Below are 57,975 nucleotides of genomic sequence, written 5' to 3'. Positions count from 1 at the left end.
GAAAACAAGGTTTTACACATCCTATTAAGAACTTTGATATATTTTGGTTCAAATGCTTTAAGAATGAATAAATATTTTTAACCCAATTATCTTAAATTTTTTTTAATCTCAAACGTATTTTATTCTAACATGTCGATGTTTACACTTTAATATCAATTAAAAAATATATTTTTAAAAAAAATTTAATTGAATTAAAATAATTATTCATTCTTTTTTTTTTAATTTAGTAACAACAATGTATTAAATTTCAAAGACGAATTTTAATCTTAAATCTAAAAATCCAAAAACTAAAATATATTTAGCCCTATTTTCAATGAATTTAGGCTTTCTTTTTCCATAAAAAATTTACTATTTTGCATGTTTAAAATTAGCCGTGAGATTGTGAACGATATCAAAATTTACTTTTATTCACACCCTTTTATATTTATGTATTTTATCATATTAGTTTTTACATATAAGCAATACAATTATTTAAAAAATCTGCAAGGACAAACAAAGGGTTCACGACAAGTCAACATGGGTTTTATTTTTAATCGATATGCACAAACTTGATTGTTTTAATTGTGCATAAAAAATAAAAATAATTAATAATATTTTTATTCTCTAAATTATAATACTAATTTTATTTTCGTCCATATTCGAACTTTTGTTATTATTAGGTTTTCAAACTTAAAAGTCATGAATCTAATCTTATTGTCTAACTGCGTTAAATTTCTAATCGAGTAAATCTTTCTAACATAATTTTTTTATATCGATCATTTAACCTTTAAACATAAAATAAGATATTTTGCGGATAGTTTAATGATAACTCCAGTATATTATTATGGACGATTATATTTTAACTATTAAATTTTGATAATTTTTTTTATTTATATAATAAAAATTTTAAAAATTTCATAAAATTCACACCTACTTTATATTATTTAATTATATTTCTATTTTATATAGTACCAGTTATTCATGGTAAACAAAATCCAATTAAAAAACTTAGTATAAGTCTGGTTTTCTGTATCCATAAACACAAAACCAACCATTTAAATTCCTTTGTCTCTTAGAAATCTGAAAGATCAACATTCCTCTCTGCAACATTTTAGTATCTCAACACATTCTGAGAAAACTAATATCTACTTGTGTTCAAGTGATTCTTGGAGACACCATTGGCCTCAATGGATTCTTCATCACAATAGTGAAGGCTTGCTTCTCAGTCATGTCAACCTCACACCCATCTTCAAGACTCCATTTGAAATCCCTCACCAAATTGGCTACAAAGTACTCAAGATGAAGAGTTGCCATGCTTATTGCAGGACAAACTCTTCTCCCTGCTCCAAAAGGCATCATTTTAATCTCCATCGTCCCTTTCAAATCAAACTTACCATCATCATCCCTCAAAAACCTTTCTGGTTTAAACTCCATAGGATCCTCCCACACATTCGAATCCCACCCAAACTCAGCCACAAGAAAATTCACCATTGCATTTTTCGGTATCTCATACCCGTCCATAACAGTGTCCTCTGTCACTGCCCTCGGCAATATAAAATGCCCCGGAGGGTGCCTCCTTAGAGTCTCCAACACCACAGCCTTCAAATAAGGCATCCTTTTCAAATGCTCCTCCTCAATCTCTTCACCACCTTCAACAACATCCTTAATTTCATCAAACAGTTTCTCTTGCACCTCCTGGTACTTCACCAGATTCGCCATGCACCATACCCATGTTGTCACTGTTGTATCAGTTCCACCTATCATAAACTCAGCACACATACTCACCAACTCTTCATCCCTCAACTTGCTCCCATTGCTCGGGAGCTTCATATCATAAAGGGTATCCACATAAGCCTTAAACTCTTCCACACCAACCTCGCCCTTTATCTTCTCTTGGCGTGCTTTTATGATAGGGAGGAACACATTCACCTGATCTTCACGGATCTTCAAGATCTCTCTCCACAGCCCTCTGAACACGATCTTAGACAAGAAAGGTGCAAAATTCAGCACGTTGAATTTAATGAAGTTGTGAAGAAAACCATGCTGCACCCTTTGGATATTCCTCACGGTTCTCTCATCAAATTTCTCTCCGAAACATATGTACGAAAATAAAGCATACAACGCATAGTTGAAATGCTCCTCCATTGGTACTGCCTTGTTGCCAGACTCAATTTCCTCTGTGATGTGTCTCTTTAATATGTTCAATGCCCACTTGCGACAACGAGAATATGACTTCAACTGAGAAGGTTGAATCACTTGCATCAAATTCTGGCGCATCATTCTCCAGTTGTGGCCAAACGGAGAAGTGGTGACAGTGTACTGGTTTGGGAAGAAAACCTGTGTGGTTTGAAGAGCCAATGGTCGACCAGCAAAAACTGTGCCATTCTTAACAAGTGCTCTGTGAGCAGCTTCTTGACATGTTATGAAAATGGAAGGGTTGGAGCCTATGTGAATGGTGACTATGTTACCATATTTGGAACGTAAAGAACGAAGAACAGGTTCAAGATCAGCGAAATTTTTGGAGGATTTAAGGAGCCAAAATATGTTACCTAAGATGGGTATGGTTGGAGGGCTTGGTGGTAACCTCTTCTTGTGTTTGATTTTCAGAAATCCTTGAACACATATAACAACAACACATGCAACAAGATAGAACCATATTCCCATTTTTTTTTCCTCTCTTTTTTCTTTTTAGGTAATGATGTATTTATATATTGTAAGTTCTTTTATGTTAAAAGTTCACTTTATAATATTTCTCACGGTTATATATACATCACAATTAATGTTTAAGAGTTTCTAAATTATAATAAACCGGTTATTAATTACTCACTAAAAACGATTTAGTTGTTTTTTTCGTAAATTTCTCCGAATAATGTTTCGGTTTTATCAATGCAAAGATTTAATACAGTGAATTTAGATAAAAAAAATTAGTTTATTTATATTTTATTTTTTGAATAAATGTCTGTGTACCTATTGACCATGTTGGCTAATATGTAATTGAAAATGATAGGCATAAGAATAAGAGTATCTATTTTGCATATAAATTGTTGAGTGGACTAATAATCTCTGTTAACGTTTGCGAGAAGCTTTATCAGATAATAAAAGGCTTTCACATAAAGATAAAATTTAACAATTTTCAACACGTGTATTTCTATATTGGATGAGATATTTTTTGTGAATTTAGTTATTATTTAGAGTAAAATGAGATCTTTAAAAAGTTTTAGAAAATATTTCAAACAATTAAAATAATAGAATTTATATTTAATTTTTTCAAATTTAGATTTTTTTTAATTTTTTTTTCTAAAATTTAAATTTAAATGTTATATTTTAAAATAAATTTTTATCTTAAAAAGTTGAATTATTATTTTAAATAAAAAAAAATTACAATGCGAAATATTTTGATTTCACATGCCAACAATGCAAAAATATTGTATTTTAAAGATTATGATAAATGATTCAAATATTAAATAGGTTTAAATAAATTCATGTTACGCATTTTGATTTGACATCTTAATTATACTTACTTCAAAGTTTAAATATATAACCACATTAATACATAATAAAAAATTACACTTTATATTATGAGAAAATTTAAATATATAAAAATAGATTGAAATTTAAATTTAAGGTTAAGTTTGAACTTTTAACTATTAGAAAACTTGGATGAAAGCACTTAAATAAATTTTCATAATCCTCTAATCAAGAAACATGTAATTAACTTTGATATTTTAAATAGTTGTAATTAATACTTTAAATTACATTTTGTTAGTAGATACTTTCTTTTATATGTTATAGAAGTAATAATTAAAGCCTGACCCGTCAGACCAGCCCGCAGGTCCGTGTAAAAAACGTGGAATGGACTAAAACAGTGAACTCGCATATCCGCAGTGATTTAGTCTGCAGCGCCCACAAACCAGCCCACATCTATAACTATATATAAAGAGGATTCCCTCTTTTGTGTCCACATTTCATAATTCCAACTTTACCCTTTATAATTTAATTATTTATTAAATTTTTAAAAATTAGCGGTTACTTTTACAAGTTTTTATAAAATTATTTACTTATCTCCTATTAGCGGTTACTTTTACAAGTTTTTATAAAATTATTTACTTATCTCCTTTTTCTTTTTTTCTCTTACTATTCATCAACAGTTATTTTTCTCTTATTTTCTCCGTACATTTTATTTTATTTTTTATAAATATACTTTTATTTTGTTTATTAAATTAATAACATTACAATATCATCAATTATTAATATAATTCAAAAAATGCGTACACACAGGCGCGATAGCGCCTGTGTTTACACTAGTAAAATATAAGAAAAATTGTCACCACTAGTCTGTTACGTTGTTGTTTATATATTTTTTTTAATATTCTTTCATTACGATATTACCTATAATGTTAAGAATAATATAATGGCACTTGTAAGAAGGAATAAAGATATTATATTATTTATATTTGTTATAATGGTACTTTTCAATAAATGGATTTATGTTTAAGTTAATCTTAGAAAATTTGTGGTTTATAATATAAGGTTATATTTTAATCTTAACTAATATGAGATTTCTATAAAAAATTAACAATAAAATAATATCTAGACGGGATTATTTATAGTAGAAATAAAAATTATATATATATATACTATTACTACAAATTTTCATATTACATGAAAATTTTCTTGCAAATTTGTTAAAATAATTTGCAAGAAAAGGCTTTTTCCTGCTATTTTTTCTAAGAATTTTAATTGGCAGATAATTCCTTCGTGGGTAATTATTTCCTACAAAATTATAAAATTCGCAAATATTTCTTATAAAATTTGTTGCGAAAAGTGTTTTATACAAAATATTTTGTAAAAAAATTGGCAGCAATTTTCTACAAATTTCTTTTTCATAACAAAATTTATAAGTATTTCCTAAAAAAAATTCCAAACATAATTTTGACAAGAAATATAAGTTTTTTTTTTTTTTTAGTATATAACATTAGTGAAAAAGTTAATTAATGTCTTCATTCATTTTCATTACTGGCATCACATATTACTATTATTATTTATTCTTTTTAGAATTTGTTTTAAACTGAACTCTAATATGAGATATTCTTTATAAATAATTATTTTCATTCAAAACTCTCTTACTCCTCTTTTTTAAATGAAAAAGAAAACTAAAAAAAAATCAATTTATAGTTTTTGTTTTTTTGAAAACTGAATTATTTATTGATTTTTCAGTCAGTTTCCTCTTAATTATAATTTAGAATTCAGCACTTTAAGAATAGATTCTGGACACTAAAGTATGTTTTTTATATAATTAAAAAAATAGTATGTTATATGAGGAAAATGTTTTTTTACAGTTTTGAAAACAATTTTTATATTTAAATTTTTTTACTTATTGAATATAACTGAATTGAACTACAGGTTAAATCAAATTAATATAAATTTATTAGGTGGATCAGATTCACATCTCTTCAACCAGTTTCACACCTTTAATTTTAAATAATATTATAAATCACAAATTATCAATTTAGATGCAAATTATCCAGATTTTTAATTCTCTGAATTCCTTTTAGATGCAAATTATCAATTTAAGTAAGAAATGATTGCTGGTTACAATGGTTTGATTATTGTTTTTTCATAATATTTTTTTTTTCATAATTTTATATACATCAACTGAGAGAATCACATAAATTATTATAAATTTAATTTATGAATCCAACGTTTCACATTAAATAAAAATAAAAGAAATGAGTCACGTTAAATAAAAATAAAAAAGATCAAATTATTTATACGTATTTCGTAAACATTAAATTTTAAAATATTATAAACAACTCATATTTTAGTGATGATAAATCTTGTGAGTTTATCTCAAAAAGAAAATTCAAGATATATTTAATTAAATGTTATTTTATTATATATTATTTTTAGTGCATGTATTGGAAACATAAATAAACAACACAATAATATAACTGAATACATATTTATAAATTTATATGATTTATCTACTAACACGCACTTACTTTTTTTAAAAAAGAAAGTACATTAGTAAATTGTATGTTATATTATAGTTATAACATTTAAAAACACATCCAATTCGTAACTTACTCTTTGATTCTTTCTAAAAGAAATGTAGATTAACAAATCACATATATGTCTATATTTATATTTATATATAATCATCGAATATGTTGGTAAAACAGGTTACACACACATTATCCATTTTGATAGGAAAATAAACAAATAAAAAATATAAATTGATGGGATATAATGAATAATAAAATATTAAATCATCATTTACTGTTTTTAGTGTGGTTTAAGAATTTAAAAGAAATTAAGGAATGTAAAAAGTTTTTGTAAGTTCAATAATTTGTTTTCGTTTTTTACGTCATAAAAGTGATATAATATATATATATATATATATATATAAATTAACTAAATATCAGATAAAAGTAATAATAAAATTATTCATATTTTCTTTTAACTTAAAAATAACCACAGAAATATTTGTTTAAAATAAGGTTGCACTTAAAAAAAGAAATAAGAGAATTGTTACGTGGCAAAAGACATATATAATAATGGAAGAGAGGGACCCACGTACGTCTATGCTATTCGTCTTCATCTTTCTGCGTTCGTCGTCAATTTTCTTTTTAATTTTCGCATTCTACACTGAAAAAGAAAAGAGAGGGAGAGGAAGACGAAGATGACGCGGGGAAAGCAGAAGATCGAAGCGCAGAAGCGGAACGCAGAGAAGAATCAGAAGGCAAAGGGCTCGCAGCTCGAGGCCAGAGCCGTTGGGCTCAAAGTCATCTGCCCCATCTGCAAGGTTTCCAATTTCACCTTTTTTTCTTCGAAAAAATTTCCTTTTTCTTCCTCCCATTCATTTTTCTTCTTGTTATTTTCTCAGAGTTACAAAAAAAATTGAATTTTGATTTTTGGGTGCCTTTGAATTACCCTCCGATCACCGGTGTTGTTTTTGTGGTGGCTGAGGTAATTGGCTTTGAGTTCTCTCATCGAATCAGCCGATCTGGGTTGTGCTTGTTACCTTTTATTTATTTTTTATTATTTGTGTTTTCTAATTCGAAAGTAGTCATTGCTTGACTGATATGATTTAATCAGCTTTGAAAAGGAGGTCTTTTTGATGCAAGGGTTGCTTGGATAATTAATCTGGCTTCCACTGATTCAATTATTGGTTTCGTTAATTATTATGAGCTAGTTGTGTCAATTATATAGCAGATGATGTTTTGTTACACTTTGTGCCTAGTTGGATTTTTGTCGGGTTACAAACTAGTGGTTTGTTTTTTAGCAAAAAAATTCGGTGTGATGGAAAGCATGTTACAGCTGCTGCTGCTGTTGAGTGCATGCATTGGTGGGGATGTCAGAGCAAGTTATGCAGTTATGCATTATCTTATTTAGAGGCTCGTCTTAGTCTTCATTTGTTGTGATTTATGATACTCTGGCGTGTCTTTGTTTGATGTGTGGTTGAAATAATGCATATGCTAACTTTATAATATGATTGCTTTTGCAATGGATATTGACATATTGTTGGGTTTCCTATCCAGTGGCGTGGTCCCAACACAAAGTTAGGTGCATGTTACATTTGCATTTTGCTTGGATTAAATGTGGATGAGTAAATGTAGTCTTTTACAAATTAAGGCATTGAAGTTGTTGTTGCTACTATCTACTGTACCTTTTAACTTTGGGTGACAACCAGATATCCAGAGCATAGCATCAGTGTTTTGAGTTGGAACATAGAAAATGTTCTTGGAAATGGTGCTACTTTTTCAGTGATATGCTAATAAAAGAGTTTGAGATGGGTCTTAGGTTCTTTGGCTTCCTATTTGAAGTTAAGAGATAGCTTTATCTATAGCTTTGGCTGGTTATACTTGTGCACTTTTTTTGTGTATTGTTGGACTTATTAGTCTCCTTTTTTTGCACTGATTGCTTTATTCTTTCCAACTTCAGTATCCGTAGTGAAGTGAATTTCATACGTTGATTCTGGTGTTGGTGCAAGTCACATGGTTCATATAAACTGTTGTATTGCAGTTTGTGAGTCTGAACTGTCCTCATTCTTGGGTAGTAATGTGATATTGAGATTGACCTGGTTTTGAGGGATGGTTTATTCACCTCACAGATTACTTTTCTTCCTGTTAGTGCTTCTTCGATCTATGAGTTTGCAAACAAAACTTATCACTAGGAAATAGAAGTAATGCATGAACAGTAGCCTACAAAAAGTAAAAAGAGAAAATTTTTGAGAAAAGAAATTTGTGGGGATGATCATAGTTTCTCCATACATTTTTCAAAACTGAACTGCTGAAGCATCTCCCATGAAGAAGAAAATCATAGGATCTCTTTGTGTAAGTGGTTGGAGGTATACGTATTTAATAATGTGCCTTGTGGAATCCTTATGTTTCTGAACTCTGAAGATCTTTTGCATTCTCAGATATCTTGTATAAAAATGTTTCTTCACACCGTTGAACATTATTTTTCAGGTTCAACTTGCAAATCAAAACCAGCTTGTTGATCACTTTGCCTCCAAACATCCGAAGGAGAAACCCCCTGCAGAGTCAAGCTAGAGATATTTTGAGCACATGGTACGAAAGGTCCAAAAGAAAACATACTCTTTTGTTGTACCTTCGTGCTTTTAATGTAATCCCCTGCTTACGATGCAGGTTGCAACATGTTTTAATTGAATCATGTTAATGTGCATTGTTGTGAGATCCGAAAGGATGATGAAAACTGCTTCTATCATTATAACAATATTATCATGATGTTGCACCAGTGTTCACTAACTTGGGGTGTTCATAGTGTTTGATGCCAACATGGAAGAGATGGAGCTATTAAAAAATTGTACTTTTTTAAATTTTATATTCCATTTTGTTACAGGTGTTTGTAAACTGAACAATCCAAAATAAGCCACTGATGTTACCAAAACAAGACTGAAGTACTTAGTAATGTTCATGTCGATTGGATAACAAGTTAGGATGAGCTGTAAGACTTGGAAATCTACTCAAATTAAAATATAAAAAAGGGTATAAATCTTATTTTACAAGCTCTTAAAGATATTTTGGCATAGCCTGCTTTAATAATGATAGACATTGATACAAGCTCCAGTCCAAATTTTAAGAGTGTATAATTATCATCCTATCAATTATTGTTGGATTATTTGACTGTTAATGATATCAGTAAATTATAAATAAAAGATAAACTTCATCTTACAGATCTGTTTTACAAGGTTAAACTGATATAGAAGCAAATCCTAAGCCCGTACAAGACTATTACCAGAATCATCTCTTAGCTGGGAGGATTAATAGAAAAATTGGCAGAGACAACACATTTTTATGTTTAAATAAAGGATTATATACTGTTCATAGAAATAAATAAAATACTGTGAGATTTACGTTGATCTGTTATTTTTAAAATTATCAATCGGAGGACATTTGTTAAAAATGGAACTGTTGCTCTTTTCTTTCCCTTCAACTTGAAACTTCTAAGCATAACCCCTTTTTTTCTCGTAGACGTGCAAATGTTGATAAAGGTTTGATGGTGTTCTGTGTTTTGAATGAGTTGGTGTTGCAGAATGTTTGGCCAGTTACTGATAATGACTTCATCTATAACAATCAAACTCAGTTTTTTTTGTTAAGTAGTGTCAAATACAAGTTAATAAAATTCAACATAACGATTGAGTTCATTATCTTTCCCTCTCCAAAATATAAAAACACCTATAAATCACACACGCTTTATATTAATTAAAATTTCATCTAAGTTGTTCTAAGTAAAACTAACATCATTATTTTCTTTAAATTGACGGCACTAATAAAGAATCCATCTCGAAGAGTATTTCTTTATCACGGTAAACATACTGATGATCATCTTCCATCACCTTTAATTTACAAATACCCTTAAATAAATTAACAAATATCAACAAAGTCAGCACTCAACTGATACCCTTGCCAGAAATAGCACCTTCTATTCCTTTCACAGCACACTGCAGTGTAAAAAGCAATGATGAACAATACAGATCTAGACAGAACTTAGGATGTATTACTGTTAAACATTGACAGCTAAGAAGATACACATTTTCATGATCATGTTAAAATTTCATAGCAATCACATCGGGATTATTCCAAAGGAAAAAAATATAAAATTTATCAACTATTATACAAACTTGTAAACAATACCTGTTTTTAGTTACATGTCCCAAACGTAATGCCAAACAGAAGTATCCCTAAATAATAGTTCATATAAAAGCTTTCTATATCAATTTTCAAGAGAAAATGTTGATATACTCCTATAAATACTCCTTTCTTCATCCAGATTCTCCTTTCTAAAATTCTTTGTAATCAAAAAGCTACTGTAAAATTTAGTCCATTCTGTGCTATACTTAGAATCATATATAAATGGAAACAACAAAGTAATCAGTTACAAGGAACCCAAACCATTTTGCTTCAGTTAGTTAGATTCATTAATGAGTTTGTTCAAAAGGGTCGTCAATAAAGCATCCCTTTTTTCCGCCCTACTCTCTTCTCTCATTCTCCTCTGTTCTTCTCTCTCCCTCCATGCCTGTTCAATAATTAACCTCTCCCGCTCAAGCTTCTCCATCGACTGCCTCCACTCCTGTTCAAACAACTGTCTTTCATGAGCACGTCTTTCCATCATCTCCCTCCACTGCATCTCCATCCTTAACTGGTGCTGGAAAAATTCCTTTAGCATTTCCTGAATACTACTAGTACTACTGACAGCATGCGATGGATTGTTTGCTCTTGAAGAAGACTTATCCGTTCCAACTTTGTCAACTTTCCTTTTGCGGGTATTGCTTCTAGAAGGTTTTTCCTCTTCGCTATCATATTCAACCTCGTCGTCATCTTCTGAGAGTTCCTCTGAAGATCGATCTCCACTTGGTCTTTTCACTCCTTTCTTGGTTTGAGCTGAGCGAGTTTCAGATTCAAGAAGTAATCGTTGCATATTATGTGCCCTTTGGGTAAATACTGCATGCAATTCTTCAAAAAATGGACATTGCCTGCTATGCTCTGGGTCAGATGTCTCTTTTCCCTGCAAAAATATTGCCACATAATTTACTGAGTAAAGTGAACACCTCCATCTTTGAGATATTTCTTTTTTACATTTTTAAAGAAATTTCTTTTGCACCATTGCAAATCAAAATAAAGTCGCTCAACCATACATACAAACTCCCTATAGGAAATTTTTCCACATGAACATAGTTAGAGGGGGTTTTCTTAAATTTTGGCCTATAGCATATTTGGGTTCGCTTGTATTTCACTGGCTCACATTGCAAACAACTGTTTACCAGGAAGCAATAAATATAAATTGTAGCTTTGAGATGAACACGGACCAGACCAATTCAACCACAAAAACAAACATGCTGCCAGACTCTAGCAAACACATTGCACACCCAATAACCAGATACGTCATAAATTATATGATCAAGTGCGGTTATGACCATACCAAAAGCTTGAACAGTTAGCAAAGACTCAACTCTCGACATATAATGCCCTGCATCAAACACGGTCCATTGTATATGAGCTATTCAGTTGAATATCTAAACCACAAACCCAACATATTCCCTCCCAACCCTTTGAGCATATGAACAAAGCTTCATATAGATGAAGGTTAAACAATTCAATGGATCATACCTAGCTGTCACAAACATCATAGATTTATTGTAATAAACATATATTTACTTTTTCTTCCATTTTCCTTCTTCATGTCAATCTCATGTTTTTCCTATCACAAACTATCGGACACTTTGTGTCTCTCCCACTCCTATCTCTCCCTTCTACCGACGTCCTATCACATTTTATCATGTCTGAAATAATTCAAATGAATGTCACGTACAAAGGTGTATATCACTCATTACTCCAGTTGGTAGAAAAACAGTCAAACTGAACATCAACAAAAAGATTCAACGAGATAACAACAATGCCAAACTCTGCTCCAAAATCATGAACAATGAAAACGCCACAAACAAACAAACGAAATCGGCAACAGACGCTAAATAAAAAATAAATAGAAAGAAAGAAAAACCTTATAGCGATTAACGAGGTTCTTCCACTTGCATTTGCACTGTTCAGGGCTCCTCCTGAACCCTCTCTCCCTCATCTTCGAACTCACCACTTCCCAAAGCGTTTTGTTCCGCTTCGACGCAGTGAAGTCCAGCTCCAGCTCCGCGCGTATCGCTATGAACTCCCGCGTCTCCTGCTGGCTCCACTGCGGCTGCGCCGGTCCCCTCTCCTCCCTCACCGCCGCCGATACCTCCCCGGACATCACCAACGACGTCGCCGGGTTCATCAGCGGCGGCGGCGTCACCATGCCAAGCCGCGCAGCCAACGCGTCCTCCCCTCCGCCACCGAACATTGACCTCTTCACCACCCCGATGTGGTTTCAATGTGAATTCGTGATTAGGGTTTTGGAAATGCGAAAACTCAAAAAACGGAAGTGGTGCACTGGAGCTGGTGGAAGCCTCGGAAAAAAAAAATATCCTTTTAGTTTTTCGCTATTTTTTTCAATTACTTTTCTGTTTTCCGAGTTTGCTTTGTAGACAAGACAGGAATCGTTGACTATAGCTACCTACGTGTGAAAATCTGCCTCCTGAAAACGGTAACGTGTTTACGGTTTTACTTTTTTGCCCCTTCATTTAATTCACGCCGTTTCCCCGTTCTCCGTTGTCGGTGTAAAAGTTACGCCGTCCCTGGGTGGATGCGCCGGAGATTGGAACAAAACCAAATTAAAAATAGTTCTTAAAAAATACCTTATTTTTTTATTTGTTGCTATAAATTAAATCTATTACCCATCTTACTCTAATTTAATATATTATAATTTTTTAGACTATTTTTTTATTAAAGATAAAAATATACTCCCTCCTTTTGCGTGTATTTATTTGCGTATTTAAAGAAGTTTAAATTTTGGAAGTGATGATTTAATGTTCGAAAATAATTTTCCTATTTGGCAGAAATTTGCTATGACCGGCAACTCTTGATTTTCTTTGTTACTAGAATGTTCTCAATCTTCATAGGGGGAGATTAGGTTAGGGTATTAAAATTCCAATCCTGAAGACTATTTACAACGCATTTTATGAAATATTTAAAGCAGCTTATTAATGAATAATCATTAATGGGAATTTCTATCATAAATTTAATTATACAGCTCGTCACAATAAATTAAGAATCTGTTATTTTTTACTTTTATTATAGAATTAATTCGATTTGGGCTTGAGGCCCAAATCATGTGGTGGGCTTCCTTGTTTAAGAATATTCTTGATCCACGATACAAAATATAATTTTAGATTCCCACATATTAGTCAACTTAAAAAGTTTGTATCAGATTAGGTTGGTGTTATTTTTAAATGATTGTACTTTTTTTAATCTTATCCACCTCTGTGTTGTGTTAATGAGACATCCAAGAAATAAAAATATTTAATAATTTATATATTTAAATGACAAACATGCTCACACAGCTAGAGGTAACATGAAAAACATCTTTGAAGTAAATAATTATACGTAAATTTGATTGAAATCTTATTGTGTCTAAGATTAACTTTTAATTTTTTTTTTATGTATTATTTAATAAATTAAGAAAACAGGTGATATCTACTGCATGTGATATCTACTGCATTAGTGCTGTTACCCATTTATTTGAATAATGGAGCTATTTTGGATAAGAGATTAAAGGTGAAGCTGATTATGCTTGTCTTTTTAGTTGATTATTCATATCATTTAAGACTACAAAAACTTGCTGGTATTGCTCTTGAAGTTGGATTGGAACTATCAAGTTGTGTGCTATTGGCACTAAATTTGTGTTGTTTTGATGTAATACAATTTTCACATTTTTATTAGTTGAGTTTCCTTTTATAAAAATCATCTTTACAACTTTTATTTTAAATATTTCTCTATCTTCTGTCCAAGATTCTAACTTTATCATTCATTTCTTTGAAATTATGAGTCTACCTTTAAGGAGATGTCTGAGTGACATTGGATAGTTCAACATAAATTTTTATTTTTTTTGGTCATGAGTTGTGTTCAGAATTAATTTGAGTTTTCTTTGTATAGTTAGAGCTATATGTGAAAGTAAGTTTTGTTGTATAGAGAGGACTAGTGTGTGGAGTATGTCTTTAAGGTAAAGGAAGGTAGTAAAATTTAATGATTTATTAGTAATTCAAATTTGTGATGGTAAGGAGGAAAGTATAATAAATGAGTTATGTATACTTTATTGAATTGTTGTTGGATTTTTTTGGACTAGGTGATTTTGCTACAAGGGGTGAGATATTTATTTGGGTTAAATATGTTTTTGGTCTCTTAACTTTAAGTGAATTTTGGAATTAGTCCATTTCGAAACTTTGGACCAATTTAGTCCTTCATCTTTTAAAATACGTGAATTTAGTTCTTTTAATAAAATTTTGTTAAGTTTATTTGATATTTCAAGTATGTTTCACAATAGTATTTGACTTAAGATTAAAGCAAAAATGTGTCAAACAGTATAAACAATTCAAATACAAATATGAAATGCGAACGAAATATCAAATAAACCTAACAAAATTTGATTAAAAAGACTAAAAATCCACGTATTTCGAAAAATAAATGACTAAATTGGTCCAAAATTTTGAAATTGACTAATTTCAAAATTCACTGAAATTTAAGGGATTAAAAACATATTTAACCCTTGATATTTTCACTTAAGAGAATAATTTATCTTAAGCGAAAATAAAAAAAAAAGACTTGGATCTTATATTTTTCGCTCAAACAAAAATAAAGCTGTAAGTAACATTATTTTTTACCTTGTTTTCACTTAAACGAAGGTTTTTTTTCAGTCAAGTTATGAATAACACTATAACTTAACCAAGTTTCCACCAAATTTTTGTTCAAGCAAACATATTTTCACCTGAGCTAAAATATTTTTGCTTGATCTAAGAAAAAAATTGTTGTTTATGGTTGCTTAATTTAATGTAATTGTTTTTGTAAATACAAATTGAGATAAAATAGTTTCATTTTATTTATATTTAATTTTTCCAAATGAAATGTGTGTTTTGTGTGGATAATGAGGATATAGTGGGTTTAGGGTGTATTGATGGTAATTTGATGAGATTATTTTGACTCTACTAATATCCAACTACTAAGTTAAAGGTTGTGAGAGTTGAGGAAGATTCCTACATGGTGTTTTGGTATGAAACAAGATCGAATGACACAAATATAAGGAATTTACCCAATTATATTTGAGGGGAACATTAGTCATAATTTATTGTTTTTATGGAGAAAAAAATAATATGAGAGGTCCAAAATCTTGAGTCTTCTTAATAGACATGTTTTTTGAAAGTTGAGTCAAATATTTAAAGTTGCGAGAACTGTGTGATCTAAGCTAGTCTAGCTGTGATTTGATTTGGTGCTAAGAAGTGCATGCGTTACATTAAACATTTGTCTATTGTTTGTTTGAGATCGATTGACTAAGATGATGAAATTGCATTTGTAATGAGATATTTTACATTTTAGATAGTTTATTATAACTACACTGACTTACCTTTTGTTGGTTGTTTTTTATTTGTTTATCAACTATAATCATATAAGTAAATAGATAATAATCCATGTGAGTAATGGTGGAACTTAGTATAATCTCAAAGTTCCCTATTTTTTTTTCACACACACATATATATAAATTAATATACAAATAAAAAAATATATTTTATTATGCTTTACATATTTGGATCCTTCAATTTTTTTATAAATCTAGTTTGCCGTACACAGTACTTTTTAAAAATCTGCCATTGTAGATGGGAGTGATGAAAAAAAAGAAAAGTCTGCTTAGGAGTTACATAAAAAGTGTATGTTATATATATATATATATATATATATATATATATATATATATATATTGTATGTTCTTTCCAATTTTTGAAAGAGTTTTAATTTTAAAAGATTTTTGTATTTTGTTTGACAGAGTACAATTACAATGTATATATTTATATTCTGTTTATTATTAATATGTAATGTAATCACACTAATAAGGAGTGTTACGTTTTTAATCAAAATTCACCAAATAAAAGAATATATATGAATTATTTATGTATAGTTGTCATTATATTTATAATTTTAACTTTCTTTCATATTTATATAAAAGTTATACTTTTCAAGTTAAAAATTAGAATACAAAATTGATATCTTGTTTTAATATACATAAATATATTAGAAATAAAATCAAATTAAATCTTAAAATATTTTTTAAGAGATATACTCGTGCAAACTTGTTACTCATTAATCAACTCCAAACACATAATATTATATTTTAGTATAATAAGTTATTTTATTCCATTGATTCTTGATTTTCAATTTCAACCGAATCAAACTGTTCGGTTCAGGAAAAAAAAATCCAACTAATTTAAAGAAAAATCAGTTTTAATTTGATTTTTCGATATCGGAATAGATAAAAATTTAGAAAGATAGCGCAGAATACCGGAATATCATGTAAATCAAAATTTTCATATCTTTTTATATAGTTATAAATGACAGTGAATTAACTGATCTGTTATTTAAAAATAAATATTTAACAGTGTCATTTTATTTATTTATTCTGTAATTTTACTATTCTAATGTTTAATTATATAAAATTTTATCTTTAAATACGAAAGCAAGAACAAAGTTTATCCTATTCCGCTAGCGAGAGATTGATTCAACGGTCCCTTTCTTCTGCTAGGGTTTCACCGTCTTCTTCATTAGGTTCACAGCATCTTCTTCAACTTCACCTTCATCATTCCAATGAAACCAGGTTTTATTTGATTCCTATTCTTCCACGCTTTTTCTTCTCCTTCCTCTCCCAATCGTCAACCAGTTATGATAATTATCATGAACTCCATCTTCGCCGCGCATAACCTTCGCGTCTTCGGTCCCGGCTTGAATCCCTTTGCCCCATATTGCATCGCCAATCATTCCCTCCGCTCTCGCTAAACAATTCCCTTCTTTTTCCCGCGCCTTCCCTTGATTCTTCTTTTTCCCAGTTCGAACATGTAAATTTGGAGCGCACTGTCCCAGATTCGCTCTCTCTATTTTGGGGGTTTGGTTAAGCGTCGTCGTTTTCAATTTCTTTGTCGTTTTTTTTTTTGCGTTGTTGGTTGGTTGGTGAGAAAAGAAAAGGTATGCTCGAGGAACAGCCTGTTTTGTTCAGGAGAAGCCCTTCCCGGAGGCGCTTGAGGCCTCGGTTTGATACTGATGATAGGGGTTGGACCTCGCTTCATGTTCTCGCTAGGAAAGGCGATCTCAAATTGGTAATGTGATTTTCATATCCGCTTTATGTTTTTTATTACTGAATTTTGTGGCTAGAATTTTGTGATAGAATGTGAATTTTGTCAGGGAAAGTGTAATTTGAGGCTTTCAATTGGGAAAATGTTATGGTTGCACTCGGGTTATTGGTTTATTGAATTTGATCTAGATTCTTTATGCTTGTATGTGTGTGAAGGGGTTGCATTGGGTGTGAGTAGCTTTGCCGTCAAGATTGCAGCTTTTGTTGTCAAACTTCAAGCGTTTCTTGGTTTGTTTGGAGGTTTCAATTTTTTTATCCTTGTTATGGTCCTGTCATCTGTTTGCTATACCATGCCCAAATCAGCGAAAAAATTACTGTGATAAAACATGCACAATCTTCTTCATCGATGACCTGTTTTAACAGAAGGGTGCTTTTATTTCGAAATTGCCAAAAATAGTGTGGAATTTGAATAATTTCCCATTTGAATTTAGTGTGGAGGGGTAACGACTAACTCTATTTTGGATTATATTCATATTCTACTCCGTTTGGTAATCTTGAAATATTCATATACATTCTTTGCTGAATTTAAGTTTTTTCAAATCTTATGATGCTACCGATTCTTCTTTGTAGTACTTTAATATTTTGCCTCGTTGCAGACCTGTTGGGTTTTTCATGATGTATTGTTCCTAAGAGTTAAATTTGTATCATATTTGTCACAAAAGGGTTGTCAATTGTGTTAATTTAGTCTCACGGGGGCATCTTTTGGCGTGGCTGATCAGGTTAAAAAACTTCTCGATGAAGGAATGAATGTCAATGTGTCTGCATGGGGCCCTAAATCGAAAGGGGTGACCCCTCTCCACCTTGCTGCGGAAGGTGGTCATATTGGAGTGATGGATGTGCTACTTGAGCGTGGTGCTGACATTGATGCCAGAACCAAGGGTGCTTGTGGCTGTAAGTGATTTATTCTTGCCGTTTGTACTTAAGGCCTGCCTTTTTTTATGTTTAAGAACTACTTTGAAGTAAAAAAAAAGGTTTTCAGATTTTATGACATAATTTTCATAATTTTACAATTTTTTAATATTGAAGTATTGTTGTCTTATCAAAATTTCCTGTATAGTGTGTAATGGAAAAGTCTATTATTTATATTTTTACAATGTGTTTGATGGAGAAGAGGAAGTCATGATAATTTGGGTAAAAATTACTGTATAGTACAATGTCTATGCAGATTCAATTTATGAATCTCTTACATTGATCTCTTCTCTCGAACCAGGGACACCGCTCCACATTGCAGCCAAAGAAAGGAGGAGGGATGCTGTGAAATTCTTGATTGAGAATGGAGCCTTTTTGCCACCTGATATGAATGATAGCAGATTTAACCCTCCACTTCATTACTGTCCAGGACTAGAATGGGCCTATGAGGAGATGAAGCGGCATCGACTGCTAGACTTATCTTCTGGAGAGACATCTTACAGCTCTGAAAGCTAATGAACTTTTCAGGGATTTGATTGGTGTTTGATATTGTTTTAGAATGCCCGTCAGTGGAGATCAATGCAATGCGTGTCAGATTTGAAGCTAAGTCCCTTTTATAAATTTGGCATGAAAGTTTGTTAATGTGTGCTTTTAGGAAACGTATCCACACATGCACCGGATCTGTATTGTGGGAATAAATGTAGAATGAAATAAAACAACGCACTGCATGAGTTGCTTAATGTATGGAGATGACCTACTTGCTGTTTTATGTGGTTGGAACAATTGTGTATTATTGTTGATTTGATAATGTTGGGTTTTTGATGCTGTCTTACGTGTTGTAGTTTGAAATCCTTTGTTTCACTGTAATCTCAGTTTAGAAAGTATTACTACTATTGTTTGGTTTTGATGTGTTATTTCGTGAAAAATGAGCTTTCTTTAATAAAAATCGTTCACGACATGTTTGAAAAATTTAGTTATGTTAGGGAATTGAAAGAACTTATTGTGTTTGGGTTTCAAATGGTTGAATAAAAATTGGGAAAACTGCAGTGTTTTTTAATTTTAGAAATAAAAAATAAAGTGAAACAGTATTTATCGTGAATAAAAATGTTATGACCACGCTCGTTTCTTGCATGAAGAAAAAAAGTAGCAAAAATACATGAACACTTCGTTTTAATTCTTTATTAACATATTTGGATTTTATTTTAAAATAAAAGGGGTGGGGATAATATTACTTCTATTTTTGGGTTTTCATTTTTGTTTAAACAATCTTTTAACTTTTTGGATAAAAAAATGAAGAATAATTAAAAAAGATTTGAAAAATCTCCTATTTACAATAAACAAAAGAACTCGTGTTAAATAGAACTTAACTGTTTATTCTATTTTTTTTACTTAATATATAGTATTGAAATTAAAAACTAGTCCCAATTTTCCCCCTAAATCAGACATTTATGGTTTTCTTTTTTTTTTTATGGCTTTATTTGGTCTTTGTCTTAATCTGTAAATTTAATAATAAACATATTGAGTGATTATGATTTATTAAACACAATTAAAATGATATATATATAAAAAAAATTATTTTATTTTTACCTAAAAGGTGTGGAATGTCAAATGTACCAGTCAATTTATTGACGTCAATGCACAAAAGTTAAGTTCTTGAGACGAAAACTTGTTATGGAATATCTATTATTGGATAGCCTTAAAAAAATGGTAATTGGATGACATAAAAAAAGAAGAATATGGTGTTCCTTCTGACCATCATTAAAAAGAAGTCAATTCAAAAGAAACAAATTGCCAAATGTATTTGTCAAGAAAATAAATCCAAGAAATAATGAATCGATGTTGAACATTAAAAAGAGTGGAAGGTTCTATAGCAGGCCTAGTTATATAATAAATAAATACAAGAAAAAGAAAAACTCTACCTCAAGATCATAAAGTATTCAACTAACAATGGTAGTGTAAACTCTTGTTCATAATAAGCACAGGTCAAATTCACAAACACAAATATAAGACAATCCCTTGCCCTCAAATTACACAGCAACACAAAAGAAAATTACTGTGAAGCCAAGCATAAAAAATTAATCAGGTATGAGTCATTTTACATTGCAAGAAAAGGTTTTTCTGATTTCACTTAGCTCCCTAGTAACATCAACCATATTCATTCTTTCTTTCGGTGATTCCATTGAACAAACTAGTCCAATTTCAAAGAGTGAAACTACACACTTTTCAACAGTTGGAGTAAGATTCTGACTCTTATGTTCTTGTTCTTGGTTTACTACAATGGATGGGTCCAGAACCTGTAGAAGATTATCAGGAAACGAGCTTTCCACAAAGGTATGCAAATTTTGACCATCTTCAAAGATTTCATCTGTGGGTCTTCTTCCTGTAAGCATCTCCAAAATAAGAATCCCAAAACTGTACATGTCACCAGCTGTAGACACCGCAGAACCCATCCCATACTCTAAGAAAATATAGCAAACACTTTCATACTTTGCTATCAGTGAATATCAAGTTTTTGTTTAAAGATAGAGGAATTCAAATTTCAAAGAAGAACTTGTTCAAGAGTTTAGAACAAACCTGGGGGAGTATAGCCGATAGTCCCCTTTATGCCAATTGTACTTGTTTGCTGCCAACTCGTACCATTAATTGTTGAGAAAACCCTTGCTATGCCAAAATCACTGACATGAGCAATCATGTCATCATCAAGAAGGACATTGTTTGGCTTCAAATCACAATGAATGATCAACTGCTCACATTCATAATGAAGATAATATAAAGCAGAAGCAACATCAATCATGATATTTAATCTTTGGTCAAGGTTTAATGTATATGTTCTTGAATTTTCTGCATTTAATTCACTTGGATGCAACCACTGCTCTAAGCTTCCATTTTTCATGTACTCGAAAATTAGAGCTTTAAATTCCTCACCTTTGTAGTCTATTCCAGAACAACATGTCAAAATTGGAACTACATTTCGATGTTTAATATGTTTTAGTGCATTGCATTCAGCGATGAAACTCTTTTGAGATCCTCTTTTTTGAAGGTTCAAGACTTTTATGGCCACAACTTTCTCTTCTGACCTGAGAATTCCTTTGTAGACAAAGCTAAAACTTCCACAGCCTATCAAATTTGTGATTGAGAACCCATTGGTTGCGTTGTGTAGGCTTTGATACGAAGCTTTTGGCATTTGATATACTGCTGGTGAATCCAAAGATGGTTTCTTGCTCCTCATCCGATAAATAGTTAGAATAATTGACATGATGAGAAGAAAAGTGATTGTGCTAACTGTCGTTGCTACCAACATGAATGGATGAAGTTTTGCTAGTATCTTACCATGGATAGGGCATGGTGGTAGATGCAGTTCTGAAATACCTCCACAAAGATTACTGTTTCCGGTGACCACTAACGCACTAGCATTTTGAAAGACACCTCCCTTTGGTACCTCACCAACCAACTTGTTAAGAGACACATTGAAGTATTGTAAGACAGAAATATTCTGCAGATCATTAGGAATTGTTCCACCCAAGCTGTTTTGTGAAAGGTCTAAACTTTGAAGTCCTTTGAGTGATGCCAAAGAGGGTGGTATCATTCCCTGTAAGGAATTTCCTTTCAAATTGAGGTACTCCAACGTTATGCATTCTCCTATGGATAGAGGAATGTGATCAGACAGATTATTCTCAGACAAATCTAAGGAATCAAGATTTTTTAGGTTTCCCACTTGTACAGGTATGCTACCATTCAACAAGTTTTGTGATAAATCCAAGGATGTTGTCAAAGATGAAATAGTGAAAAGCTCAAAGGGAATGGTTCCTGTAAAGTTGTTTCGTGAAAGTACTAAGTGTTGCAGCCTTTGGCAGTTTCCTATACTTGGAGGAACCTTTCCTTCTAACATATTTTCTCCCACATCCAAGTGAAACAATTGACTTAGGTTGCCAATGAAGGCTCCTATCCCCCCTGATAACTTGTTTCTACCTAAACGCAACTTTTGCATATTCTGAAGCTTACCAAAAGTTGCAGGAATAATTCCATCTATGAGGTTATCAGTCATGGACAAGAGAACTAACCCAATTAGGTTTCCTATTGAAGAAGGGATTTCTCCTGATATATGATTGCCTCCAACATATAGTCGATTGACTTGCATAGATAAATTCCCCAAAGAATTTGGCAAATGACCTCCAAAATTATTGAAGCCTATATTTATCACCTGCATCTGACTACAGTTTGTCAATGATGTTAAAAACACTAAATCATCAGTTGAATTGTCACCTAGGTTGTTCTCAGATAAAGATAGAAACTGAAGACCCTGTAACCTGCTCAGACTAGGAACTAGTCCTGTTAAATAGTTATGATCAGCATCAAGATATGAAAGGAAAGATGCATTTGTGATGGAAGGTGGGATTGAACCTGTGATTTGGTTGCCAGAAATTAAAAGTTTGTGAAGGTTGGGGAGAGTGTGGAACATGTTGGTGGGAAGAGAGCCCTCAAGTTGATTGTTTGTAGCAGAGACTATAGTAAGAGATGACATGTTATAAAGACAAGTAGGAAATGTGCCTGTTAGTTTGTTGACATGAAATGCTATCCCTGTCAAGTTTTTGAGATGACATATTTCTTGTGGAATAGATCCCTCTAAGTTGTTTTTACCAACAGAAAGGAGTGTTAGAGATGAAAGATTTCCCATGAATGATGGGATTTCTCCAGTGAACTGGTTATTTAAAAGGAACAATTGTTCAAGCTTTCTAAGTGAGCCAATTTCTATAGGTATTTTGTCACTAAAATTGTTCCCACCTAAATGTAAAAGCTTGAGATTAGTGCAACCTGTCAAGTTTGTAGGAATTTCTCCACCCAATGAATTATTTGCTACAGAAAGGTTATGCAGTTGTGACAATCTCCCAAATTCTTGTGGGATTTTGCCATAGAAATTGTTGTCTCCAAGGTTGATGTTTCTCATATAAGATAGATTGCCAATGTAAGGTGATATGAATCCCTTCAACTTGTATCCCTGCAAGTTCAACTCTGAAACTCTTTGCTGCATTGGATTACATGTGATTCCATGCCAGTTACAAAAGTGAGTAGAAGTATTCCAAGAGAGAAAGATTCCATGTGGATCAGAGAATATGGATTTTCTAAATTCAAGCAGTGCCATGTGATCAGTCTCATTTTCTGATGCAGAGGCAACAGGTTTTGGAATAAACCATGGTGAGTTTAATGTAAAGAGAATAAGGAGGTGAACATATTTAGACCAAAATGCAAGTAACATAAGAGAAAAATACTTCATTTTGATGATATTGGAGGCTTATTGATGGTGATATTGCTACTCTTAGATAGCTATATATAAATTTGGTAATTGGTGACATAATAGAAGAAGCTGATGGGAAAAATCCAAGTGGGTCAAAAGTCTCACATTGGATATAATAGACAAAGTTAAACACTATATAAAAATAAAGGTTCATAATAGCATTGTCATAAGGTTTTGGGTTAAAAGTGATGTCAAATGTTTTATATGTGTAAGACTAATGTCACACACACGTGTGTGTATATATATATGCCGACCACAATTTCTCTGATGCCTATAACCCATATGAAAAAGAATATAAACCCATCAAAAGCACGTATTTTGCATATCATTAAAATCAGAAAAGCTCAAGAAAATAACCAATTGCCAAATGCAGATCATTGGTGTACATGCCAGAAAAATAAATCCAAGAAATAATGAGTGGAAGGTTCCGTGGCAGGCCTAGTTATAATAAATAAATGCAAGAACATTTAAGTTCTAGCAGATATTAAAGTATTAAATCAACAATAGTACTTTAAACTCTTAATACAATCGCAGGTTATTCAGAGTTACTGTGTACATTCCATTTTCTAATCCATCTAACTGCAATGTGTTGGAAAACATTGTCAGAAAATGTTTTCAGTTCTGAGCAGTAGGCTTTTTTATGCCTATCAGGAGTTTCTGTAAGTTAGTGATTAATTAGATTTTTGAAGTATTGTCATTTTTTTTTCTGCAATCTATATTTCAAGTGATTGGTAGAAATTGCATATATTTCAAAGAAAAAAGATGTTTTGTAAGAAAGCATTTTAAATGCTTGTCTCGAATAAATCAGAGAAGAAATGCATTAGCTTTTGCTTTTTCTTTGGTATTTAAAGGATCAACATTTTCTGGCTCAGACATGAAACCAAGGTAATTCTTGTGGTCAAAAGTCATACATCAAATTTCTGTCTTATTTGAGGTTTCAACAATTTCATGATCTGTGCTTCAAACAACAGTCACAGGATTGTTACAGATTAAGAGTCTTCAGTTCTCTGCAAAAGTATTATTGGAGGAACACAATCATTTTTTAAGATGATGTTAAAGTTATCTTAGAAAAAGTTGTTGGATTTATCAAGTAATTTATTGTCGAATATTTTCTTTTTGACAAACTGATGAAGTGCAATACCAAATTATGAAGCACATTCCTATCGGTCTATTAAAATATCTCAAGGCCTGCACACAAAATTAAAAACAAGTTTGTCCTTAGCATGAAATATTAAAGATATATTTGTTCAACTTTCTATTTAAAATCCAATTTCTATTAGAAACTATTATTTTTATCAAAATTAAATTATTTATTTTTAAATTTTTTTTAGAATATTTGAACATTGAATTATTTCTTTTTAATAGTTTAAAGTCACAACTAAATACTAGCTCACTTTGTTCATTAGTCTTTATCTTTATTAAATATTATAAAAAAATTAATGTTTAAAATTTTTATTTAAATATCAAACTTTTTTAGTTTAAATCTTTCAAGTTTCCAATGGAATACATGACTGAAAACAACTTTTATAATAATTCATCTCCCACTAGTGCTTTGGATGCGATGGCTAAGACTGATTATAATAAATCAAATTTAATGTAAATTGTAATAATTTTTTTGACTAAATTAACATTTCATTAACATACTTTTTCAGCCCTATATTTAATTTACTATCATTCATGCAATAAATACTAAAAGTCAATTTTCATCTGCCAGCCATAAAATTATTCTAGTTTAATTATTAGTTTTGAATTGAGTTTTAAGTGTACAATAGCATTAAATATTGAAATAACTTATATAACAATTTTACCAAAATCAAATATGATTACTTCTCATATATGACATGATACATGATTTGATAAAAAAGAAAGATTTTTTGTTGTAATATTCATTGTTGTAATAATTTTTATGTAAAACAAATAAAACATATATTCATTGTTGTAATATTTTTTTTCTTTTCAAACTCGCTGATTTTTTTTTTCCTCACATGAAGCCATACTTAATTAAGATGGATATGTTGTAAGTGGAAAATGTTACAGAAGAAAGTCAATTATTGTAATAATAAAAGCACATAACAAGTTGAGCTTAAATTTAAGAACCCAAGAAAAATTCCCATAACTTATAGTTAAAATCAATGAATGAAGGACATTTGCAGTTTATAAAGGTAATAATAATAATAGCCTTAAATGGAGACCTATCAAATTATTGTTTCATGCCTAAGAACCTCATTCATTGCTACACCTCTATTCAAATATCACCATAACTTTCTTTCTAAATGAAAGTAACATATTATCGATATTTAATGTTGATTTTTTTAAATGAAATTGTACCAATAATATTTATAAGAATAGACATGGTCAGAGTAAATTAAAATTTTGATTTTTAGAAAATCAAATTCGTAATATGAAGTTGTGTCATTAGTCTCAAAAGATTGGTTGGAGATTTATTTTTTATGAGCCGAGTTCTTTTGAATTTTATTTTCTACACTCTTTATCCTTTTTCCCATTAAATTGTAATAAAAAAAAAACACTTCACAAAAATTATATAGATAATTTTTAGTTAAAGGTGTTTGTGGATTGGATTGGATAAGATTTAGGTAAATCTATTATCTAACTCGCTAAAAAAATATTGGATTGGATTTCTGCATTTTGTATGTTTTTTAAAAGGTTTTCAGCATGTTTTCGGGAAAAATAATTTGAAGAAAATTAAAAATATTATTTTAAAGTAATTATAAAATGTTATGTGACATGCTGCCCAATTACTCTTTCTCAAAATTATCTTTGAAATGTTGTGCGGTTAGAATAATATTAATCAATGTTATAAAGATATTGTTTAAGATATAATTAATGAATATTAAATTTTATAAAAATCATAATTAATTACAATATTAAATGAATTATGCCTTAATAATTATTAGTATAGTTTTATTTTATATAGAGAACAAAAATATACATAAATATAATAATTCATTTTGATGCATAAAAAAACTAAAACATTATTAAACAATAAAATACTTATACTTTAGTATTACTAAAAATTAAAATATAATTAAACGTAAAAAATTTAATTAACAGAAAATAAAATACTGCTTATTTTCTTAATACAAAAAAATGTTATGTTATTTATTTTTTATTTTCTTTATTTAAAAGCAAACAATATTTTATTTTCTTTTAATTTAATTATTTTAATGTTTAATTATATTTTTATTTTTAATAAAAATAAAATAAAATAATTTTATTATTTAACTTTTTCATAAAAAATAAATTATCAATGAGAATTATATAATATTTGTATACAATTTTTTTCTCTAAATAAAATATAATTGTATTCCTATCATAATTAGTTATAATTTTTTATAAAATTAAATATTTATTGATTACATTTCTAATTAATAGTATCCTTGGAACCTGTCATCAGGACACATACACTTATAATTTTACGGTTAATGATTTCATTTTTCGAAGGTTTTCGACATGTTCTGGGGACAAACAACTTGAAAAAAATTAATTATATAAATGTTTTTTCATAATTTTATTTTGAAAACAATTAGAAAATGTTGTGTGAGATGCAAGGAACCTGTGATACATGGATGACCTGCTTCATCTGCGATGTCGGAAACACCCTCTCAACTTGGAAATAGGAAAGTCAAAATAGAGAAAACTTCGTTGAGTACAATAATTAATGTGAATGATGTAACACTCTGATATTAAAAATTATTTATTATTTAATTAAAAAATACTTTTCTATTTTAATTAAATACATGTCTACCGTATAATAAGTCTAAAATTATAATTTCATAAAGTATTAAAAATAACATATAAGATGTTTTTTTATGAATTCTTGTTTAATAATACAAATCATATATCATACACCGACTATTTTCAAATCCAACATCTCTTTATTTTTCTAATGTTTCATAAAGACATTATGTTATGGAGCACATTTATTTTTAGTCATAACACAAACACATATAAAAGAATACATTAAAGGATATTTTTTCTTGGTTAAATACTGTCGTAATCAACTTGGGCACGAAGTTAAAATTTATTATTATCTAAAACTTTGAAATATTTTACTTCTAAATTTTGAGAATTGATGAATATAATATTTTAATCATATTAAATATTAAATGATGTAAAATAAGATAAATAATTTAAATATAAATATAAAACACTTTTTAAACACGTGAAATTTAACAAATTAGGTAAGAGGATTGTATTTATCTATTTTTAGTCGAAGTAAATTATATCAACATTTAAATTATAGAAAAGTTTTAATTTTAAGTCAAATTTTAAAATTAAAAACATATTTAATCTTAAACAATAATTTTAATAAACTTCACATCCAACATGGGACATGAGGTCCGAATAAAAATTTAAGACTAAAATTAAACATAATTTACTCAAGGTAGTTAAACATTTTGTATCAAAATAATACCGGTGTAGTCATATTTATTTTTCTTTAATCTTTTAGTTCATAAAATAAATATATTCACTATCCAAATTTGATGATGTTGAGAAGATATTAAATAATCTTATGTTTGGCTTAAGTAATCCAAATTTTATCTTCATTATCTAAGACTCAGTCTTTTATCTTTTATCAGAAAATTGTGATTTCCTAATCACATAATCCATGCATTAATATGATCATAATTATTCAGAAAATTTAAAAATTTTCCTAAATTCAATTAACATTCTATAATAACACATGAATACGATTTCAAAGGTTACTAAACTTTATGGGTACAAAACTACATCGTACATTTTTTTAATAACTTTAATTCAATTTGTACACCCAAATCAATACATCATTAATATAAATTAAATAGAATAACTATGAATAAGCTAAAAGAGAAAAAAAAAGTATATTAGTTAACATAAATTAAATGATAAAAAAAAGTCAATATACTAATGAAATCAAATTAAATAATAAAAATTAAAATTACTAATATTTTACTGAAAATAAAATAAATGATGAAAACATAAAAAAAAATCAGCATATTATAATTAATAAATCAAATAACCTAAAAGAAATTAATATATTATTAAAATCAAATTGAATAATAAAAACATAAATGAAAGGGATTTTACCACACTGTAGTATCTAGGATAAAACAGTAAAATCATAACATGTAGAAATTTATAACATATTAGTAGTGTAAATATATTTTTCTTGTAGAAATAAATGAAATAGTTAATTTAGATAATAAAAAAAAAAAGAAGAAGTAAGATGTTACAGGTGAAAAAGAATAAAGAAGGAAGAAGAAGAAGAAAGGTAGGGTTGGAAAAAATTAAGAAAAAATGCGATACGCACTAACGAATTTCACATCAATCAAGGTATCATATTCTCATTATGTCATATGAAAACATTATAAAGTTTTGGTAAATGGTTTTGCAAATGCCCAAAATGTTGAACATTAAAAGTCCTAAGTCTACTTCAACATCATTTACATGTAAAATCAACACTATTATGGCTTCTCAAACTTAATCAAGGAAAAAAAATACTATTCCCTTATGAGGTAGTGTTGCTAATCTAGGTACATATTATTTTAAATTAATTTTTGGTTAAAGTCTTATATTCGTACTTCAATTCTTATAAGAAAATTAATTAAAACCTTAATTTTTATATGGTTCAATTTAATCTTTTAATTTTAAACAAATATTCCAGTAGGTCATTTTTGTTAGATTTACATTATATTTTTATTAGAATTTATATATCAAATAATTAAAAAAAATAAAATTATTTTTTATATTTAGATTTTATAGGTAGAATAATTTGATGTATACATTCAAATGGAAGTCTAACACGAATCTAACATAAATAACTTAATTGGATATTTTTTTAAAATTAAGTGACTAAATTAAATCAAATAAAAAATAAAAATTTAGTTGAATTTTTTATAAAAATTAGATTATCAAAATAAGATTTCAAATTTAATTTTTTAAAGATTTTTTCTAAATTTGTATATTTTTAATTGATCTTTATTAAATTTTTTTGTTAATTGGCATTCAAATTTTTTATATTTTGCAATTGAATCCTTGTTACTTAATTTATATCAACTCTGTAACCTTTTTTATTAAACATAAATCTTAAATCTTACGTATATTAACACATGAAGACATGATAAAGATAAAAAATTACGTCATTTAATTAAGGAAAAAATAGAATAAATGAAAAACCTTAATTGAAATTATAATTTTGAGTATTTAATAAACAAAAAAATTAATAAAAATATAATTAAAAATATGTTTAATTACTCCGATAGTATTCACTTTGGTAGATGTGTGTCAATTTGGTATCCACTTTTAAAAAAGTGTCAATTGCATCACAACTTTTAAAAAAGTGTTTCAATTAAGTCCTTTTTAGGTGTTGACTAACATGGTTAACGATGTGTCACGTGTCAATATGTGATATTTTTATTTTTTTTTAATTTATTGTAAAAAAATTAAAAAATGTCATGTATCAGGTCCCTGTTTGTGACACGTGGTATTATCAGCGTCACGTGGCATTGAAATGCCACGTGTCAGTGTCATGATCATATGTCATTATTGATTTCGATTTAGTCTTCATATATATCTTTTTTATTTAATTTATGTGTATCTGATTCAATTTTGTCCTAATTTTTTTTAATAATTAAAATATTTTTGTAATCATTTTTTTTATAAGATTAAAACTAATTAAGTATAAATATTTTTACGAAATTAAATACTAATATTTATATGGTTTCTCTCGATTTCAAACCAAATTTATTATTTGTATAAATATTATACTAATATTTTTTATTAAAAACAACTTTCTAACTTATTATTTTATTAATTACTTTTCTATTAAGTACTCATGTTTTGTTAATTTTTTTTTTCAAAATAGAACAATATTGTCTCTAACTAATTTTAAACCAAAATTCTTATTTGTATGAATGTTATACTAATCTTTTTTATTAAAAATGACTTTTATCACTAAATTTTAATATAAATATCAAATACTTAATTTTTGTAAAAATTTTATACTTAACTACTTTTAATTTTATAAAAAATAGATTTTAATTATTAAAAAAATTGGGTCAAAATTGAATCAAAGACACCTAAGTAGGGACTAAATTGAATCATTGAAACATATATGAAGAATAAATCGAAATCAACACAATAACATCTAATAATAATACATGACACTGCAATATCACATAACACTGACAATACCACATGTCACACAACAACCTAACACGTTTCCATTCAAAGTCAAACGAATACAACATAAAATTATTCTCAAGATCGGTCCTATAAACTGGAAACCAGAAATAAATGTTGAAAATCAAATATCCATTAATATTGATTAGACATGAAACTAAACTCACAGTGATTGACTTAAATTCAAGTTTATTTATGAATCTCCTCAATTTATATCTCCTTGGTATTCTTATATGAAAAAATATATTAAAAATCTCAAACCAAGAGATAAGATTATAAGATTAATTTATAAAATGTGTAAGAAGACATAACAACTTCATCAAAACAAAATTGGAATCCGTTCCATGATGACAAAAACAGGTATTGTCACAAAATGTGGTAAATTTAGGATGAGTATTGTGAAATTTTGTGAATTGCATGATATTATTATAGCAATTGGGCACATATCATATCTTTCCACTTATTTCTATTTATTTCAGTGTCAAAAGAATTATAATATTTGTGAAATATTATATTGAAAAGTCGTTTTTTGGATTTTGGCGTACTTGAATAGTTAATTGGTCTGAAATATTTAAAAAGTCAATTCTTGATTGAAACAACTGTAAAATAAGTCCATTCTTCCATCAAAAATTGATTTGCAATATAATAATAATAATGTCCAATCTCTTACACGGTTTTGATCCTAACTGGCTCTTTCATTTCATCCATTACTAGATACCACACAACAAATAAATATCCTTTATTTTCAAACACATCTACCTCTGACTATAATTCAAAAAACCCTATTCAAAAATAATACATTTCAGAGGACCAAAATGTAATTCAACTTCTAATCAATAAAATATCCAAAAGGCAACTTTTGTCCTTTTCCATCTCTTCAATAATTCACTCCTTTTTAATATATTTTTTCTTTTCAGATTTAATAATGCACTTATATTACTTATACACGTGTTATATATTTTTATTTTAAACTACTAATTTTTCATTTTTTAATCTTTTTAAATTTTTTATTGACTACGTGAAACTCTCAATAACGTTAAAAAAAAGTAAACGAAAATTTATTTTTAGAAATTGATGATTTACTTGAAATAAATAATTAAAGAGGTAGAATAAAAAAAATGCGTAAGTAAATGTGTTGTTCAAAGAAATAAAAGTGATAAAAATAATCATTAGTTTTTAATACTAATTACAACTAAACTGAAGTAAAAGTGAAATATGTTTATCGCATTATATTTCATGTTTCAAACTCATTAAAAAATATTATATTTTGACTTCTATTTTATTTTACTCCAATTGTGAATTATTGATTTTTTTCCGAAACAAAAATAAATAATATATTAATCAACAATCCGCGTTAAATTACATTAGAAAATAAAAAAATGTGAGAATATGATTGTCCATTCATTTATCTAATATAAGAAAACAAACATTCTTTACTCCTTTGGATCATGAGTTAAAAGGTTGCTTTTTCGCATTTTAGAATTTTTATTATATATATATATATAATAAAATTTCTTTTGTATCCTATATCATTTATATTTTTTCTTTTATTTATATATATATATATATATATATTTGTGTATAATGAAAGACAAATCGTATACCCCATTATCTATCCAAAAACTTTAAAAGATTGCTTTAAAATAAAATCTTAAAATCAAGCAACGAAAAAGATTTTGATCAGAAGATGTTGTTGTATATGGATTTTTCTTTTTATTTATCTGAAAGTTAGAGGACATAGCAGAAGAAGATGTTGAATGGATTTAACTTATACGACTGAAACTACTTGCGGAATAGAATCCTTCAAACAATGAGTTTATAAAACACAAGTACTTAAGATGTTTGATGAAAGGTCCACTTGTGAATGTTCACAGTAAATGAACCAACACTTGAAAAACTTCAAAACTATCTATCTCTTCATCTCATCTCACAACCTTTCTGGCTCACTATTATTCCTTTCAATAAATCTCATTCACTATTTTTCACAACAAAATCTAACACTTCCTTCTCAAATCAACCATTTTCAACTCCATCTACAAACACAATCTAAAGAAGAAGAAAAAAACATTTTTATTTCATGCATTCCTCTCATTCAATTTCATAGTTTACCTTCTTACAAAAAGAATAACAAAAGGAAACAAAAATTAAAATCATCAACATCGTAAACATGTGAAGTCATTTTGAATCTAAGGAGAAAGATATTGTTTTCCAATCACAAGCGTTAAAAAAAGTACTCTCTCAATCAGTGACCGACCGGCATCCGTGGAAGGACGTGGACCGCCACCGGCTCAAACCCTTCCGGCAGCAGAACCGGTATGATCCGCGGCGGCGATGCGGCGACGTCCACGACGGAGATCCCGGAAGTTGAAACGACACAAAGTTTTCCCTTTTCCGCGACGAGTTGTTCGGCGCCTTTGAGTCTTTCATTCTCGAGAATCTCTTCCCAAGCGTCTTCTTCCGCTAGGTATCTTCTAAGCACCCCCTTGGCTTCGTCCACGACGTACATCACTTCTTCTTCCATGGCGGCCACGGGTCCTTTCCACCCGTACAGCATCCCCTCCGGCATCTCCTTCCAGGCCTCCTCCGCCACGTCGTACACGGCGCCTTCCTTCGCGGCGTCGCCTTTCACGTTGACCATGCAGAGCTTCCGCCGCCATCCCACGGCGTCGATGGCCTCTCTGCTGAAGCGCCCGTCCTTGAGATCCGTCTTCTTCTCCCAGACATCGCCGTCAGGGCTTCGGACGTCCCATTTCTCGAGGGAGCGAGCCACGTGGATGGAGAAGTGCGCGCCGATGCCGCTGGCGACGTAGACGTCGGGCCCGAGCACGCCGAGCGCGCACCAGCGCCGCGGCGTGGCGAGCACGGGCCCGAATGACCAGGTGCCGGAGAGGGGGTGGAATATGAGGGGCCGCGGCAGGCCGGGAGAGAGATTGTGCGTGGTGGCGGCGAGGAGGATGAGACGGCCGGCGGCGCTGACGGACTGGACGGAGAGACTGCGGGAGAGGAAGGAGGGGTGGCGGAGGAGGAGGTGGCGGAGATGCGGGTGGTGAGGAAGGATGCGCCAGGAGTGGGATATGGGGTCAAAGGTGTGGAATTCGATGAAAGAGTGGGACTTGGGAGGTGAGAGAATCGCGTAGAGAGAGAAGAAGGGTGGAAAAGAAGGTGAATATATCAAACGACGCCATGAGTGAGAAATGGAGAAGAGAAGAGAAGGGTTTACAGAGGAAAGACACAATTGGGCTATGTGGTCGGGGAGACCTGCGATCAGAACATGTTCTTGTTCTTGTTGTTGTTCATGTTGTTGTTGGTTTTTTCGGCGTTTGGAATTGTTGGAAGAAGATTGAGACTGAAGATGGTGTTGTGGCATGCCCATGGAAGAGAAAGGTTTTGGTGAAGAGAAGAGAAGAGAGAGAAAGAGAGAGAGTGAGGTTGGTGTTTGTTTTGGTGAGGAAGACACATAAAGTAATGTTGGATTTGAAATAAAAAGGTAAAGTGTGCCGGTGTCAGCTTTTTTTGCTTCATTAAAACATGTCCCATCTTTCCAACTGTTCTGCTGTCCAATTACTACCCTCACCACAAACACTCTTCATTATTTTATTTTATTTTATTTTATTTTATTTATTAATTCATCTTTTAGACAAATCAATTATTATATTAAAACACCTTTTATTACTTTATAATTTCTTCAATCATTTCACCTAAATCTTGTTTTTTCAGAAATTAATCTCATCAAGTTTATGCCTTTTGAAATTAAAAAGGATTTTCTATTTTTCTTTTTAAAAATATTAGGCGAAAAATTTCTTTTCAATACGTTTTATTCTCTTTCCCGTGTTTGGTTGTTGTGTCCGTGTAAGAAAACTAAAATGATGAAATCATTTTCCTTTAAAATAACATTTGAAAGGAAATAAATTTCGAAATGCTTAACAATATTATTAAAATGTAGTTTCATTGTGTTGAAGTATTACAAAATAATATGTTGTATGTATTGTGTACGTATATGAATAAAAGTTATATCGACTATGTTTTAACTTATTTTATTTTTAAATATTTTGTTTAAATTAAATCATTTAAACTTTAAATCTTAATCTCATTACTTGAAAAAGTATTTTCTTTGATATTAAATAATAATGTTAACAATAATGATATTTATGAATCAATTGCAGTCTGTATTACTTTTTTTAGAATTTATTAAGATCTTTTTAACTAATACTGATGATTTTTTTTCATTAATGTTCATTAATTTTTTTAATACTGGTTTAAAAATTTTATAATTGATATTAATTTAAAATATTTTTTATATATCAATAAAATAATAATCACGGCAATTATTAATTAAAAATCCTTTTTACATTTGGAACTAAATAATCTTTCCGACATTGAAAAGCAAAATAATTAGCGTAATAATAATATTTTGGTAGTGGTTAGTTAGGTTGACTAAGCGTAAAATAAATTTGGGTTGAAAATAAATAAAGAAAAAAACACGTGAATTTTATATAAAAGACTTTATACTCTTATTTTGTAGATAAAATTTAAAAGTATTAATTTCAACTAATTTAATTATTCTGATAAAATTTTATAGTTTTAACCTTTTTCTTAATTTCTTATCAAAACAATGTATTTTATCATGAAATATTTTAATTTTTCTATAAATATATAAATAACCCTCTTCAAAATCTCTATTCAAATCCGTTGCATATAAAATATAACTGAAGTATAGGTTTAAGAAACAGGTTTCTTTAAGATGGATAATCATTCATGTCACGCAAAAAAATTGAAATAAATAAATAGACTACGTAAGTTTAAATCTAAAAGGCTTAAAACTAAATAAGGAAATTGAATTGTTTAAGAAACATGTGGTCACTACTACTTTAAACGGGCACCAAAAATGAAGTCATTCCATTGACTTTATTGCTACTATTTCCTATCTAATGAATTAAGATGTTACGTTCATCAAATCACTAAAATAGAGTTCAAAAGTTAGATACTTAATATCTTATTATCATGGTGTTAATAAATTCAATCTTCAAAGAGATTAATCTCTCTGTATATATATATGGCCAATTTTCTTTTCATGTGAATTTAAATACATAATTTTTCATGTAAAATAAGATTTACAGACATTTTTTCTTTTATATATTTGAGATATTCCTTTTAACTTAATTACGTTAAATTTTTTTAACATATTAAATATGTCTCATATTAACATTTGAATTATTTATATCGTTTGAAACAATTTTATTAAAGTGTCTAGTGAGAGATACGTTGAACACGATAAACAAATGTTTATGTAATTGAGTCAACAAAAAATATATTCATCATTTTTAACTTCGAGACAAATACAACTTTTAAATTTATTTAAGCTTTTATGTAATATGTTTTTGTAACAATGTATGTAAAGTTGGTTAAGAAGTTGTATTTTGTTTTATATAAAGGAGAGGTGTGATGTTTTGGTGGTATTAGGTATTTTGAAAATTTTTGTGAGGTAATGAGAGTAGGTAGGTTTTGTTGGAATGAAGTTGAGGAATGCCTTTTTGCTTCCTTTTCCAAATATTTTGCAATGTCTTCTCGCAAGAGTCATAGACAACTTCCATGGAAAGTGCACGTGGAAAAAGCTGTCAAAATTTACCAAATCATTTTAAAATTTATATAGGTAAAAAGTATTAATATATTTCACTTTTAACAAAGTCAAGTTTTACACTAAAATTTCAATTTTATTTAATAATCGTTGTTTGGATTTTATTAATGATTAGAATAACTGGGTGTTATTTGATTTTTAGTAAAGATTAAATACTAATTATATATTATAATTATTATTTTTCTTTAATAAAGATACATAATCATCAATAAATATATATAATTTAATTATATGAATCATTAATTAATGTTAAATTAAAAAATCAATGAAATTACCTTTTGAAGTAGGATTTTTTTTACTGTATATATGTAAATACTTATTATATTAAGTTATATATATATATATATATATATATATATGATATAAGCCAATGAATTAGCTTATATCATATCATTTTAGTTTAAAATCGTGAGTTGAATGTTCAAATGTGTAAACGTGTTAAAGATTTAAAAAAAAAAAACATTACCAGTGTTAGTTATTATACTTGATCTCACCACTATTAATTTAATTATTTTCTACAATAACATTGGGTCAAATCCATTTAACATGTTAATTTTTATTTTATTTACAAGTTATATTTTCTATGAAAAGAGAAAGTTTGTTTTAGAAAACAGTTTGTTGTATGTAAAATATATAAATAAAAAAAATCATTCTTATTACTAAAATTTATGTGGTACAACAATTATTCGATTCTTTAGTGTAAGGAAGAATATTTAGTGTCTTGAAAATTTGTGAACCACACAAACAAAAGTCTTGAATCTTCTTTTCAATTACGACACTGACCGATCTCCAACACTATTTCTATATATTTATTTTATTACTTTTTATTTATTTATTTTTCATCATTTTATATCAATAACAGATTTTATATTATGTTTCAACATGAAATTTTATTTTACCGTGTGACATGTTCATATGAAATTGAATATTAAATCGGTTTATCTAAAATTAAGGAATGCATTTGATATTATACAATACATAATTTGGAATATACTAAAAATTACAAAGTCATTTTCTTTTTGTGTTATATAGTGATGATAATGATGTATCCAGGAAATCAATCTATATGATCTTTGTATGAAATTAATATTTCAATATCATTAGTATTTATTTACTGTATTATAATATTATTTTGTATTATCTATTAATCACTGTGATGTCCTCGTACAAACATATAACGAGAGTAGGTTACAAAATTATAGGAAATGATAAATAAATTTTAACTATATTTTTTTATTATGAACAAGATATTTGTAAATATTTTTCTGATTTGGTAATTTTTTATTTATTTAAAAGTTGAAAATTGTGTATTATCGAAAATTTTCATAATGGACATATAAAAGGATTTGTATTCGATAAGACGTGAGATTGAATGAATGTTTGGACCATCACAAAGTTTTGACCCTCTCATGAGATTTAAAGTATCTTTTATATGATCTCGATATTTAGAAATATTTTGAACTATAATTGATAAAAAAAATCGTAATTTTTTCTCTGCATGTAACTTTATCAGGAAATAATAAAATATTGGTATTTTTTTGTTGTTGTGTGTATTTTATTTTTATGTCTAGCATGAAGAATTTATAAAATAAGATTGAGTGTGAACGAAGGAAGGGAGGTTTTGTCTTAAGCGTTTGAAAGTTACATTGATATTGGTGCGGAAGTTGAGCTAAACATCAAATAATATAAGCTACAGCGACTTATAATACTAATAATAAATAAATGACTTGAATATAATTTTAGTCTTTATTTTCGTTTTTTTTATGTTGAATTGAGATTTTATTAAACATCTAAAACATAAAATTGAAAAAAATAAACTAAAATAAGGATCAAGAATTAAAGTTTAAATAAATAATATTAAGAATGAATGAATGTTCCAAAAAGTACCCTCAATGCCACGCATGCTGCTTCAGCCACTCCTTTTTCTTCTCTCATATCCCATGCTATGCTATCAAAATTCCAAACATATATATTTTTTTAATTAACATGATGGTATTCATTTTTGTCCTGATACGTTAATTTGGTATTCGATTTTAAAAGGATATTAATTGAATTTCAATTTCTGAAAATTTGTTTCAATTAATTTTTTTTTAAAAAAATTTATTAACGTCATTTACAGTATTAATAGTTAAAATAACTTACAAAAATAAGTATTGATATTTATATTAAGATTTAATGGTAAAAGTCATGAATAAAGTTAATAACGTTAATATTTTTTGTTGAAAAGGATCTAATTGAGACAGTTTTTTAAAAGTTGAGATTCAATTGACATATTTTAAAAAATATGTACCAAACTAACACATATGAAGAAAAGTGGATAGCATCCAACTAATTAAATTTTTTTTTCTTCATTTCTTCCAAAATTTTTGCGAGATTACTGTTCACACGAATTGAAAAATGTGAAAAGTTTGTGTTTGTTTCATACATTTTTTAGGGGATTTTTCTTGCTTTTTTTCCTCCATTGAATTCTTTCACTTTTGCATTGTGCTCATGCATCCGATTAATAATAGTAATGATAATATAGAAATTATTGTTTAATTTTATTTAAATTAATCATCACAATTTATATAAACTTATTTACCTTTTATTTTAAATTACTTTTACCAAAAACAATAAATTATAATTACTTATCCAAATTTTATAATAAATCAATTAAACAATCTCACTTTCACCTATCATTTTTTAAGTGTGTGTTTAATTCTACGTTAAAAAAATATAAAATCAGTTAAAAGTAATTTTTTAATACAAAATCAGTATGTATTTAATTTTCAAAATCAATTAAAAAATAAAAAAAATTCACGTTGAATGTTACTGTTTCTCTGTTGGAGAATCAAATTCTCCGAAAAAAAAACAGAAGTTTAGTATCTGTAAATGTGATACGTGAGAACTATACTGGTAATGAATATACAGAAAAAAAGAAGAAGAAAAATTGACTGATGGGAAAAGGGTTAATTAAGAAAGCTACAACAGATAATACAATTTTCATGGCGTCAAAATCTTAACGTATAACTATTTAAGAAAGTTTATTTGTTCATTCAATTAATTTTTTATATTTGATAATATTATATAGTTTTGACTTTAAACATGTTTTTTATCTTCGATAAAGTGTTAAAAATTTTATTCTGACAGTGTTTTAAATAGTAAAATAAAGTATTATAAAGAATGTTTTGAAAACAAATATAGTAAAAATTTATTAAGTACTAAACAGTTTTAAAAACTATTAAGAACACATAATATATTATTTTTTATATTTTATGCATATGAAAAAAATTATTTTCAGTGAATTATGGGTTTTGTTTCTTGTACCCATCAGACTAAATTTGATAACTAACAATACAGGCATTGACGATTAAGACACTCAGACTAAAAAACTATTTAGACAGATAACGCTGTATTTAATTATGAATTGTCCAAATCCAATCAGGATTTTACAGCTATTAAAAATTACTGTAGAAAAGGGAGTTGGTTGAAGAATTAATAACACTTTTTTTTTACTAGCAAATCACATTATAAAACCATTGAAAATCACACAAAAAATAAAATAAAGAAATTTTATGTTAAATTGATATCTAAACAACTGGTCTGTCCCTTTAGCAATAAACTTAAATTTAAAATTTCTTACAACTTAATGAACTAGGTTATTTATTTAAACTGGTTTAATAAAATTGAATTAATCATAAATATAGGTTTATTTATATCACTGGCTATTCAAAGAGTGAAAATCATTTTCAAAATAAAAGTAGGACTCCTATCCAAGGACAGGGAGAAATCCTGATCTCACCAATTATAGGAGAGCATCTAATTCATGAAAATGATTGATCAATATTTTTATTTTAGATATTTAGTGAAAAATATTGTTACAAAACAGTGTAGCAAGAAATATGAAAAATAAGGTGAGAAGAATTAAAAAATTCTAGGACTTGTTCTCTAGTATTGATACATATGCAAAGAATAAAAGGTTTTTCTGATTTTGCTTAGCTCTCTGGTGACATCAACCATATTCATTCTTTCTTTTGCTGATTCCATTGACCAATCTCAAACAATGAAACTAAACCCTTTTCACTAAAAGATATGGAAATTCAAACTTCAAACAAATATTTGTCAAAGAATTTAGAACAAACCCGGAGGAGCATAATTCAGGGTCCCCTTTCTTCCACTTCTACTGTTTTCTTGAGAAGTGGTTGGAACAATCTTTGCTGTGTCACCATCAAGAAGGACATTGCTTTCTTTTAAATCACAATCATTGATGGATTGCTTACATTCATGGTAAAGATAATGTAATGCACAAGCAACATCAAACATAATATTTAATCTTTCGTCAAGGTTCAGTGTTCTTCAATTCTCATCGCTTCTGAAATGACAAATTCTTAGACAGAAATTTTAATAGCAGTTACTGCATAATGTTGCAGTCCATTTGTTATCATAGCTGTTAGGTCTACATAGGAGTTTTATCGGGGAGATATAACACTAATGAAACCTGAGTCCAATCACATAAGGTATTGACACCACTTTCAACCCAAAATCTTAAGACAATGGGTTTATGAGTATTTATCCTTATATAGTGTGACTTAGACTCACACTTGGATTCCTATCTCCCCTCAAGGGTGAGTCCCTTCAACCACATTGGTATATTCTCTCACCAGCAGAAGCATTCTCAACCACAAGTACTCCTTTCCTGCCTTTTCTGTACTGCTCTCATTTCTAACCAATGTGGAATTTAGACTCACACTTGAATTCCTAATAATAGCCGATTTGACATCTTATAAACCAGATTTAGAATGAATTTTCCATTTAGTTTGATGCTATGTATATACTTGAAGGGTGGATCAATGCATTCAAAACTGATGTACAATTGTTAAACCTCTGGATTAACGCAAATATCAATTTTATAGTATCATTATGTTTGAAAAGAAAAATTCATGAAGGATATGCAAGAAAGAGAAATACGAAACAAAGGAAAAAGAGTATAATATACACATGAACACCCTTAAAAGGTTGGATTTTTTCAGGAAGGAGAACCAAACATTTAAATATTACACACTATGAAACTTAGCCACTCCATATAAACAGATCTGATACTTAAAAGGGTTTTCTGATTTTGGTTAGTTTTCTAGTGAGGTTTGCCATATTCATTCTTCTGTTTGTTGATTCCAGTTAACAAACAAGACCAATCTTAAAGAGTGAGAGACTAAGCACTCTTCAACTTTTTCATTAGAAGACAATATAACAAATCTCCGCAGAATACACTCTGATCATGACTGTTGATACCAGGGTAAGAAATGTGTATTTTAAATTTAACTCAATCTTATAAAATCGACTTATAATTTGAAATTTATATCTAGTTATATATTATTAAATCGTCTTATTTCTAATCGACGTGGATCTCCGTAAACCGTCTCTTTTTACCTCTTATTATACTTGTTTGCTTAGATGTGGTACAGACGAGGAATTGATCTTGTTAAGTAGTATTAGTGAAAAGAATTTCATTTTGATGTGGAATTGGAGGTTCAGATGGTTGGATTTCTATGTTTAGATAGCTTTATATAAAAATTTGTTACTGAATGACATTTGAAAAGAAAAACATGATTTTGTTATTCTGCTACCTAAACTTTAATATTCCAATACCATCATTCCAGGTTAAGTGAATATCCAATTGTTGATTCAAGAAACAATAACTACTATATAGCCTATTCAGTATTCATAGTAATAGCTATCCCAAAATTAAACACTTTTTTTAAGTGCATAAGTTGACCCTAAAGCATGATACAGAGTTATCTCTCAGTGTCACAGTTATTTTTGTCATTGAAAATCAAATTACCAATTTGATCTTTCCCAACTAATCCATTAGTTAAGAGATGTACACTTTATGATTCAAACTGACTCTAGATTACCTAGAACCTTAGTTACTTGTTGTATATGTAGTTACAAATCAAAAACCTTTAAAACACACCTACAAATTAATAGTATTTAAATCTTTATATAACACAATCTTATTATGAACTTTTGAAAAAGCAAGAAAAATTAGCCAAAAGTGTTAAGCTATACAATATTTTGGTGACTGTAATCTTGCAAAATTGGAGGGGGTTTCTAACTCAGATAATTTTTTGTTAAAAGTCTACCTAAACATGTTGAAGATTAATTTTTTGGTGAGTGTCCTTTTTGTTTATACATTCAATATAAAAGTATAATGGTAATTATGATCTAACACCTCACCTATGGCTGGAAGGGTGTTGTTTTGGTTTCACCCCAACGTCTCTTCCTCTTGATCTCATTGTCGGCTAGTTTTTTTTTTTACTCAACTTGTTCTTTTTTTTTTTTGTGTCTAACAATTGATCTGAAACTTTTGTGCAATGATAGAGACAAGATTTTTGCAAATGATATATATATTATGTTTAGGGTAATAACATATGGATTCAACTCATTTATACATAAGCTATTATTAACATTATTTTTAACTTAAAATAATAAGTTTATAAGTTTTTTTCTATTATTAACTTTTTGTTTTTATCTAATGTGGACGTAAGAGTCTTGAATTCAAAAGGGTGTAATAAATACTTATAGGTAAAAAAAATAGGAAATAAAGAAAAAAAGAGTGAAGAATATTATTTTGTATAGTGACTTTATTAAAGGTGGAGGGAGAGATTTAATATAATATGCATGCATGCATGTTCCTTCAGCCACTTGTTTAGCTATGGCCCTTCTTAACATGAAAGGACAAAGTAATTGAAATTTATGAACTTAAATTTATGCGAAAATAAATTATTTTAACAAGGGCAGTTAAAAAGACCTTACCAGGATTCATTCACTGATTTAAAAAATTTCTTTAGTGGGCAAAATAGATAATTATAATATTTATATACAAATAAAATTTGTTATAAGTTTTGACAAAAATATAAATGAAATGACAAAGAGTTCCGTTTCTGGATATATAATTTAAAAACTAATCGACCATTAATTTATTAAACATCCCATTCTTTAAAAAATAGAAAAATATTTATCAGTTAATCAAAAGTAAATATATACACAATATACTGTTTCATAGGGTGGACTTTAGTGGCAAAAATGCTTAGGTGGAAGAGTTATCGTACAATGGAAGCGATAATTTCTACCAAGTTTTTAACTATTTGTGACATTATTGGTTTTTCAATACCAATTATGGTGTTGTGTAAATGATAAAGAAGACATTGTACGCACTAAAGAAACAGGACAATCTTTCTTTTCAAAAACAATACTAAAAAATTCAGTTCAGTTTAGAAAATCGACAAGAACAATTCAGTTCTAAATATTCAATTGATTTAATAGGAGTTTAGTTTGTCTACATTATTTTATAATTCAATCCACTTAAAGAGAGCTGTATTTTTTTATTTTTCATGGTTCAGTCCTATTCAGATAAATTTACCCATCCTTAATTTAATTTGTAGTGATTAAATAATATATATATATATATATATATATATATTAAACATTTAAAAATAATAAATTACACCAATTATTCTTGATATTTCATAAAAAGTATAATTATTGATTTGATCTCCTAATTTTTTGATTTAGTTCAATTTGGTCCTCATATTTTTTGTTGGTTGAATTTAGTACCCCAAGGGTTCAATTTGGTCATCTCCGTTAGGTTGAAGTTAACACCGTGTCCATACAACGTGTCAAGTCGTGAGCTCGTTTCTCAGTCGACACTATTATTATAATTAATGATAAATGCATTACAGGAACTGAGAACTCATTCCTCAACCGACACTCTTATTATAATTGATGATAAGTGCATTGCACGAACTAAGAACTGAGAGCTCATCTTTTTGCTGACCTGCTCAGTACGATTGTGTTAAACAATCTGATACTAAAAGCTCATCTTTTTGCCTACCTCTTCAACACGACTGATTTCAAACAGAATCAGATACTGAGATCTCCTCTTTCAGCCGAACTACTCAAATTACTGGATTGTAGTTTTTTTATGTTGAGAGCTCGTCAACTCAGCTTAATTAATTTTAGAAGTTGTGTAATACTAAGAGCTCACCAAACAATAGATTACCAAACAGACGACATATTTTAGCTAAAGTTTGTGTAATGTTGAGAGCTCACTAAATCGATGACCTATTCAGGATTAGGTAAAAAGTGATGATGAAGTATGGGAAGCTGCAAACGATGGTTACTGAATAGCAACTTTCTCGCTCCTATTGTATAGTGATAGAAGCTCAAAATTTGGAGAGCTATGTGCCCTCCCGGATGGAGAAGATCTCTAATAAACCAAGATATTAAATAGGCCAAGGAATCAGATGAAAATTCAAGTTAGAAAACACGTCTCCATAGAGCTGAGGTCATTGCAAGAATCTAGAAACATGTTTTCACAGAGTAAGGTCATTGCAAGAATCCAGAAGGATGTCTCTACAGAGCTGAGGTCATTGCAAGAATTCAGAAGGATGTCTCCATAGAACCGATGTCATTGCAAGAATTCAGAAGGATGTCTCCATAGAGTAGAGGTCATTGCAAGAATCCAGAAGGATGTCTCACTAGGACTGACGCCACTAAGGGTAGCTGGTTGATGATTCAAGATTTACGAGGATGTCACCCTAGGACCGACCTCACTATAGGAAGCTAAGATTGAAAGGAGAATATTCAAGAATATAAAAAAGAATCTTGGAGAAAAATTCCATTTACATTTGATGAATATAAACCAAATTAAGAGATTATTCTTGTTATTTACTAATTATCTTTTGATTAAATTATTTGAGAATATTTGATTATGTATATCTACAAAAATTATACCCAACTTGCTTATAAATAAGAGTGTTACTTGAAATTATTTTGACCTAACTGAATCATTAGCTAAGGTTAAAATACTTCTCTCTTTTTTGTCTTTTACACTTTTTTTTAACCAGAACAAAACTAAACCAAAAATTAGAAAACTAAATCAGTAATTATACCTTCATAAAACTATACATGTTTCATTTTATATTTTATATTTTAATTTATTGAAACTATGAACCCTAAGTTTATTAGATTAAATTTTTAGTCTTCTCACTGGTTGTAGAGACTTATACCGTAAGTTTGGTTTAATGGTATCTTTTTTATCAGATGTCTAATCATAGCTGAATGAACAACATATTTGTTCATAAATAGTAATGTACGAGTAAACTATATCCCTCGTGAAAATACTAGCATAATATCATAATATTTGTGCTAATATTTACGTTTTAGAAACACATCATAATTCATCACAAACGTAAACACCCATTTGAAAATAAATTTTAAATGCAACATTTACAGAATAAATCAACATATTTAAAACTTGTTTAATTTGTATAAATTAAATCACGAGGTAGACTCCGGTTCTTTTTCTAATTAACCATCTCGGAATAACAAAATACTCAGTACAGACGTTATTTAAAATGACATTTGAAAACAAAGAGAAATAAAATCAGGGTAATAATTAATTAAATTACAGAGTACCAACTTTTCTGTTTAAATATCTACAGGGTACGGTCTCTACTGTAATTTCGATACTATCAACTGTTTTTAATGATAGGAACAATCAAAACCCTGTGGCACTGGTCATAAAGATTCCATTTCATCATTTGGATGCGCCAGAAGCTCAGTTTGTAATTGAATAACTTCTTTTTCCTCAACTGTGCCATAACTTAATAACTAAAACAAAAATTGCCGAGGGAACACAAATATTTACCAGTTATCATTCTTCATCTTCACTACTATCAATGAGCACAAGATTTTTCTTGGTCTTTGACCTCTTTGCTGCTCTACCATCAGTTTCTTGTTTATCAGTGGGCTTGGAATCCGAATACTTTTGAATTTGCACAAGTATTCTATTTCCGTACATTTCTGTCTTCAATTTTCCAATTACCTTCTCCAACTGCACACACAAACAGATATCATAACTCTGATCTGGATAACATCTATTTCATATGGTGTGGATGAGCACTGATAGAATAACGGAATGAAGTGAAATTGAAGTGAATGAAATTGAGTTACATTATTTGGATTGTAAAAAATATAATGAAATGGAGAGGAACTTAATGTCATGCATACACTTTCCTGTTTCTTCTCTATGCTTCAGATGGGGTATAGGATGGAAGTATGGAACCATCAATTTTTTCCTTTCAATTACAAAAATATTCAAATAATGAAATAGTATATTTGTTTCATAGTTTTCCATTTTACACCTTTTTGCTATTCGCCGTTTCATTTTAATCCACTCAACACTACATATCCAAACATACTTAAAACTTGCCTGTTCCAGTGAATTTGGTTTTTGGGAACTTAATAAGCTGATTTGTTCCATGGATAAGACTGAGTGTGGGAGTATTCCTCCAGCGTAGGACAGTTCTTTTCTCAGCTCATCAAGCTTTAGCTCCAAACCAGAGGACCCAAGGCTGCGGCGCTTCACTGATCTTACACCACCCGCATTAGTTCTCTGTTCAGTGTAAATCTCAAGCGTCACAGTTTTCTTTCCTGCACATAAACAATGACAATCGGGCGGAGGTAAGTACATCTGGACACCGTGCAACAAATAGTGCCAACAAAAGAAACATGGAAAATCTTATATTTTCCACTCTATGGTGTAATAGCACCATGGGCAGCTTAAATAATAACCAAATAGATAACAATTAGGTAATCAACATGTGACGATGACACTTGGAAAATCGAATGCAGACACACACACCAGCACTTTGGATGAAGAATCAGATGTGTTTAGTTCGCGACGCAAATTGGTGCAAGCTTGGCCTTAAATTAGAAAAATCAACCGAGTTCGTTGAAAGAAACAGTCTATCATTAACGAATTTCACAGTTGAATAAAAGAAATAACAAAGCACAGATGTAATAAAAGACTTTAATAGGCTTTTCTATGATATATTGGCTTTAATAAATATAGATTAGCATCTTTGATAGGAAATCACGAGTACCTTGTAGTATTTGCTTGGCCAACGGCCCCACGGCAATGTAGGCATTTGTGGCATAAGCTGTATGCTGAAATTCTTCTTTCTACATGAAGAAAAGGTTTATTCTAAATCACCCGCTATTCTGATAGATCAATGTGAAAGCTTGGAACTTCAAAATTAGAGCTGACAGTTAATGCAATCCAAAGTAAGATTATAATGGAATATATCCCCCTTACTTTTTCTACACAGTTTTTTTTTCTTTTTAAGTAAATTAAGGGTTAGCATAATCATGATACTGTGATTGTGAAACTGGTTACATGTCTGTAGATGTTAACGAAAAACAGAAACTCTTTGTTCACTAACTCCCTAACTCTATGAGGCGATTCTCAAGAATTTTTAATTGTCTTTGACTTGAATGGACTCATCCGGGTCACAGTTGAGTGTTTTAGGGCTTAGATAAATCCATGCTTCAAAGAATCGCACTTTATGTAAGGCACTAATTGAAATGAAGATTACTCCAGCTGTTCAGCGCAAATCATGGAAAAATATGTGCAGTTTCACAGCAGTACAGTACAGAAAGTTAAGACTGGTGCTTTTCAAATTTTGCAAAGAAAGTGGGTTATTTTTGTGTCGTATAGACAATAAGTTTATCACCCACAACGATTTCACAGATCTGTTCTATTAGAACTGTAACAGAACAACAAACTAACAAATGGACATTGATAACGATACAAAATTTTAGCCAAACAAAAGGACATCGATATCAATCATATAGTTTAGCCTCAAAAGTAGATGAAAGAATAAATCATAAAACTCAATCAGATTCATCATATATGCTAATACTCTACAGTGTTTGCTCTTCCATTTTTACTCTAAATGTAATGAGGTTGTCTTGCCTTGTCTACAATATGCACAGCTAATTTTAAGAACAAGAAATTTGTATAACTTTCAGTGATGAAGGAACAACGTATTACCAAAAACCGCCCCAATAAAAGGTGTAAGATGAGCTGCTCAATTTCCTCTCGCTTCAATTCAGAACCTGGACAATTAATATAGGAGGATATGAGATTCAGTTTTTGTGATAAATTACATTGGAGAAACAAATTAAGATTGATACATGATAAATATTGCAATTTTCATGAATTATGAAGGAAAGGAGGAGAGTTTTCTTTATTTTCAATGAAGTTTACGAGAGCAGTTAACACACATCCAGCAGCTTGGATGTTGTGTTCTTATTTATTTATTTTGTCTCTACACACAACGATTTGGTTAACTTTTGAGCCATGGGTTACTCCTCCAACCTTACTGTTAAACCATGTTAAGTGGCAACACAAGAACAGAGGGAAGGACTGATTAGGCCCAAAGGTCTTAGTATTTCATAGCAAATACTCTAGCCAGACAAGTATAAATTATAAAAAGAATAGAGAACAAACCAACCTAGTTCCTTCTGTTTTATTTTCATTTTATCAACTAATTGCAACATTGTTGACCTCTGATCATTTGCATGCATATTTTGCAACAACGAAACCATCAGTTTTGCATAATCTGTAAAGTATCCATATGTTAAGGTTGTCTAAATAAAATGGGAGGATGAAAGTAGGAAAAAGTTGAGATATCAAAAGGAAGAAAAAAAAAAGGAAATCAATCAGTTTGATACAAAATATATGGTACATGAAGTGTAGAAGGTAAAAATTGAACTAAAAGTCAGAGCAACGAACCAGAGAGATCCACTTCTTTCACCTCTCTTGACCATGCACAGATGTCACACATCTCTGTAACATCGAGTATATATATAAAGCCTGCAACATCAGGAAAGAGAACAAAAGAAAAGTAAATGACAAGAATAAAAGATACCATTGCACTCTTGAAGTGGCTCAGCAAAATGTCGGAAAAAGGCACTTCGTCGGCATTGTCTTTTGGACTGCATTAAAGGGAATGAAAATTACAATTAGTGTTGTAAGTAAAGAGTTTTGGTAGATAAGGATGAAAAGAGAGGAAAACATAACCTTAAACAACATTCTTATGTATTGTGACATTATACAAAATACAAACCAAATAAGTCTATTTATAGTACATATACTACTCCTAATCCTGATTAATTAAAGGAGCTCATAACTTCCCGAAGATAAAATCCCTAAGACAAGGGTCCTAAAGAAAACCCTAAAAATGGATAACACAATTACACACCACTTCTTTATTTGTAGATATTCTTTCAATTTAAATTTTAATAATTCAATGACTTAATGGGCATAATCATTTTCCATAATCAGACAAATGAAAAGGAGAAAGAAAGGCACTCAATCCAGCATACAGAAAGGACTAAAGCAGCACGTATATATTCACACTTTAACAACCTTGTTTCCTATATTCACACTTCAACAGATTGGCTAGGGAACCAATAAGCCTAAACAATTAAGAAACCCCACCTAAACAAGAAGAGGAAGGAGAAAGAAATCACTGTTCTAACTTTAAAACTTCAAACAACTGAGAAGAGATCAACTACTTAATAAAACTTGATATTGTAGAAGAAATTACCTGACAATATCGTACTATGTCATAGAGATTCTGTAGCCCCGAATTTTCATAGAAGACCATTGAACTCTGAGAAAAATTGGTATGACATTTGTTCACATAACCCAGCAATTTATATGCAACATATAGATCAGTTCAAAACTTTAAATAGATTGATTACATTTTTATGTCACATAACTGTTTATCTCATACTTATGTTCTTAAATGAAATTGGTGCCAAAAATAGACCTCAGATATCCAATGCAAATTGTTTGAGCTCAAGATGTAAAGGTCGTATCTCCGGCAAGCTCTAGTTTTTTGCAGAAAAAGATAAATGGACAGAAATATGCACAAATTTATAGTCAAGAGTGTAGCAAAGTTTCACCTGCCGTGGAACATCACCAGGTCTAAAGTAAAGTAGGCATTCGGAAGGAAGTCCATCTCGACCAGCTCGTCCACTTTCCTGTAAAAAAGAGTTACATAAGAACCATTTCTGGGCTTTCTTTCACCTGTCTGCTTAAGAATTTAGGATCAATAGTCCTTTGTATTAAAGCCTCGTTGCAACCCCCATTCATCTTCAGCAAATTGATTTTTAGCAAAAGGCTTTGGAAGCACAGTCTTTATCGATGCTTCAAGCCCAAAGACTTTTGCATGCGATATTATTTGGATAAAAACCATTCCTCGCCCAACAAATTAAGCTTCTAGAGAAAATAGAAAGGTTATCTAACAGAAGAAAATCTTATTAGGATCAGGGCAAAACCTGGTAGTATGTTTCCATTGATTTACTCAAACTATGATGGATGACAAACCTGACTACATAAAAATGTCTAGTGTTAAATGTTATCAGCTTCAGTCAAGGTAAAGCAAATAGAATGTGCACCCACTGGGGATGTCACTAGCAAAAATACTCATAAGCAAGCTTCTCTGCGCTACAAAATGAACTCCACTATCCACCAATGCAAGCATCAGTTTGAAACAATTAAATCATGTAAAGAATCCAGATATAGATATCTCTAAGACTCCAGTAGAATTCTGATCAAAGGAGGCCTCATTTACAAATCATCACATCAATAACACCCCTCCAAGGAAGAAAAAAAAAACATTAATTTTCACTGTCATAGAAAGAACCCTGGTCAAACAATACGTTCACAATGCAAATAAGTGAAATGCAAATGCACATTAACAATGAAAAAAAAAACAATTAAACCAGTGATAGTGTCCAAATCTGCATTAAAACCTTCGAAAATATTACAATAGTATGACACTGAATCTGAGTCTATCCTGTTTTAATGGTGAACGTGTGAAATAAACAGCTGCATTGCATTTATCTTTTCATATAGAAAACAATTGCATAAAATGTTATTGATGGATGGCATAAACACATCAATTATATAGCTGAGGAATGTTTTGCATACTAACCATCTGGTTTGTTGATTCCCATACCAAAAGCTACCTGAAATAAATAAAAAAATCCATTGTTGTAAAGGCTAGAGGCAACAAAAGCATGTGTAAACCTCTCATAGAAATAGTCGTAATGATACATACTGTGCCAACTATGACCTGCAGCTTATTATTGCTCCACCTGTGTGATAAAAGTCTCCATTAACTAACTCATTTGCTAGTTCCAGCATCATATCATTTACAAACTATTATATATTCACAAATATGAATGATGTGCAAAAACCAGGCAGGGTCTCAAATTTTATGAGATATAATAAATAGAAAAGCCATATGCTGTCTCTGAAACTCTTTCGTACTATTTAACAGGGCCCAAGACGCGATTGAAACCTACACTCAAATTCAGCCAAGGTCGTCTAAAAAAAGTATTCATAGATTAATGCACAAGACGGTGCTAACAAGTCACAGACGATACTGAATCGAGGCAACTGTATTCATTTAGTTCCTAAAACCCTGGCAACTGAGGTTTTAGCATTCAGTGCGTATTCAACACTAACACTTAAAAGAAAATGAGTTATCTTTGAAGAAAATTAGAATTAATACGTAAAAATGACAACATTCTGCAGATTACTTTACCGCATGTGAACTTTTTCCCGAGCATTTACATCCATATCTGCATGATAATAATCAGCTGAAATTCTTCTCTCCCTCAACTCCTTCGCAACCTAAAATAGTCTTGACAAGAAAAGGGGTGAGTAAATATTCTTCCTCACAAGGTGCATACAAGGACAACAAATATATTGACATTTGAAGAAAATAGAGCAGACGCTGTATCCGAATTCTAGATCATGCTGCAGGTATTTTTGCATTGGAAGCAGAAGATAGGATGCAATGAAACAATTTTTTGGATACAAATTCTCCCAATTTAATAAAAGGCACACAGTTAGCAAAGGTAAGTTCCCAACAGAGCTCTTGGTATTTCCATCTTGGGCTATATTTCCTTACATTTTTCATTCAGTGGGGGTTGGGGGAGACTACTATACACCCCCAAGATAATTACAATTATCATAACAATTTCTGTAACTGATCCATAAAGATGCAAACTTCATCACAACTAAAGACACCGTAAGGCTGCAAATTTCATACTGCAAAATTCTGCAGCCACTCTAGTTGCAAGTGAATAAAATGAGCACATTAAATCCTCGGCAGTTTGTGAGCAAATTCTTTGAACACTGGAATGTCCAAACAATTTGTTCAATATCTATAAGGAAAGCAGGAGAATTTTGGAATGACCATTAATAATTACACTAAATTGAAAAGCCATTTTTAATAACAAAATTATATATTGATAATAAACATAGTCTGCCAATACAAATAATATTTTATAGTTTTATTATTATGTATATATTCAATAATTGCAAGACATATAACACAAATTAGAATTGCAAATATGAAAAAAAAAATCATAAGAAATAAAATAATAATAATACGATACAGAAAAAAAAAAAAAAAGAGGAAATAATACTAAAATAAACTATAAAATTAAGCCATGATAACTAAATATATTTACAAAACTTCAGGAAAAAAAAAACAATTTTACAGTATTAAAAATGAATAATGGTTAAAAATATAATTTAGTCTCTATGTGTCCCGAATTCTCACTTAGGTCCCTATCATAAAAGCTTATTAATGAAGTCTCTAAGTATAACATTACAGATTTGTGAGAATACTTGTATTCTATTATAAAAGCTCGTTTTGATGTGGTCAAGTGAATGGTTCGTTGTATATCCTTATGGAAGGAAACTTCTGTAATTCTCAAACAATATAGTACATTTGTTGTTTGATTTTATCACCACAATTCTAAGATTAATTATGTTGATGTTACAAAACTGCCGGGTAGAACCCCTGAAAGAAGCTGAAAAGTGAAAACACGATGCCAACCCAAAGCAAATTTAAGTGTTAAGAGATACTATAGACTTGTGTCATTGTGCTTCCTTGAGGGCAATATTTGACATTCAAAATATGTATGCCTAATTGTTAGAAGAAAGTCGTAATCAAGCATACCTGTTCACATTCCTTCCTAGAGAAGCAATAAACAATCCCTGATTCATTATTTGGATAAGATTCTTGAATGAATTGTGCAATTTCATCAATGACTACCCTCCCAACTGATGACTTTTCCTTTACCTGCAGTTTAAAATATGAAATTCCATTAAACTTCACATTAAAGTGAAGAGTTTATTAACTTGCTTGGGGAACGGCTGGAAAGGGCACTCGTATAAAAAGTTTAAAAAATCTGTAAACGGATATTAGCTACAAATATACCATATAAAACAAATTTGGTCTATTGACTGTGCTAACAAATTTGACACATCTAGGAATATGCAACATCTCTGTAAGATCATTTTGCACCCTCTGAGTAGCAGTTGCCTGACAAATAAATGTCATTGATATAAATCAAAATTAAGTAAGAAAGCATATCCAAGTCTAATAATTTTACTTGTAATGCATAATATAAACTTGAGATAAAAGCTTACAGTCAAAGCAACCATAGGAACATTAGGGAACTGTGTCTTGAGAATACCGAGGCTCTTGTAGTCAGGTCGAAAGTCATGGCCCCACTGACTACAGCAATGTGCTTCCTGAAATGCAAACCAACCAGAATTTTATTGGGATACAACGAATGCAACATTGTTATATTTCAGCATGAAAAGTCCTATCAGGGTCTTCTAAACCTCAAAACAAATACAAAAGATGAGTGACTAACAATCCAAAATTCCAGATAACTTTGTCCTTGTCGTTGATAATCACAATTTCACAATCTACAATGAATTGATGCCCAGTTGTATTTAGTCAAAACAGGCTAATAAACCAGAAAATGAAGCAAAATAAAAAAATATTCCCAGAACACTTCTGCACCCATTCTTAAAATCAACAAGTCAAAAACGATTGACATTCATAAACAAGATGAATTTGACAAACATAATTCAAAACAAGCCTATACAGCATCTACTATGAACTCACATCAATTGAAATTAGAGAAAGACGACCGGCATGATGGCATTTTTCAAGTTTTGACATAAACCTCTTGCTTTTTGATATCTTTTCTGGGGTGACGTACAATACTTTGAGGTCCCCCTCTCCCTTCTCCAAAGCCTTGTATATGAACTTCTCATCTCCCTTATTTGTTGAAGTCAACATATAAGCAGGAATGCCCAGTGCAGTCAAACCCATTACCTGAAGCAATCGCCCCACCCAGAGGAATAAAAGAGGAACAAAACAACCTTTTAAATTTTTTTTAAAAAAGAAAATATCATTTGCCAAAAATTCGTTCAGGATTTTAACATAATGAAATGCACCTGATCTTGAATTAAGGAAAGCAAAGGACTGACAACTAGAGCAATTCCTTCACGAAGAACAGCAGGAAGCTGGTAGCAGAGACTCTTGCCACCACCTGCAGCCATAATAACCAGAACGTCTCTTCCACTCATAAGGGCATTAATTATCTGTCATCGACACTACTAGGTTAACAAAATTTTACACAAAAAGCCAAAATCCCTATGTATATATACAAAAAAAAAAAAAAAAAAAAATCCACAAACTAAGATTTTGATTGTTTGATCGTCGATATCCTCATAATAGCACGGGAAAACAAAAGGAATACACTGCCCAACTTATAGAAAGCAAATAGTGTCTAAAAATTGAGAGCAACATTAACAAAGCACTTTAAAATAAGAGTTAAACACACATTAACCTTCTTAATCGTTTAAAAGAGCATTAGACCGTACATTGTGTATAGGGACACTGCTTAAAAGAAAATAAGGAGTTGTGCGCAATCTCAATAAACCACGGGAGTGTGATACAATAAAGGAAATGAAAAATGTACAATCTCGATACTCAACTTCAGTTCAGTTCAGAACAAAAAAGTGAACAGGTTTCTTCAAAGGAGCCAAAGTAAGACATTTGTTTTTTTACCCCTTTCAATTATTTATTTTTTAAATGTTTTATTCTCAGTTACCTCTCTTTGATTTGCACGGTAAGACGAAATGCCAAAAACATTCAACCTAACATCATTTGCTTCAGAATCCCATTCAAATGTACCACTCCAATCTTCCACGGCGCTTGAAGCCACATTACCGGCCTCGTTACCAGATTCCTTACACGCTTCTAGAATAGCACTCAGCTCCGATTTTCTCTCATACAAATTTTCTTGTCTCTCAATCAACGCCCTTATTTGTTCTGCAAAGAGAAATCATAGTATTTTTAAATTAAAAACGATACCAAATTCGCCTGCACAATCTGGTGAACATGATCGTCGGGATGAAGCGCAACCGTTCTGTTTGCATTGTCGTGACAAGTATAGCGACAAATTTAGGCGAGTAGTTCGTGGCATTAACATTGTGATATTAAAAGGATTGGGGAAGAAGCACCTTGAACATCTTGAATCTCGACCTCGATGTTGAGAAGCTCCTCCAGAATCTCGTTGCTCTCCATCACGGAACAGTTTCAGTGTGAGAGAGAGCAACGCAAGACAACCCTAAAAGCGACGATCTACACCAACTGCCTCGTTTGAACTCTGATGGTTACGATACTTTGCGGGGCAGAATTCGCCTGTGCAAGAAGTATGTGCTGCAACTCTCTAAATTAGTTTTTTCTTTTCTTTTACTTTTAGTCTTGAAGAAATTATGTTTTCAGTTATTTAAATCTAAAATAAAATAATTTACTTAGTTTCGCTCTTTATTGCTTTTATCTAGGTGTCACTTCAAAATAAATATAAATATGATAGTTTATTTGATCACATATGTGGCTTTTTTATTACATTATAAGCAGATAAATTATGTTTTAACTTCATTATAAATTTTGGAAATTTTAAAATAAATCTATAATAAATATAGTATATTAATTATTCATTAATTTAATTTTTTAAATAAATTCTCATTAATTTTTTTTATTAATTAATGATGCAGTTGTTAAGTGGTAATGTGGTAATTAACTTTTCATATCATCACGATCAATCATCATCACATCACATCAAATGTAATTTTATAATTTTATTATTTTAAACTTTTAAAAATTATGATCTCATAATTTTATAACTTAATAAATATAAAATACAATAATATAATAATATAACGATAAAATAATATAACAATACGATAAAATTGCGATAGAACGAAATGACAAAAGTATGATATAACGAAATGATGATATAACAATATGATGATATGACAAAATAACAATATGACAAGATACAATATAATGATATGATTAGGGATGTCAAAAAAATCGTACTCGCGGGTATCTACGGATAAAATCTACCACAGATACAAAATGAATACTGTAAATGATATCGGCGGGTTACGGGTAAAAGTATTTTTTATATCCACATGTTAACAGGCAGGTACGGCTATCATAGTATCTGTACCCATGGATGGAAATTTGTATTCGATATACTCTAATTTAAAACAAAAAAGTTATTCAAATAAAACAAAAATGAATACTAATAAGTAAAGATTTTTTTCATATTACCTAGTAAATGAAATATTTATGTTATTAAACACTCAAATTGAGAGTATTAAACATTCTCATGTGAAAGAAAAATATATACAATAAATAAAAAATAATAGAAATATTCAATTGTGAGACATAAAAAAGTTATAATTGACATACATCATTTTAACATAATTACATAAAAGTTATGATAAAATGAAAAATATAATAGAAATGCGAATGAGTTTCATGACAAACCAAATAATTAGAAAAAATAAAAACAAAAAGTATATATATATATATGGTTACTTAATTAATTGTGAATATTTTAATAATTTAAACGGAACATAGATATGACGGAGACGAGTATTATGACAGGATATGTACATCCCATACCCAATTGAAGAAGTCGGAAATTCTCCATACCTATACCTATACACAGTCAATACGGGGATTCTCGGTCAAAAAGAGGACGAGTTCGGGTAATACCCATGGAGATGGGTTTATTTGTCATCTTTAAGAACAATTCTCACATGATATGTAATTGATAGAATGTTTTCTATTAAATGTGGTTGAAAATACATTTATTACGTAAAATACATTTGTATATTGTAATTAAATTTGCATATAATTAAATTTGTTATGTGCAACTTCCCGCTTATTTACTTATTGTGTCCCATTTATTAGCCTATTTTTTTTATTTTAAGTCAGCCACATAGTGCATCCAATAAGTTGATTTCTCTAACTTATAATAAAATTAGTGGTACATAATTGGATGAAAAAAATTAATCATTACTAAATTTTAAAAAACTGTACACAAAGTAACACACAACTCTTCACATATTTTTTCATTAGGGACAACTTATTCGCCTATCATATTTGACATATTTTTTTTCTTCAAGCCAGCCATTGGATAATAAAAAAAATATTGATTAGTAAATTTTTTAAACTTGTACAATAAGTAATAGACAGCTCCTTACTTTTTTACTTATTGAGGCCATTTATTGGTCAATATTTTTCTTCAAGCCAGTCACCTATAACAAGAAATAAGGGTTGATTTTTGTGACATATATTAAAATCATGGTACATAAAAGTACATCCCATTGGATGAAAAAAAAGATATTAGAAAATTTAAAAAATTGCACGAGAAGTAACATGTAGTTCCCCACTTATTTACTTATTGTGCCCTATTTATTGGTTTTTTTTTTTTCTTCAAGTCAGCCACCTATTGCAAACAACAAGGTTAATTTCTCTAACTTATAATAAAATTTGTGGTACATAATGAAACAAAAAGATTGATTACTAAATTTTAAAAAATTGTACGCAAAGTAACACACAACTCTCCACATAGTTTTTCATTGGGGTCAACTTATTTTCCTATCTTATTTGGCCTATTT

The 57,975-nt window shown here is 29.9% G+C and overlaps 6 protein-coding genes and 1 pseudogene across 7 annotated transcripts; 2 read left to right on the top strand and 5 right to left on the bottom strand.

Moving 5' to 3' along the window:
- Positions 1-1,134: 1,134 nt before the first annotated feature.
- Positions 1,135-2,643, bottom strand: LOC114173218 (cytochrome P450 89A2 pseudogene; annotated as a pseudogene).
- A 3,923-nt stretch (positions 2,644-6,566) lies between these two features.
- On the top strand, positions 6,567-8,826 carry LOC146888503 (uncharacterized). The gene is made up of 2 exons (XM_085669982.1): positions 6,567-6,784; positions 8,451-8,826. Exons 1-2 carry the CDS (start codon positions 6,662-6,664, stop codon positions 8,532-8,534), a joined length of 207 nt encoding a protein of 68 aa, XP_085526108.1. The 5' UTR covers positions 6,567-6,661; the 3' UTR covers positions 8,535-8,826.
- A 1,253-nt stretch (positions 8,827-10,079) lies between these two features.
- LOC114169240 (trihelix transcription factor GT-3b-like) lies at positions 10,080-12,511 on the bottom strand. Its single transcript, XM_028054292.2, has 2 exons — positions 12,004-12,511; positions 10,080-11,010 (listed from the first exon to the last, which is right to left on the bottom strand). Exons 1-2 carry the CDS (start codon positions 12,331-12,333, stop codon positions 10,411-10,413), a joined length of 930 nt encoding a protein of 309 aa, XP_027910093.1. The 5' UTR covers positions 12,334-12,511; the 3' UTR covers positions 10,080-10,410.
- Positions 12,512-16,601: 4,090 nt separating this feature from the next.
- On the top strand, positions 16,602-19,000 carry LOC114174220 (phytochrome-interacting ankyrin-repeat protein 2-like). Its single transcript, XM_028059013.2, has 3 exons — positions 16,602-17,224; positions 17,979-18,150; positions 18,470-19,000. The coding sequence occupies exons 1-3, from the start codon at positions 17,096-17,098 to the stop codon at positions 18,682-18,684; spliced, it is 516 nt and encodes a 171-aa protein (XP_027914814.1). The 5' UTR covers positions 16,602-17,095; the 3' UTR covers positions 18,685-19,000.
- A 1,164-nt stretch (positions 19,001-20,164) lies between these two features.
- On the bottom strand, positions 20,165-23,530 carry LOC114173265 (LRR receptor-like serine/threonine-protein kinase EFR). Its single transcript, XM_028057540.2, has 2 exons — positions 20,743-23,530; positions 20,165-20,626 (listed from the first exon to the last, which is right to left on the bottom strand). The coding sequence occupies exons 1-2, from the start codon at positions 23,438-23,440 to the stop codon at positions 20,259-20,261; spliced, it is 3,066 nt and encodes a 1,021-aa protein (XP_027913341.2). The 5' UTR covers positions 23,441-23,530; the 3' UTR covers positions 20,165-20,258.
- A 9,160-nt stretch (positions 23,531-32,690) lies between these two features.
- Positions 32,691-34,119, bottom strand: KUF1 (KAR-UP F-box 1). Its single transcript, XM_028056417.2, has one exon. It carries the CDS (start codon positions 34,014-34,016, stop codon positions 32,886-32,888), a length of 1,131 nt encoding a protein of 376 aa, XP_027912218.2. The 5' UTR covers positions 34,017-34,119; the 3' UTR covers positions 32,691-32,885.
- Positions 34,120-45,693: 11,574 nt separating this feature from the next.
- Positions 45,694-55,744, bottom strand: RECQL2 (RECQ helicase L2). 2 transcript variants are annotated; one of them, XM_028059036.2, is made up of 20 exons: positions 55,519-55,744; positions 55,107-55,327; positions 54,448-54,594; positions 54,113-54,325; positions 53,626-53,730; positions 53,414-53,518; positions 53,153-53,275; positions 51,725-51,813; positions 51,236-51,272; positions 51,110-51,143; positions 50,451-50,503; positions 50,076-50,153; positions 49,715-49,780; positions 49,034-49,100; positions 48,898-48,951; positions 48,617-48,724; positions 48,154-48,218; positions 47,204-47,282; positions 46,531-46,751; positions 45,694-46,152 (listed from the first exon to the last, which is right to left on the bottom strand). In XM_028059036.2, the coding sequence occupies exons 1-20, from the start codon at positions 55,580-55,582 to the stop codon at positions 45,973-45,975; spliced, it is 2,109 nt and encodes a 702-aa protein (XP_027914837.2). In that variant the 5' UTR covers positions 55,583-55,744; the 3' UTR covers positions 45,694-45,972. The 2 variants fall into 2 exon arrangements, with proteins under 2 accessions (XP_027914837.2, XP_027914838.2); XM_028059037.2 differs by lacking the exon at positions 48,617-48,724.
- Positions 55,745-57,975: the final 2,231 nt, after the last annotated feature.

Source organism: Vigna unguiculata, chromosome 2 (assembly GCF_037176805.1).
Source record: "Vigna unguiculata cultivar grain cowpea cultivar isolate G323 ecotype 2 chromosome 2, ASM3717680v1, whole genome shotgun sequence".
Lineage (NCBI taxonomy): Eukaryota > Viridiplantae > Streptophyta > Magnoliopsida > Fabales > Fabaceae > Vigna > Vigna unguiculata.
This window is presented reverse-complemented; position numbering and strand designations above follow the sequence as displayed.

Bases quoted from the DNA above. Each gene is read 5' to 3' on its own strand.
- LOC146888503 (XM_085669982.1), top strand. From the start codon at position 6,662: ATGACGCGGGGAAAGCAGAAGATCGAAGCGCAGAAGCGGAACGCAGAG. The intron at 6,785-8,450 runs GTTTCCAATTTC...ATTATTTTTCAG, and splicing joins TCATCTGCCCCATCTGCAAG to GTTCAACTTGCAAATCAAAA.
- LOC114169240 (XM_028054292.2), bottom strand. From the start codon at position 12,333: ATGTTCGGTGGCGGAGGGGAGGACGCGTTGGCTGCGCGGCTTGGCATG. The intron at 11,011-12,003 runs GTTTTTCTTTCT...ATATTTTTGCAG, and splicing joins ACCTCGTTAATCGCTATAAG to GGAAAAGAGACATCTGACCC.
- LOC114174220 (XM_028059013.2), top strand. From the start codon at position 17,096: ATGCTCGAGGAACAGCCTGTTTTGTTCAGGAGAAGCCCTTCCCGGAGG. The intron at 17,225-17,978 runs GTAATGTGATTT...GTGGCTGATCAG, and splicing joins GGAAAGGCGATCTCAAATTG to GTTAAAAAACTTCTCGATGA. The intron at 18,151-18,469 runs GTAAGTGATTTA...CTCTCGAACCAG, and splicing joins AACCAAGGGTGCTTGTGGCT to GGACACCGCTCCACATTGCA.
- LOC114173265 (XM_028057540.2), bottom strand. From the start codon at position 23,440: ATGAAGTATTTTTCTCTTATGTTACTTGCATTTTGGTCTAAATATGTT. The intron at 20,627-20,742 runs GTTTGTTCTAAA...ATATTTTCTTAG, and splicing joins TATCGGCTATACTCCCCCAG to AGTATGGGATGGGTTCTGCG.
- KUF1 (XM_028056417.2), bottom strand. From the start codon at position 34,016: ATGGGCATGCCACAACACCATCTTCAGTCTCAATCTTCTTCCAACAAT.
- RECQL2 (XM_028059036.2), bottom strand. From the start codon at position 55,582: ATGGAGAGCAACGAGATTCTGGAGGAGCTTCTCAACATCGAGGTCGAG. The intron at 49,781-50,075 runs GTGAAACTTTGC...AATTTTTCTCAG, and splicing joins CTGGTGATGTTCCACGGCAG to AGTTCAATGGTCTTCTATGA. The intron at 48,219-48,616 runs GTTGGTTTGTTC...TTAATTGTCCAG, and splicing joins AATAAAACAGAAGGAACTAG to GTTCTGAATTGAAGCGAGAG.